The 60,948-nt window shown below is 37.6% G+C and overlaps 14 non-coding genes and 1 pseudogene across 14 annotated transcripts; 7 read left to right on the forward strand and 8 right to left on the reverse strand.

The window, feature by feature from the left end:
* Positions 1 to 35,966: 35,966 nt before the first annotated feature.
* On the reverse strand, positions 35,967 to 36,085 carry LOC141774687 (5S ribosomal RNA). The gene has a single exon (XR_012595436.1). It is a non-coding gene; the product is annotated as a 5S ribosomal RNA (ribosomal RNA).
* A 654-nt stretch (positions 36,086 to 36,739) lies between these two features.
* LOC141774677 (5S ribosomal RNA) lies at positions 36,740 to 36,858 on the forward strand. The gene has a single exon (XR_012595427.1). It is a non-coding gene; the product is annotated as a 5S ribosomal RNA (ribosomal RNA).
* Positions 36,859 to 37,361: 503 nt separating this feature from the next.
* Positions 37,362 to 37,480, reverse strand: LOC141774658 (5S ribosomal RNA). The gene has a single exon (XR_012595409.1). It is a non-coding gene; the product is annotated as a 5S ribosomal RNA (ribosomal RNA).
* Positions 37,481 to 38,134: 654 nt separating this feature from the next.
* Positions 38,135 to 38,253, forward strand: LOC141774688 (5S ribosomal RNA). The gene has a single exon (XR_012595437.1). It is a non-coding gene; the product is annotated as a 5S ribosomal RNA (ribosomal RNA).
* A 502-nt stretch (positions 38,254 to 38,755) lies between these two features.
* Positions 38,756 to 38,874, reverse strand: LOC141774666 (5S ribosomal RNA). Its single transcript, XR_012595416.1, has one exon. It is a non-coding gene; the product is annotated as a 5S ribosomal RNA (ribosomal RNA).
* Positions 38,875 to 39,536: 662 nt separating this feature from the next.
* Positions 39,537 to 39,655, forward strand: LOC141774678 (5S ribosomal RNA). The gene has a single exon (XR_012595428.1). It is a non-coding gene; the product is annotated as a 5S ribosomal RNA (ribosomal RNA).
* Positions 39,656 to 40,157: 502 nt separating this feature from the next.
* LOC141774659 (5S ribosomal RNA) lies at positions 40,158 to 40,276 on the reverse strand. Its single transcript, XR_012595410.1, has one exon. It is a non-coding gene; the product is annotated as a 5S ribosomal RNA (ribosomal RNA).
* A 654-nt stretch (positions 40,277 to 40,930) lies between these two features.
* Positions 40,931 to 41,049, forward strand: LOC141774680 (5S ribosomal RNA). The gene has a single exon (XR_012595430.1). It is a non-coding gene; the product is annotated as a 5S ribosomal RNA (ribosomal RNA).
* Positions 41,050 to 41,551: 502 nt separating this feature from the next.
* Positions 41,552 to 41,670, reverse strand: LOC141774670 (5S ribosomal RNA). Its single transcript, XR_012595420.1, has one exon. It is a non-coding gene; the product is annotated as a 5S ribosomal RNA (ribosomal RNA).
* A 654-nt stretch (positions 41,671 to 42,324) lies between these two features.
* On the forward strand, positions 42,325 to 42,443 carry LOC141774690 (5S ribosomal RNA; annotated as a pseudogene).
* Positions 42,444 to 42,945: 502 nt separating this feature from the next.
* LOC141774667 (5S ribosomal RNA) lies at positions 42,946 to 43,064 on the reverse strand. The gene has a single exon (XR_012595417.1). It is a non-coding gene; the product is annotated as a 5S ribosomal RNA (ribosomal RNA).
* Positions 43,065 to 43,730: 666 nt separating this feature from the next.
* On the forward strand, positions 43,731 to 43,849 carry LOC141774679 (5S ribosomal RNA). The gene has a single exon (XR_012595429.1). It is a non-coding gene; the product is annotated as a 5S ribosomal RNA (ribosomal RNA).
* A 502-nt stretch (positions 43,850 to 44,351) lies between these two features.
* Positions 44,352 to 44,470, reverse strand: LOC141774660 (5S ribosomal RNA). Its single transcript, XR_012595411.1, has one exon. It is a non-coding gene; the product is annotated as a 5S ribosomal RNA (ribosomal RNA).
* Positions 44,471 to 45,124: 654 nt separating this feature from the next.
* Positions 45,125 to 45,243, forward strand: LOC141774689 (5S ribosomal RNA). Its single transcript, XR_012595438.1, has one exon. It is a non-coding gene; the product is annotated as a 5S ribosomal RNA (ribosomal RNA).
* Positions 45,244 to 45,745: 502 nt separating this feature from the next.
* LOC141774661 (5S ribosomal RNA) lies at positions 45,746 to 45,864 on the reverse strand. The gene has a single exon (XR_012595412.1). It is a non-coding gene; the product is annotated as a 5S ribosomal RNA (ribosomal RNA).
* Positions 45,865 to 60,948: the final 15,084 nt, after the last annotated feature.

Raw genomic sequence — 60,948 nt, forward strand, 5'->3', positions numbered from 1 at the left:
AGTATAAATGCATCACATGTAACTACAAAGGCGCCTCAGGTGATATCTATAACGTCACCTCCTTTGAGTACTGTGATCAGAGCTAGGTTAGGAGGAACAGTTTACCTTCCTTGTCAATGTGGGAGATGGAATAATGGAGGGAACTTGTTTCCCAAATGGGAAAATAGTCGTGGTGAAGATTTGTTGTTGACAAGACCTGACGATGACGTTGTGCCTCGTGGTCAGAGGAAGTATATTTTGTATAATGAGGTTAGGTGGATAAAAATTAAAGATGATTGTTCCCTTGTCCTGCGTAACGTTACCCGGGAAGACGAAGGAGAATACATGTGTTCTTATGAAGAACCGGAGTTCAAATTTGTTCCATATCATAATTATTGGATCACAGGTCGTGTGACTCGTAGAGTGTCACTCCTGATAAAAGATTTGGGGCCTATTGAAGTTGCTATGGGTACTAAAGAAGTTCAGAAACAATTTACTACAGTAACCACTCCAAAGGTGATTAGTACACAGATAAAGCTTGTTACATTAGTTCCAAAAACAACTAAGAATGTTCATACACCTACTCTGGCTACTACTCTAGTTATGACTTCAAAGGGGATGAATGCTACAACAGCGACGACATCCGTGGCATCTACGACATTTGTAAATACAACGCAGATATCTAATATGACATCTTGGACCTTTAAGGATGTGACTAATGTACTCCAGAAGCAAATGTCAAAAATAGAGCCTAGCGTGAACAGCAGTAATGACATTGTTGAAGTTAGAGAACAGAGGATAGAAGAGAAGTATGTAGAGTCATCTATGACAGCCCAGAGGACTAGTTTAAACATAGATGAAACCTTTGTTGACTCTGATCAGACACCAGAGTACATGATGGATCATTACCATACAATACAAAAGAGAGACACTAAATGGAAGGCATTTGGGTTTGATCCTTCAGTGTTACAAATCGCAGACCCTTGGGCAGGTAGGAACTTATGGTTTCAGCAAGTAACCCACTCCGTAAGATCGGTTGTGAAAACGGATGGTCCGTGTCTGGTGAAAATCCGATCGCCAAGCTCATGGCCTTCGATTTTAGAGACTATACCAGAACCACTAACCACTATGTGTCAAAGTTATGCATTATCATGGCTCTTGTATCAACAGCAATCATCAGTGGATAAAGTGATGGCTTTAGCAATGAACCTTTTTAAGCCTAGATTGACTTGTTCTTGGTTGGCAGAATTACCATATGTAAATGTACTTGATCAGCATGAAGATATCAGAACAAGGTAAAATGGAACGTGGGAATAGTAATGATTCGTATGAAGCATCTTTTCAGGTACCACAACACAAAGAGAAGACAATTTTAAGGGTACATAATCAGATATTGCCGGGGAATGTGACTATAGGGAATTTCAAGGATATTTGGTGGGTCTGTGGTAATAAGGCATACATATTTCTACCATATGGGTGGACAGGATGCTGTTATATGTCACTGTTGAAACTTCCATATGAGGTTCTTACTATCCAGAAGGGAGTAGGGCCAGAGGGGGTCCAATCTGATGTCGCTTCAAGTAGTAGGAGAAAACGTGAGTTGGCACAGTTTCACAAGTTGGAATCCTTCCATTGGAGAATAAGTTTAGGAGAGAAGTGGGGTATAGGATTTTTTCCGTGGTATGGTGTGACATTCTTAGCAGATCACATCGACAACATTACCTACACCTTGCAAGGCTTTGCGAACGAAACCATAAGAGGTTTCGAATTGTTGTCAAACACCCAGAGAAGTCACAGACTGACGTTGCTGAAACATGACATGGCTCTTGATTATATTTTGGCCAAACAAGGGGGCTTATGTGTTGCTTTAAATTTAACAGGAGATGCCTGCTACACTTTGATTCCTGATAGTTCTGATAATATGACTAGTGTCATAGGGGCATTGAAGCTCATAAGAGATGCGTTTGGCCCATCAGAAGACGCGGGATGGTCTGCAAATGCTTGGTTACAGGATAAATTGGGGCCACTAGGGGCAGTGTTAGTTCAGGTTTTGGTAGCGCTCGTTCTGGCGTTGTGTGTGATGTTTTGTTTTTGCACGCTGTTGTTGACCTTTGCAAAGGCTATGATAATTAGATGGGTTGGAGTTGTGCTGCCCGGCGAGCAAACGCTGATGCCATTATTACACGAAGCTGACACGGACGGGGATGAGGATGACGCAATAAAGATCGAATTGGTGGAGGAATATCCATTTTAAATATCTCATATGATTATAATCCTATTATTTACCTCTGTTTTTGCTTGCGTAGTTTGTAGTGTTGATTTTGTTTTGCTCTTTCGAGACTTTGTTTAGTCTCGAAGGGGGGATATGGCAACAAAGGAACAATATGATTTCTAATTTCACATTTTGACTTATATGATTTCTAATTTCACATTTTGACTTATATGATTTCTAATTTCACATTTTGACTTATATGATTTCTAATTTCACATTTTGACTTATATGATTTCTAATTTCACATTTTGACTTATATGATTTCTAATTTCACATTTTTACTTATAGAAGTGTTCTTATTCTGTGTTTGATGTTTTAATTTGTATCTGTTATGTATGCAAAAGATACTGGTTTTCTTTTCTTTCATTCTAGAACATATTGGGGGAAGACCACTGTGAGGGTGGTAGATTGTCAGGGACTCCGATGGGCTGAATGGATTCAGACACTTCAAACATGAAAATACGAATGGCCTGAAGAACTCTGAACGTGGACTGGCGATACAACATCCAGAGTCAAGACGTCATCGATACTATACCGGAGTCAAGGCTGCTGAGAAACTGCAGCGTTATATAGTCTTATGTCTTCTCTTAGATGGTACATTAGTATTCTTAAAAATGAATTGTCTTTTTTGTGTATTACATGCTTGGCAAGTGATGGTTTCTAAATATAATGGGACCTCAGATGTTTTCTTTTTCTCGATGTTTAGGGACAGTGGGGTAGGCAGGAAAAGGTCCATAGAAAGGTGCGATGGGTCGACCAGCCTGACTTTGGACATTGTCTTGTTTTAATTTGCTGAGAGTTCCATATGTATTTGCTTAAATCATTTCCATACACAAATTGCTAAATTTCCTCATTTCAGTGGTATGAAGTTCCACGTATGGTCGCCTTGGCAGAGGGACCGTGAGAGAATTTTCCTGTCTACATTGTTCAATGGATATTTCAAGAAAGATTAGCTGCCTGACAGGTTTTTCACTCTCACTTTTAGACTCCATACAGTTGTTTCAATGGTAAAAAGGGCGGGTTGTTAAATTTGTCATGTTAAATACACCTGTATGTATCTTCTTTTATTTTTTCGAGACTTTGTGTAAGTCTCGAAGGGGGGAATATGTGGTATATTTTCAAGTCTTGCACATGACCGAGAGGCCATAAGGGTAAACACATGGGTAAGAATCATAAGTGGAGAATATGGTCACAAGATATGACATGGGGCTGAAAGATAAATATGTAGGACAAAGGAGCCATGCATGGTTATGTAGGACAAAGGAGCCATGCATGGTTATACGCTCAGCTCAGCTGTTACATGCCATGGACCCGATATAAGGAGGCGAGAGAGCTCCGAAGGGAGGACTCTCAGATTTGACTTGAGACCTCCGGACGTTCTAGACGTTCGTTATGACATTTGTTGCTTGTGTGTAATAAACTCTATTATACCAAAAAGAACAGTGTCCGCGAAGCATCCTTCATCATCACTTCAACAGCACTGTCGCAGGAAAGAGACTACACATCCAACACATATTTACATGGCATGGGAGATACAATGATCAAGTATTTTATGACAATAATTTTTTTTTAAAGTTGTAAACAAATACAAATTAATACCAGCCATATTCTTGAAAAGAAACATTATTTTGAAGAAAAAAATATGTATTTTACAAATATCCAACTGAGTAGAGATTGTCAACTGTGAGTGTATTGTGGCAGCACGCTTCAATGTGTCTATCCAAACTAGCCTAATGTTCCAGAATGTGTGAAAACATCAAAGGACGATGACATCACTGTAATACATAAAAGGATATGTATGAATATTTAAAATGACATATGGAAAACTAAATTTAAATGTCCAGAAAAGTGGCAGTGTTGCTGTGCAGCAGTGTCTGGTGTACGTTGGGAAGCTCTGTGTTGAGCAATGCGAGTTGCATCCAACTCATATTTACCTTGCATGGGAGATACAATGATCAAGTATTTTATGACAATAATTTTTTTAAAAGTTAAAAACAAATACAGATTAATACAAACCATATTCTTGAAAAGAAGCATTATTTTGAAGAAGAAAATATGTATGTTACAAATATCCAACTGAGTAGAGATTGTCAACTGTGAGTGTATTGTGGCAGCACGCTTCAATGTGTCTATCCAAACTAGCCTAATGTTCCAGAATGTGTGAAAACATCAAAAGATGATGACATCACATCAAAGGACGATGACATCACTGTAATACATAAAAGGACATGTATGAATATTCAAAATGACGTATGGAAAACTAAATTTAAATGTCCAGAAAAGTGGCAGTGTTGCTGTGCAGCAGTGTCTGGTGTTCATTGTGAAGCTGTGAGTTGAGCAATGCGAGTTGCATCCAACACATATTTACATGGCATGGGAGATACAATGATCAAGTATTTTATGACAATAATTTTTTTTTAAAGTTGTAAACAAATACAGATTAATACCAGCCATATTCTTGAAAAGAAACATTATTTTGAAGAAAAAAATATGTATTTTACAAATATCCAACTGAGTAGAGATTGTCAACTGTGAGTGTATTGTGGCAGCACGCTTCAATGTGTCTATTCAAACTAGCCTAATGTTCCAGAATGTGTGAAAACATCAAAGGACGATGACATCACTGTAATACATAAAAGGATATGTATGAATATTTAAAATGACATATGGAAAACTAAATTTAAATGTCCAGAAAAGTGGCAGTGTTGCTGTGCAGCAGTGTCTGGTGTACGTTGGGAAGCTGTGTGTTGAGCAATGCGAGTTGCATCCAACTCATATTTACCTTGCATGGGAGATACAATGATCAAGTATTTTATGACAATAATTTTTTTTTAAAGTTGTAAACAAATACAGATTAATACCAGCCATATTCTTGAAAAGAAACATTATTTTGAAGAAAAAAATATGTATTTTACAAATATCCAACTGAGTAGAGATTGTCAACTGTGAGTGTATTGTGGCAGCACGCTTCAATGTGTCTATCCAAACTAGCCTAATGTTCCAGAATGTGTGAAAACATCAAAAGATGATGACATCACATCAAAGGACGATGACATCACTGTAATACATAAAAGGACATGTATGAATATTCAAAATGACGTATGGAAAACTAAATTTAAATGTCCAGAAAAGTGGCAGTGTTGCTGTGCAGCAGTGTCTGGTGTTCATTGTGAAGCTGTGAGTTGAGCAATGCGAGTTGCATCCAACACATATTTACATGGCATGGGAGATACAATGATCAAGTATTTTATGACAGTAATTTTTTTTTAAAGTTGTAAACAAATACAGATTAATACCAGCCATATTCTTGAAAAGAAACATTATTTTGAAGAAAAAAATATGTATTTTACAAATATCCAACTGAGTAGAGATTGTCAACTGTGAGTGTATTGTGGCAGCACGCTTCAATGTGTCTATCCAAACTAGCCTAATGTTCCAGAATGTGTGAAAACATATAAAGGACAATGACATCACATCCAAGGACGATGACATCACATCAAAGGATGATTACATCACTGTAATACATAAAATGATATGTATGAATATTCAAAATGACGTATGGAAAACTCAATTTAAATGTCCAGAAAAGTGGCAGTGTTGCTGTGCAGCAGTGTCTGGTGTACGTTGGGAAGCTGTGTGTTGAGCAATGCGAGTTGCATCCAACTCATATTTACCTTGCATGGGAGATACAATGATCAAGTATTTTATGACAATCATTTTTTTAAAAGTTAAAAACAAATACAGATTAATACAAACCATATTCTTGAAAAGAAGCATTATTTTGAAGAAAAAAATATGTATGTTACAAATATCCAACTGAGTAGAGATTGTCAACTGTGAGTGTATTGTGGCAGCACGCTTCAATGTGTCTATCCAAACTCGCCTATTGTTCCAGAATGTGTGAAAACATCAAAGGACGATGACATCACTGTAATACATAAAAGGATATGTATGAATATTTAAAATGACATATGGAAAACTAAATTTAAATGTCCAGAAAAGTGGCAGTGTTGCTGTGCAGCAGTGTCTGGTGTACGTTGGGAAGCTGTGTGTTGAGCAATGCGAGTTGCATCCAACTCATATTTACCTTGCATGGGAGATACAATGATCAAGTATTTTATGACAATAATTTTTTTTTAAAGTTGTAAACAAATACAGATTAATACCAGCCATATTCTTGAAAAGAAACATTATTTTGAAGAAAAAAATATGTATTTTACAAATATCCAACTGAGTAGAGATTGTCAACTGTGAGTGTATTGTGGCAGCACGCTTCAATGTGTCTATCCAAACTAGCCTAATGTTCCAGAATGTGTGAAAACATCAAAAGATGATGACATCACATCAAAGGACGATGACATCACTGTAATACATAAAAGGACATGTATGAATATTCAAAATGACGTATGGAAAACTAAATTTAAATGTCCAGAAAAGTGGCAGTGTTGCTGTGCAGCAGTGTCTGGTGTACGTTGGGAAGCTGTGTGTTGAGCAATGCGAGTTGCATCCAATTCATATTTACCTTGCATGGGAGATACAATGATCAAGTATTTTATGACAATAATTTTTTTTTAAAGTTGTAAACAGATACAGATTAATACCAGCCATATTCTTGAAATGAAACATTATTTTGAAGAAAAAAATATGTATTTTACAAATATCCAACTGAGTAGAGATTGTCAACTGTGAGTGTATTGTGGCAGCATGCTTCAATGTGTCTATCCAAACTAGCCTAATGTTCCAGAATGTGTGAAAACATATAAAGGACAATGACATCACATCCAAGGACGATGACATCACATCAAAGGATGATGACATCACTGTAATACATAAAATGATATGTATGAATATTCAAAATGACGTATGGAAAACTCAATTTAAATGTCCAGTAAAGTGGCAGTGTTGCTGTGCAGCAGTGTCTGGTGTACGTTGGGAAGCTGTGTGTTGAGCAATGCCAGTTGCATCCAACTCATATTTACCTTGCATGGGAGATACAATGATCAAGTATTTTATGACAATCATTTTTTTAAAAGTTAAAAACAAATACAGATTAATACAAACCATATTCTTGAAAAGAAGCATTATTTTGAAGAAAAAAATATGTATGTTACAAATATCCAACTGAGTAGAGATTGTCAACTGTGAGTGTATTGTGGCAGCACGCTTCAATGTGTCTATCCAAACTCGCCTATTGTTCCAGAATGTGTGAAAACATCAAAGGACGATGACATCACTGTAATACATAAAAGGATATGTATGAATATTTAAAATGACATATGGAAAACTAAATTTAAATGTCCAGAAAAGTGGCAGTGTTGCTGTGCAGCAGTGTCTGGTGTACGTTGGGAAGCTGTGTGTTGAGCAATGCGAGTTGCATCCAACTCATATTTACCTTGCATGGGAGATACAATGATCAAGTATTTTATGACAATAATTTTTTTTTAAAGTTGTAAACAAATACAGATTAATACCAGCCATATTCTTGAAAAGAAACATTATTTTGAAGAAAAAAATATGTATTTTACAAATATCCAACTGAGTAGAGATTGTCAACTGTGAGTGTATTGTGGCAGCACGCTTCAATGTGTCTATCCAAACTAGCCTAATGTTCCAGAATGTGTGAAAACATCAAATGATGATGACATCACATCAAAGGACGATGACATCACTGTAATACATGAAAGGACATGTATGAATATTCAAAATGACGTATGGAAAACTAAATTTAAATGTCCAGAAAAGTGGCAGTGTTGCTGTGCAGCAGTGTCTGGTGTACGTTGGGAAGCTGTGTGTTGAGCAATGCGAGTTGCATCCAATTCATATTTACCTTGCATGGGAGATACAATGATCAAGTATTTTATGACAATAATTTTTTTTTAAAGTTGTAAACAGATACAGATTAATACCAGCCATATTCTTGAAAAGAAACATTATTTTGAAGAAAAAAATATGTATTTTACAAATATCCAACTGAGTAGAGATTGTCAACTGTGAGTGTATTGTGGCAGCATGCTTCAATGTGTCTATCCAAACTAGCCTAATGTTCCAGAATGTGTGAAAACATATAAAGGACAATGACATCACATCCAAGGACGATGACATCACATCAAAGGATGATGACATCACTGTAATACATAAAATGATATGTATGAATATTCAAAATGACGTATGGAAAACTCAATTTAAATGTCCAGTAAAGTGGCAGTGTTGCTGTGCAGCAGTGTCTGGTGTACGTTGGGAAGCTGTGTGTTGAGCAATGCCAGTTGCATCCAACTCATATTTACCTTGCATGGGAGATACAATGATCAAGTATTTTATGACAAACATTTTTTTAAAAGTTAAAAACAAATACAGATTAATACAAACCATATTCTTGAAAAGAAGCATTATTTTGAAGAAAAAAATATGTATTTTACAAATATCCAACTGAGTAGAGATTGTCAACTGTGAGTGTATTGTGGCAGCACGCTTCAATGTGTCTATCCAAACTAGCCTAATGTTCCAGAATGTGTGAAAACATATAAAGGACAATGACATCACATCCAAGGACGATGACATCACATCAAAGGATGATGACATCACTGTAATACATAAAATGATATGTATGAATATTCAAAATGACGTATGGAAAACTCAATTTAAATGTCCAGAAAAGTGGCAGTGTTGCTGTGCAGCAGTGTCTGGTGTACGTTGGGAAGCTCTGTGTTGAGCAATGCGAGTTGCATCCAACTCATATTTACCTTGCATGGGAGATACAATGATCAAGTATTTTATGACAATCATTTTTTTAAAAGTTAAAAACAAATACAGATTAATACAAACCATATTCTTGAAAAGAAGCATCATTTTGAAGAAGAAAATATGTATGTTACAAATATCCAACTGAGTAGAGATTGTCAACTGTGAGTGTATTGTGGCAGCACGCTTCAATGTGTCTATCCAAACTAGCCTAATGTTCCAGAATGTGTGAAAACATCAAAAGATGATGACATCACATCAAAGGACGATGACATCACTGTAATACATAAAAGGACATGTATGAATATTCAAAATGACGTATGGAAAACTAAATTTAAATGTCCAGAAAAGTGGCAGTGTTGCTGTGCAGCAGTGTCTGGTGTTCATTGTGAAGCTGTGAGTTGAGCAATGCGAGTTGCATCCAACACATATTTACATGGCATGGGAGATACAATGATCAAGTATTTTATGACAATAATTTTTTTTTAAAGTTGTAAACAAATACAGATTAATACCAGCCATATTCTTGAAAAGAAACATTATTTTGAAGAAAAAAATATGTATTTTACAAATATCCAACTGAGTAGAGATTGTCAACTGTGAGTGTATTGTGGCAGCACGCTTCAATGTGTCTATCCAAACTAGCCTAATGTTCCAGAATGTGTGAAAACATCAAAGGACGATGACATCACTGTAATACATAAAAGGATATGTATGAATATTTAAAATGACATATGGAAAACTAAATTTAAATGTCCAGAAAAGTGGCAGTGTTGCTGTGCAGCAGTGTCTGGTGTACGTTGGGAAGCTGTGTGTTGAGCAATGCGAGTTGCATCCAACTCATATTTACCTTGCATGGGAGATACAATGATCAAGTATTTTATGACAATAATTTTTTTTTAAAGTTGTAAACAAATACAGATTAATACCAGCCATATTCTTGAAAAGAAACATTATTTTGAAGAAAAAAATATGTATTTTACAAATATCCAACTGAGTAGAGATTGTCAACTGTGAGTGTATTGTGGCAGCACGCTTCAATGTGTCTATCCAAACTAGCCTAATGTTCCAGAATGTGTGAAAACATCAAAAGATGATGACATCACATCAAAGGACGATGACATCACTGTAATACATAAAAGGACATGTATGAATATTCAAAATGACGTATGGAAAACTAAATTTAAATGTCCAGAAAAGTGGCAGTGTTGCTGTGCAGCAGTGTCTGGTGTTCATTGTGAAGCTGTGAGTTGAGCAATGCGAGTTGCATCCAACACATATTTACATGGCATGGGAGATACAATGATCAAGTATTTTATGACAATAATTTTTTTTTAAAGTTGTAAACAGATACAGATTAATACCAGCCATATTCTTGAAAAGAAACATTATTTTGAAGAAAAAAATATGTATTTTACAAATATCCAACTGAGTAGAGATTGTCAACTGTGAGTGTATTGTGGCAGCACGCTTCAATGTGTCTATCCAAACTAGCCTAATGTTCCAGAATGTGTGAAAACATCAAAAGATGATGACATCACATCAAAGGACGATGACATCACTGTAATACATAAAAGGACATGTATGAATATTCAAAATGACGTATGGAAAACTAAATTTAAATGTCCAGAAAAGTGGCAGTGTTGCTGTGCAGCAGTGTCTGGTGTACGTTGGGAAGCTGTGTGTTGAGCAATGCGAGTTGCATCCAATTCATATTTACCTTGCATGGGAGATACAATGATCAAGTATTTTATGACAATAATTTTTTTTTAAAGTTGTAAACAGATACAGATTAATACCAGCCATATTCTTGAAATGAAACATTATTTTGAAGAAAAAAATATGTATTTTACAAATATCCAACTGAGTAGAGATTGTCAACTGTGAGTGTATTGTGGCAGCATGCTTCAATGTGTCTATCCAAACTAGCCTAATGTTCCAGAATGTGTGAAAACATATAAAGGACAATGACATCACATCCAAGGACGATGACATCACATCAAAGGATGATGACATCACTGTAATACATAAAATGATATGTATGAATATTCAAAATGACGTATGGAAAACTCAATTTAAATGTCCAGTAAAGTGGCAGTGTTGCTGTGCAGCAGTGTCTGGTGTACGTTGGGAAGCTGTGTGTTGAGCAATGCCAGTTGCATCCAACTCATATTTACCTTGCATGGGAGATACAATGATCAAGTATTTTATGACAATCATTTTTTTAAAAGTTAAAAACAAATACAGATTAATACAAACCATATTCTTGAAAAGAAGCATTATTTTGAAGAAAAAAATATGTATGTTACAAATATCCAACTGAGTAGAGATTGTCAACTGTGAGTGTATTGTGGCAGCACGCTTCAATGTGTCTATCCAAACTCGCCTATTGTTCCAGAATGTGTGAAAACATCAAAGGACGATGACATCACTGTAATACATAAAAGGATATGTATGAATATTTAAAATGACATATGGAAAACTAAATTTAAATGTCCAGAAAAGTGGCAGTGTTGCTGTGCAGCAGTGTCTGGTGTACGTTGGGAAGCTGTGTGTTGAGCAATGCGAGTTGCATCCAACTCATATTTACCTTGCATGGGAGATACAATGATCAAGTATTTTATGACAATAATTTTTTTTTAAAGTTGTAAACAAATACAGATTAATACCAGCCATATTCTTGAAAAGAAACATTATTTTGAAGAAAAAAATATGTATTTTACAAATATCCAACTGAGTAGAGATTGTCAACTGTGAGTGTATTGTGGCAGCACGCTTCAATGTGTCTATCCAAACTAGCCTAATGTTCCAGAATGTGTGAAAACATCAAAAGATGATGACATCACATCAAAGGACGATGACATCACTGTAATACATAAAAGGACATGTATGAATATTCAAAATGACGTATGGAAAACTAAATTTAAATGTCCAGAAAAGTGGCAGTGTTGCTGTGCAGCAGTGTCTGGTGTACGTTGGGAAGCTGTGTGTTGAGCAATGCGAGTTGCATCCAATTCATATTTACCTTGCATGGGAGATACAATGATCAAGTATTTTATGACAATAATTTTTTTTTCTAAGTTGTAAACAAATACAGATTAATACCAGCCATATTCTTGAAAAGAAACATTATTTTGAAGAAAAAAATATGTATTTTACAAATATCCAACTGAGTAGAGATTGTCAACTGTGAGTGTATTGTGGCAGCACGCTTCAATGTGTCTATCCAAACTAGCCTAATGTTCCAGAATGTGTGAAAACATATAAAGGACAATGACATCACATCCAAGGACGATGACATCACATCAAAGGATGATGACATCACTGTAATACATAAAATGATATGTATGAATATTCAAAATGACTTATGGAAAACTCAATTTAAATGTCCAGTAAAGTGGCAGTGTTGCTGTGCAGCAGTGTCTGGTGTACGTTGGGAAGCTGTGTGTTGAGCAATGCCAGTTGCATCCAACTCATATTTACCTTGCATGGGAGATACAATGATCAAGTATTTTATGACAATCATTTTTTTAAAAGTTAAAAACAAATACAGATTAATACAAACCATATTATTGAAATGAAGCATTATTTTGAAGAAAAAAATATGTATGTTACAAATATCCAACTGAGTACAGATTGTCAACTGTGAGTGTATTGTGGCAGCACGCTTCAATGTGTCTATCCAAACTCGCCTATTGTTCCAGAATGTGTGAAAACATCAAAGGACGATGACATCACTGTAATACATAAAAGGATATGTATGAATATTTAAAATGACATATGGAAAACTAAATTTAAATGTCCAGAAAAGTGGCAGTGTTGCTGTGCAGCAGTGTCTGGTGTACGTTGGGAAGCTGTGTGTTGAGCAATGCGAGTTGCATCCAACTCATATTTACCTTGCATGGGAGATACAATGATCAAGTATTTTATGACAATAATTTTTTTTTAAAGTTGTAAACAAATACAGATTAATACCAGCCATATTCTTGAAAAGAAACATTATTTTGAAGAAAAAAATATGTATTTTACAAATATCCAACTGAGTAGAGATTGTCAACTGTGAGTGTATTGTGGCAGCACGCTTCAATGTGTCTATCCAAACTAGCCTAATGTTCCAGAATGTGTGAAAACATCAAAAGATGATGACATCACATCAAAGGACGATGACATCACTGTAATACATAAAAGGACATGTATGAATATTCAAAATGACGTATGGAAAACTAAATTTAAATGTCCAGAAAAGTGGCAGTGTTGCTGTGCAGCAGTGTCTGGTGTACGTTGGGAAGCTGTGTGTTGAGCAATGCGAGTTGCATCCAATTCATATTTACCTTGCATGGGAGATACAATGATCAAGTATTTTATGACAATAATTTTTTTTTAAAGTTGTAAACAGATACAGATTAATACCAGCCATATTCTTGAAAAGAAACATTATTTTGAAGAAAAAAATATGTATTTTACAAATATCCAACTGAGTAGAGATTGTCAACTGTGAGTGTATTGTGGCAGCATGCTTCAATGTGTCTATCCAAACTAGCCTAATGTTCCAGAATGTGTGAAAACATATAAAGGACAATGACATCACATCCAAGGACGATGACATCACATCAAAGGATGATGACATCACTGTAATACATAAAATGATATGTATGAATATTCAAAATGACGTATGGAAAACTCAATTTAAATGTCCAGTAAAGTGGCAGTGTTGCTGTGCAGCAGTGTCTGGTGTACGTTGGGAAGCTGTGTGTTGAGCAATGCCAGTTGCATCCAACTCATATTTACCTTGCATGGGAGATACAATGATCAAGTATTTTATGACAAACATTTTTTTAAAAGTTAAAAACAAATACAGATTAATACAAACCATATTCTTGAAAAGAAGCATTATTTTGAAGAAAAAAATATGTATTTTACAAATATCCAACTGAGTAGAGATTGTCAACTGTGAGTGTATTGTGGCAGCACGCTTCAATGTGTCTATCCAAACTAGCCTAATGTTCCAGAATGTGTGAAAACATATAAAGGACAATGACATCACATCCAAGGACGATGACATCACATCAAAGGATGATGACATCACTGTAATACATAAAATGATATGTATGAATATTCAAAATGACGTATGGAAAACTCAATTTAAATGTCCAGAAAAGTGGCAGTGTTGCTGTGCAGCAGTGTCTGGTGTACGTTGGGAAGCTCTGTGTTGAGCAATGCGAGTTGCATCCAACTCATATTTACCTTGCATGGGAGATACAATGATCAAGTATTTTATGACAATAATTTTTTTAAAAGTTAAAAACAAATACAGATTAATACAAACCATATTCTTGAAAAGAAGCATCATTTTGAAGAAGAAAATATGTATGTTACAAATATCCAACTGAGTAGAGATTGTCAACTGTGAGTGTATTGTGGCAGCACGCTTCAATGTGTCTATCCAAACTAGCCTAATGTTCCAGAATGTGTGAAAACATCAAAAGATGATGACATCACATCAAAGGACGATGACATCACTGTAATACATAAAAGGACATGTATGAATATTCAAAATGACGTATGGAAAACTAAATTTAAATGTCCAGAAAAGTGGCAGTGTTGCTGTGCAGCAGTGTCTGGTGTTCATTGTGAAGCTGTGAGTTGAGCAATGCGAGTTGCATCCAACACATATTTACATGGCATGGGAGATACAATGATCAAGTATTTTATGACAATAATTTTTTTTTAAAGTTGTAAACAAATACAGATTAATACCAGCCATATTCTTGAAAAGAAACATTATTTTGAAGAAAAAAATATGTATTTTACAAATATCCAACTGAGTAGAGATTGTCAACTGTGAGTGTATTGTGGCAGCACGCTTCAATGTGTCTATCCAAACTAGCCTAATGTTCCAGAATGTGTGAAAACATCAAAAGATGATGACATCACATCAAAGGACGATGACATCACTGTAATACATAAAAGGACATGTATGAATATTCAAAATGATGTATGGAAAACTAAATTTAAATGTCCAGAAAAGTGGCAGTGTTGCTGTGCAGCAGTGTCTGGTGTTCATTGTGAAGCTGAAAGTTGAGCAATGCGAGTTGCATCCAACACATATTTACATGGCATGGGAGATACAATGATCAAGTATTTTATGACAATAATTTTTTTTTAAAGTTGTAAACAAATACAGATTAATACCAGCCATATTCTTGAAAAGAAACATTATTTTGAAGAAAAAAATATGTATTTTACAAATATCCAACTGAGTAGAGATTGTCAACTGTGAGTGTATTGTGGCAGCACGCTTCAATGTGTCTATCCAAACTAGCCTAATGTTCCAAAATGTGTGAAAACATCAAAAGATGATGACATCACATCAAAGGACGATGACATCACTGTAATACATAAAAGGACATGTATGAATATTCAAAATGATGTATGGAAAACTAAATTTAAATGTCCAGAAAAGTGGCAGTGTTGCTGTGCAGCAGTGTCTGGTGTTCATTGTGAAGCTGAAAGTTGAGCAATGCGAGTTGCATCCAACACATATTTACATGGCATGGGAGATACAATGATCAAGTATTTTATGACAATAATTTTTTTTTAAAGTTGTAAACAAATACAGATTAATACCAGCCATATTCTTGAAAAGAAACATTATTTTGAAGAAAAAAATATGTATTTTACAAATATCCAACTGAGTAGAGATTGTCAACTGTGAGTGTATTGTGGCAGCACGCTTCAATGTGTCTATCCAAACTAGCCTAATGTTCCAAAATGTGTGAAAACATATAAAGGACAATGACATCACATCCAAGGACGATGACATCACATCAAAGGATGATGACATCACTGTAATACATAAAATGATATGTATGAATATTCAAAATGACGTATGGAAAACTCAATTTAAATGTCCAGAAAAGTGGCAGTGTTGCTGTGCAGCAGTGTCTGGTGTACGTTGGGAAGCTCTGTGTTGAGCAATGCGAGTTGCATCCAACTCATATTTACCTTGCATGGGAGATACAATGATCAAGTATTTTATGACAATCATTTTTTTAAAAGTTAAAAACAAATACAGATTAATACAAACCATATTCTTGAAAAGAAGCATTATTTTGAAGAAAAAAATATGTATGTTAAAAATATCCAACTGAGTAGAGATTGTCAACTCTGAGTGTATTGTGGCAGCACGCTTCAATGTGTCTATCCAAACTAGCCTAATGTTCCAGAATGTGTGAAAACATCAAAGGACGATGACATCACTGTAATACATAAAAGGATATGTATGAATATTTAAAATGACATATGGAAAACTAAATTTAAATGTCCAGAAAAGTGGCAGTGTTGCTGTGCAGCAGTGTCTGGTGTACGTTGGGAAGCTGTGTGTTGAGCAATGCGAGTTGCATCCAACTCATATTTACCTTGCATGGGAGATACAATGATCAAGTATTTTATGACAATAATTTTTTTTTAAAGTTGTAAACAAATACAGATTAATACCAGCCATATTCTTGAAAAGAAACATTATTTTGAAGAAAAAAATATGTATTTTACAAATATCCAACTGAGTAGAGATTGTCAACTGTGAGTGTATTGTGGCAGCACGCTTCAATGTGTCTATCCAAACTAGCCTAATGTTCCAGAATGTGTGAAAACATCAAAAGATGATGACATCACATCAAAGGACGATGACATCACTGTAATACATAAAAGGACATGTATGAATATTCAAAATGACGTATGGAAAACTAAATTTAAATGTCCAGAAAAGTGGCAGTGTTGCTGTGCAGCAGTGTCTGGTGTTCATTGTGAAGCTGTGAGTTGAGCAATGCGAGTTGCATCCAACACATATTTACATGGCATGGGAGATACAATGATCAAGTATTTTATGACAATAATTTTTTTTTAAAGTTGTAAACAAATACAGATTAATACCAGCCATATTCTTGAAAAGAAACATTATTTTGAAGAAAAAAATATGTATTTTACAAATATCCAACTGAGTAGAGATTGTCAACTGTGAGTGTATTGTGGCAGCACGCTTCAATGTGTCTATCCAAACTAGCCTAATGTTCCAGAATGTGTGAAAACATATAAAGGACAATGACATCACATCCAAGGACGATGACATCACATCAAAGGATGATGACATCACTGTAATACATAAAATGATATGTAATCCATATTCTTGAAAAGAAGCATTATTTTGAAGAAAAAAATATGTATGTTACAAATATCCAACTGAGTAGAGATTGTCAACTGTGAGTGTATTGTGGCAGCACGCTTCAATGTGTCTATCCAAACTAGCCTAATGTTCCAGAATGTGTGAAAACATCAAAAGATGATGACATCACATCAAAGGACGATGACATCACTGTAATACATAAAAGGACATGTATGAATATTCAAAATGATGTATGGAAAACTAAATTTAAATGTCCAGAAAAGTGGCAGTGTTGCTGTGCAGCAGTGTCTGGTGTTCATTGTGAAGCTGAAAGTTGAGCAATGCGAGTTGCATCCAACACATATTTACATGGCATGGGAGATACAATGATCAAGTATTTTATGACAATAATTTTTTTTTAAAGTTGTAAACAAATACAGATTAATACCAGCCATATTCTTGAAAAGAAACATTATTTTGAAGAAAAAAATATCTATTTTACAAATATCCAACTGAGTAGAGATTGTCAACTGTGAGTGTATTGTGGCAGCACGCTTCAATGTGTCTATCCAAACTAGCCTAATGTTCCAGAATGTGTGAAAACATCAAAAGATGATGACATCACATCAAAGGACGATGACATCACTGTAATACATAAAAGGACATGTATGAATATTCAAAATGACGTATGGAAAACTAAATTTAAATGTCCAGAAAAGTGGCAGTGTTGCTGTGCAGCAGTGTCTGGTGTTCATTGTGAAGCTGTGAGTTGAGCAATGCGAGTTGCATCCAACACATATTTACATGGCATGGGAGATACAATGATCAAGTATTTTATGACAATAATTTTTTTTTAAAGTTGTAAACAAATACAGATTAATACCAGCCATATTCTTGAAAAGAAACATTATTTTGAAGAAAAAAATATGTATTTTACAAATATCCAACTGAGTAGAGATTGTCAATTGTGAGTGTATTGTGGCAGCACGCTTCAATGTGTCTATCCAAACTCGCCTATTGTTCCAGAATGTGTGAAAACATCAAAGGACGATGACATCACCGTAATACATAAAAGGATATGTATGAATATTTAAAATGACATATGGAAAACTAAATTTAAATGTCCAGAAAAGTGGCAGTGTTGCTGTGCAGCAGTGTCTGGTGTACGTTGGGAAGCTGTGTGTTGAGCAATGCGAGTTGCATCCAACTCATATTTACCTTGCATGGGAGATACAATGATCAAGTATTTTATGACAATCATTTTTTTAAAAGTTAAAAACAAATACAGATTAATACAAACCATATTCTTGAAAAGAAGCATTATTTTGAAGAAAAAAATATGTATGTTACAAATATCCAACTGAGTAGAGATTGTCAACTGTGAGTGTATTGTGGCAGCACGCTTCAATGTGTCTATCCAAACTAGCCTAATGTTCCAGAATGTGTGAAAACATCAAAAGATGATGACATCACATCAAAAGATGATGACATCACATCAAAGGACGATGACATCACTGTAATACATAAAAGGACATGTATGAATATTCAAAATGACGTATGGAAAACTAAATTTAAATGTCCAGAAAAGTGGCAGTGTTGCTGTGCAGCAGTGTCTGGTGTTCATTGTGAAGCTGTGAGTTGAGCAATGCGAGTTGCATCCAACACATATTTACATGGCATGGGAGATACAATGATCAAGTATTTTATGACAATAATTTTTTTTTAAAGTTGTAAACAAATACAGATTAATACCAGCCATATTCTTGAAAAGAAACATTATTTTGAAGAAAAAAATATGTATTTTACAAATATCCAACTGAGTAGAGATTGTCAACTGTGAGTGTATTGTGGCAGCACGCTTCAATGTGTCTATCCAAACTAGCCTAATGTTCCAGAATGTGTGAAAACATATAAAGGACAATGACATCACATCCAAGGACGATGACATCACATCAAAGGATGATGACATCACTGTAATACATAAAATGATATGTATGAATATTCAAAATGACGTATGGAAAACTCAATTTAAATGTCCAGAAAAGTGGCAGTGTTGCTGTGCAGCAGTGTCTGGTGTACGTTGGGAAGCTCTGTGTTGAACAATGCGAGTTGCATCCAACTCATATTTACCTTGCATGGGAGATACAATGATCAAGTATTTTATGACAATCATTTTTTTAAAAGTTAAAAACAAATACAGATTAATACAAACCATATTCTTGAAAAGGAGCATTATTTTGAAGAAGAAAATATGTATGTTACAAATATCCAACTGAGTAGAGATTGTCAACTGTGAGTGTATTGTGGCAGCACGCTTCAATGCGTCTATCCAAACTAGCCTAATGTTCCAAAATGTGTGAAAACATATAAAGGACAATGACATCACATCCAAGGACGATGACATCACATCAAAGGATGATTACATCACTGTAATACATAAAATGATATGTATGAATATTCAAAATGACGTATGGAAAACTCAATTTAAGTGTCCAGAAAAGTGGCAGTGTTGCTGTGCAGCAGTGTCTGGTGTACGTTGGGAAGCTCTGTGTTGAGCAATGCGAGTTGCATCCAACTCATATTTACCTTGCATGGGAGATACAATGATCAAGTATTTTATGACAATCATTTTTTTAAAAGTTAAAAACAAATACAGATTAATACAAACCATATTCTTGAAAAGAAGCATTATTTTGAAGAAAAAAATATGTATGTTACAAATATCCAACTGAGTAGAGATTGTCAACTGTGAGTGTATTGTGGCAGCACGCTTCAATGTGTCTATCCAAACTAGCCTAATGTTCCAGAATGTGTGAAAACATCAAAGGACGATGACATCACTGTAATACATAAAAGGATATGTATGAATATTTAAAATGACATATGGAAAACTAAATTTAAATGTCCAGAAAAGTGGCAGTGTTGCTGTGCAGCAGTGTCTGGTGTACGTTGGGAAGCTGTGTGTTGAGCAATGCGAGTTGCATCCAACTCATATTTACCTTGCATGGGAGATACAATGATCAAGTATTTTATGACAATAATTTTTTTTTAAAGTTGTAAACAAATACAGATTAATACCAGCCATATTCTTGAAAAGAAACATTATTTTGAAGAAAAAAATATGTATTTTACAAATATCCAACTGAGTAGAGATTGTCAACTGTGAGTGTATTGTGGCAGCACGCTTCAATGTGTCTATCCAAACTAGCCTAATGTTCCAGAATGTGTGAAAACATATAAAGGACAATGACATCACATCCAAGGACGATGACATCACATCAAAGGATGATGACATCACTGTAATACATAAAATGATATGTATGAATATTCAAAATGACGTATGGAAAACTCAATTTAAATGTCCAGAAAAGTGGCAGTGTTGCTGTGCAGCAGTGTCTGGTGTACGTTGGGAAGCTCTGTGTTGAACAATGCGAGTTGCATCCAACTCATATTTACCTTGCATGGTAAATATGAGCATTTAATGATCAAGTATTTTATGACAATCATTTTTTTAAAAGTTAAAAACAAATACAGATTAATACAAACCATATTCTTGAAAAGGAGCATTATTTTGAAGAAGAAAATATGTATGTTACAAATATCCAACTGAGTAGAGATTGTCAACTGTGAGTGTATTGTGGCAGCACGCTTCAATGTGTCTATCCAAACTAGCCTAATGTTCCAAAATGTGTGAAAACATATAAAGGACAATGACATCACATCCAAGGACGATGACATCACATCAAAGGATGATTACATCACTGTAATACATAAAATGATATGTATGAATATTCAAAATGACGTATGGAAAACTCAATTTAAGTGTCCAGAAAAGTGGCAGTGTTGCTGTGCAGCAGTGTCTGGTGTACGTTGGGAAGCTCTGTGTTGAGCAATGCGAGTTGCATCCAACTCATATTTACCTTGCATGGGAGATACAATGATCAAGTATTTTATGACAATCATTTTTTTAAAAGTTAAAAACAAATACAGATTAATACAAACCATATTCTTGAAAAGAAGCATTATTTTGAAGAAAAAAATATGTATGTTACAAATATCCAACTGAGTAGAGATTGTCAACTGTGAGTGTATTGTGGCAGCACGCTTCAATGTGTCTATCCAAACTAGCCTAATGTTCCAGAATGTGTGAAAACATCAAAGGACGATGACATCACTGTAATACATAAAAGGATATGTATGAATATTTAAAATGACATATGGAAAACTAAATTTAAATGTCCAGAAAAGTGGCAGTGTTGCTGTGCAGCAGTGTCTGGTGTACGTTGGGAAGCTGTGTGTTGAGCAATGCGAGTTGCATCCAACTCATATTTACCTTGCATGGGAGATACAATGATCAAGTATTTTATGACAATAATTTTTTTTTAAAGTTGTAAACAAATACAGATTAATACCAGCCATATTCTTGAAAAGAAACATTATTTTGAAGAAAAAAATATGTATTTTACAAATATCCAACTGAGTAGAGATTGTCAACTGTGAGTGTATTGTGGCAGCACGCTTCAATGTGTCTATCCAAACTAGCCTAATGTTCCAGAATGTGTGAAAACATATAAAGGACAATGACATCACATCCAAGGACGATGACATCACATCAAAGGATGATGACATCACTGTAATACATAAAATGATATGTAATCCATATTCTTGAAAAGAAGCATTATTTTGAAGAAAAAAATATGAATGTTACAAATATCCAACTGAGTAGAGATTGTCAACTGTGAGTGTATTGTGGCAGCACGCTTCAATGTGTCTATCCAAACTAGCCTAATGTTCCAGAATGTGTGAAAACATCAAAAGATGATGACATCACATCAAAGGACGATGACATCACTGTAATACATAAAAGGACATGTATGAATATTCAAAATGACGTATGGAAAACTAAATTTAAATGTCCAGAAAAGTGGCAGTGTTGCTGTGCAGCAGTGTCTGGTGTTCATTGTGAAGCTGTGAGTTGAGCAATGCGAGTTGCATCCAACACATATTTACATGGCATGGGAGATACAATGATCAAGTATTTTATGACAATAATTTTTTTTTAAAGTTGTAAACAAATACAGATTAATACCAGCCATATTCTTGAAAAGAAACATTATTTTGAAGAAAAAAATATGTATTTTACAAATATCCAACTGAGTAGAGATTGTCAACTGTGAGTGTATTGTGGCAGCACGCTTCAATGTGTCTATCCAAACTAGCCTAATGTTCCAGAATGTGTGAAAACATATAAAGGACAATGACATCACATCCAAGGATGATGACATCACATCAAAGGATGATGACATCACTGTAATACATAAAATGATATGTAATCCATATTCTTGAAAAGAAGCATTATTTTGAAGAAAAAAATATGTATGTTACAAATATCCAACTGAGTAGAGATTGTCAACTGTGAGTGTATTGTGGCAGCACGCTTCAATGTGTCTATCCAAACTAGCCTAATGTTCCAGAATGTGTGAAAACATCAAAAGATGATGACATCACATCAAAGGACGATGACATCACTGTAATACATAAAAGGACATGTATGAATATTCAAAATGATGTATGGAAAACTAAATTTAAATGTCCAGAAAAGTGGCAGTGTTGCTGTGCAGCAGTGTCTGGTGTTCATTGTGAAGCTGTGAGTTGAGCAATGCGAGTTGCATCCAACACATATTTACATGGCATGGGAGATACAATGATCAAGTATTTTATGACAATAATTTTTTTTTAAAGTTGTAAACAAATACAGATTAATACCAGCCATATTCTTGAAAAGAAACATTATTTTGAAGAAAAAAATATGTATGTTACAAATATCCAACTGAGTAGAGATTGTCAACGGTGAGTGTATTGTGGCAGCACGCTTCAATGTGTCTATCCAAACTAGCCTAATGTTCCAGAATGTGTGAAAACATCAAAAGATGATGACATCACATCAAAGGACGATGACATCACTGTAATACATAAAAGGACATGTATGAATATTCAAAATGACGTATGGAAAACTAAATTTAAATGTCCAGAAAAGTGGCAGTGTTGCTGTGCAGCAGTGTCTGGTGTTCATTGTGAAGCTGTGAGTTGAGCAATGCGAGTTGCATCCAACACATATTTACATGGCATGGGAGATACAATGATCAAGTATTTTATGACAATAATTTTTTTTTAAAGTTGTAAACAAATACAGATTAATACCAGCCATATTCTTGAAAAGAAACATTATTTTGAAGAAAAAAATATGTATTTTACAAATATCCAACTGAGTAGAGATTGTCAACTGTGAGTGTATTGTGGCAGCACGCTTCAATGTGTCTATCCAAACTAGCCTAATGTTCCAGAATGTGTGAAAACATCAAAAGATGATGACATCACATCAAAGGACGATGACATCACATCAAAGGACGATGACATCACTGTATTACATAAAAGGATATGTATGAATATTCAAAATGACATATGGAAAACTAAATTTAAATGTCCAGAAAAGTGGCAGTGTTGCTGTGCAGCAGTGTCTGGTGTACATTGTGAAGCTGCATCCAACTCATATTTACCTGGCATGGGAGATACATGATCAAGTATGTTAAGACAATAACTTTTTTTTTTAATTAAAAACAAATACAGATTAATACCAACCATATTCTTAAAAGAAGCATTATTTTGAAGAAAAATATATGTATGTTTGTGACGACCCCTCCCCACCACTAGGTGTGTGTTGGTTCTTTTGTTTCTTGCAGGCTCTGGTTGAGGCGGGGACATGAGGACATGATGGGTTGATGAGCTACACCTGGGCCCGGTGTAGCGCTGACTATAAAACCCTCTTCGCCATTCAGAACGCGCTCTCTCTCCATTCACGCACATCTCTCCATTCCTGTGGACATCGTGGCGTGGCTATTCTTCCTCTTTTTCTACATGCACTCACACACACGCATCCATTCACTCCTACACCACTGACTACTGATACTGAGCTTTACATTTATTCATGAATTAGTGTTTTGTAAATAAACTTTGATACTTTTTGCATTTACCTCGTCTCCACTCCCATTTTTGGTACAGCCTAAGAGCCGGGTTGTAACAAATGGGGGCTCGTCTATTTTGGTGGATTTAGTTTCTCAGGTAGTAAGGGGTCTGTTGGGCGGAGTTAGTGAGAAGGACCGGTTGTAGTGTGACTCGACACACAGCTGTTGCCAATTTCAGGAGCGTTTTTTGTCATTGAGCGCTCAGCTAAATGTTTGGGAGTAGCGTTGACGAGGGTAAGTGCTGTTTGTGGTCATTTCAGTGAAGCCGCTGGTTGTTTGTTAGTGTCGCCAGGTTTGATGTGCTGGTGATGTTTGGCAGTGAGTTCAGCAGTCAGGTCCAGCCACTGTAAGTTAGTGTTTCTGTCCCTGTTAGGCTTCAGTGTGGACTCCCTTTGGAGTTTGTGGGGGGGGTGTTAGTGTGGTGTGAACGCGGTTAGAGCTGCTGTCAGCTCGGGAGCACGGCCGAGGCTGCGGGGGAAGTTGCCGGTTGCTGGTTGCTTCGGTTGCTTTGCGGTAGAGAGTGCATAAATACCCACCGCAACTAGCACCTGAAGACTAGGGGGGAGTTTACCTAGTTCTCTGTCAGGCAGTTAGAGGGACGGTGCACGGTGACGTCACGGCTGTGCGGGGGGGCTGTGTGAGCTCAGCGTGCCGGGTGTGTTTTTGTCGCGTCAGTAGAGGATCGTGCGTGTAGGTAAGTGAGTTATGGCGAGTGTAGTGGAGTTTTTGAGAGCGCCATCGGAGGAGCTGCTGGACAGCTGCTCACGTGAACAGTTAATCCGTATTTCCGAACATTTTAATTTAGATGTTGGTGATAAGAGGATGAAGGACAAAATTAAAGGTATTGTTAAAGCCAATCTCACTGATAGGGGTATTTTCAGAGGTAAAATGTATACTGTTGGTCCTGAGGTGGACAGTGTTGCTGTGTCTGGCTGCAGAGATACAGGTCAGACTTTTGAGCAGAGGAGAGAGCTGTTGCTACTGCAGACAGAGATGGAGAAGCTGGCAGTGGAGAAACTGAGGAGAGAGGCAGAACTTAAAAGGCTGGAGATAGAGCACAGGTTGAGTTTACCTGCTGGAGGTGCTAGCTGTGCATCTGACTTCTCTGGTAGATCGACTTCGTCATTTGATGTTGCCAGTAATCTGAGGTTAGTTCCTCAGTTTAGTGAGCGAGACCCAGACACCTTTTTCTCATTGTTTGAGCGTGTAGCTGAGAGCAGAGAGTGGTCTGATGCTGATCGTACATTATTATTGCAGTGTGTTTTAATAGGTAAGGCTCAGGAGGCCTACTCTGCTCTGACAGTGGCAGAAAGTAAGGTGTATTTAACTGTTAAGTCTGCTGTATTAAAGGCCTACGAGTTAGTCCCTGAGGCGTATCGCCAGAAGTTCAGGACCTGGGAGAAGTCAGGGAAACAGAGTCATGTGGAGTTTGCCAGAGATCTGGTCACTTTTTTCAGTCGGTGGTGCAATGCCGTAAAAGTAGACACTTATAATGCTTTATGTGATCTGGTTGTTTTAGAACAATTTAAAAATTCCATTCCCAGCCACGTCGCTGTTTACATCGGTGAGCATAAGGTGAAGACTGCTGCTGAGGCCGCCACCCTGGCTGATGACTACCTGCTGACGCACAGAGGTGACCGCAACTTCAGGGTCCCAGATGGAGGTGGTATGTATCGTGCCTCGGGTAGACGAGAAGAGAAACCTCATTCACGCCTTGGTAGGTTGGAACACTGTACACGAGGTCAGACGCATTTGGACTCTTCAAGAGTATGTAACTTTTGCAAGGGTAGAGGGCACTGGAAAGCTGACTGTCCCAGAGCTAATGCTGGAAGAGGGTATAGCGGGGGTCGGATGAACTCTGGTGCTTGTGCTGTATCTGTGGAACCTGTCCCTGTTGTCTCTCCCTTTAGACAGGTTAACATTGGAGAGCCATGCAGGTTGGAGGAACCTGACTTCTCTGCCTTTGTGTCTGACGGCTGTGTGTCACTGGTGGGAGGTAACAGTGTGCCGGTAAAAATCTTGAGAGATACCGCAGCATATGACTCGTACATTTTGAGCTCTGTTCTGCCTTTTTGTGATGATTCTGACACTGGGGACTTTGTCCTGATGCGGGGTATGGGTTTGAACGTTGTGCCTGTTCCTCTGCATTCTGTTGAAATTAACTGTGGTTTGGTGCAGGGTAAGGTCGCCATGGGGGTCCGTCCTGCACTGCCGATCGAAGGTGTGGACATCATTCTTGGTAACGGCCTGGCTGGCAGCCGGGATGTGGGCCGAGCGTACACCACCTCCTATAGTGTCATCTTCACCCACTGTGACTGGTAACCCAGAAGAGAACGCTTGGTGTTTCCCAGAAGTGTTTACCGCTTGCGCTGTGACACGGGCTATGAGCCGTGCACAGGGGGAACCTGAGCAGGGTGAAGAGGAGTTGAGTGAGGGGGATCTTGTTGTTGTTCCTGACTCATTGTTGTCTGTATCTCGCAGTGACCTAGTGGCGGAGCAGAGAGCTGATCCCTCCCTGAGTCAGCTGTTTGAGGCTGTTCTCTCCACTGAGGATGGAAACAGCGCCGCCAGTGGTTATCTGTTGCAAGGAGAGCTTTTGGTGAGAAAATGGCTGTCGCATGGGGAAGACTTTGTCGGTAAGCCAGTGTTTCAGATTGTGGTTCCTGTAAAGTTTCGTGACGAGGTCCTTCAAACATCACATAACCAGTCAGGACATCTGGGCGTCCGTAAGACGTATAATTACATTTTACGGTATTTTTTTTGGCCTCGTTTAAAGAAAGATGTGTCTCGTTATATTAAATCATGTCACACGTGCCAAATGACAGGTAAACCCAATCAGAGCATTAAACCTGCTCCACTGTGCCCCATCCCAGCGACTGCACAGCCATTTGAATATTTGATCATTGACTGTGTCGGTCCTTTACCTTGTTCCAAAGCAGGCTGTAACTACTTGCTTACTGTGATGTGTCAGAGCACGCGGTATCCAGCCGCATATCCACTGCGTTCTATCACTACGAAGTCGGTACTGAAAGCACTGACACAATTCATCTCCATCTTCGGAATCCCGAAAGTGATCCAGAGTGATCAGGGTTCAAATTTCTCATCCAACCGTTTTGCACAAGTGTGGAAACAGTTGAAGGTCCAACATAACCAGTCTTCCGCATATCACGCACAGAGTCGGGGAGCTCTTGAGAGGTTCCACCAGACTCTGAAGTCTCTTTTCCGTAGTTATTGTGTTGAGCTGAATCAGGACTGGGAGGAAGGGCTGCCATGGCTTCTGTTGGCTGCTAGAGAAGTTGTGCAGGAAAGCACCGGTTTTAGCCCTAACAAACTTGTTTTTGGCCATACAGTGCGTGGGCCGCTCACGCTGTTGCATGACACTGTCACGCCATCAGAACCGCCTAGTAATCTGATAGAGTATGTAAACGGGTTCCGGCATCGTTTGTACTCTGCTGGGGAGATGGCTAAAGAAAAGTTGTCGTCTGCCCAGGAAAAAATGAAGCATTTGTATGATCGGAAAACCGAGCAGCGCGGGTTTAGTCCTGGAGATCAGGTCCTCGCTTTGTTTCCAATGGTTAAGTCGCCATTTCAAGCTAAATTTACTGGCCCTTTTACTGTACTGTGGCAGGTGTCTGACCAAAATTATATCCTTTCCACGCCGAAGCGTAGGAAAGTAACTTAACTCTGCCATGTCAACATGTTGAAACCGTACTATGCTCGCGAGTCTAGACCTCTCTCAGCAGCGGCGGCTGTTGGGAGTCAGTTCCCTGCAGGGGAGGATGATGGGGTTACCGCACCAGATGAAAGCTTGTTGCGTGGGCGACTGAAGAACGCTGAAATGTTGCGTAATCTTGATTCTTTGTTTGTTCATTTGTCTGCGGAAAGAAGTGCTGAGTTGTCTGCTCTTATTCACAGCTATCCATGCTTGTTTGGTGATACACCAAGCCAAACTCATCTGGTTGAGCATGACATAGATGTAGGCGACGCGCAGCCCATCTGTCAGCGTTTTTACCGTGTGTCTGAAGAGAAGCGCAAGGCAATGGACACAGAAATTAAATACATGCTCGAAAATGGCATCGCAGAACCCTCATCTTCGAGCTGGGCGTCACCATGTTTGCTTGTTGAAAAGTCTGACAAAAGTCCTAGGTTTTGTACAGATTATCGTAAAGTAAATACAGTTACCAAACCTGATGCCTATCCACTGCCTCGGATCGAAGATTGTGTTGATCAGGTTGGTTCTGCGAAATTTGTAAGTAAATATGATCTACTGAAGGGTTACTGGCAGGTTCCACTGTCTCAGAGGGCAAAATAAATCTCTGCCTTTATAACACCCAACGGTTTGTTCACTTATGAGTCATGAGTTTTGACTGCGGAATGCTGCGGAATGTGGAACCCACAATGGTCACTGAAATAACTTGAAACTGACAAAAGTAATAATAAATAAAAATTCACTGAAAATTAACTAATGAAAATCAGACATTGCTTTTGAATTGTGGTTCAACAGAATCATTTTAAAAAACAAACTAATTCACGCACATCTCTCCATTCCTGTGGACATCGCGGCGCGGCTATTCTTCCTCTTTTTCTACATGCACGCGCATCCATGCACTCCTACACCACTGACTACTGATACTGAGCTTTACATTTATTCATGAATTAGTGTTTTGTAAATAAACTTTGATACTTTTTGCATTTACCTCGTCTCCACTCCCATTTTTGTTACAGCCTAAGAGCCGGGTTGTAACAGTGCGCACCGTTTATACATGAGGCCCCTGGTTATCTATAAGTACTGGATCCCATGAGACCACCGGTTTGATGTAACCGCTGAACTTATGAATTTATTGAGCAGATGACTTTGAATCACGCCGTTTCTTCTGTGAGGAACCCGGAAATGTTTTAACTCTGTCTGAATACGAAGCGGAATGAATGAGTCATTGATATGACACATTGATATCGAAGCTATCCAAACGTATGACAACGTTTCCTCGATGGTGATATGTGGCATCTTGCCAGGTAATATGAGGCTGGTGAATTTTGAAGCCTTTACCTTTAGATGAAAGGGCTTGAAGTGGAATGAACGTAGTGATGAGGCGGCTGTGATGAAGACGCCAGATGCTGATGAAGATGCTGATGAGGCGTGAGCCTGAGCATATGAGCTGAATGCATAAAGTTTGCTGGATTTAACCGAGACTGCGAGTGCGATGTTTGTAGCCTGGAGTAGCAGATGAAGCTGCCTGAGCAGTGAACCAGAGGGAGGAGAAACTCCTCTGCTGAGGATCAGACGTCGCTGGTTATACCACAAGACTGGATGAAGGTACGTTAACTATTTGCTGTTTGCATCGAGCTGCTCGCATCGGTTTGTGCTGATACTGACACTGAAACAGCATAGAGGAGAACGGTTTTTAAACTTTTGACAGCAACAATGTGATTGGTTCAGGGGACATGGCAAGCTCTGATTGGTCACTGAAAAGAGAGACGCCCATAATCAGCTGACATAGTAATAGCCCATGAGAGAGTGACCCAGAATGAATGAGAATGAATGAGGTTGCACACCTAGTCTTCCTGACTGAATTTACGCTTAAGCTTCATTCTTTAAGTGAAGCATTATTTTGAAGAAAAACACATATGTATGTTACAAATATTCAACTGAGTAGAGATTGTTAACTGTGAGTGTATTGTAGCAGCACGCTTCAGAGGCCTGTACTACGAAGCAGGATTTGGCGTCAGCGAGGTAACTTCAGAGTTTTCCGAGTGCAGCTGAAACAAGGCTGAAATAGTCAAACATGCTGCAACATTAAGAATGGGCATAATTAGGTGTAATTCATTCATCCTTCACATATAGTAAAGTATTTATATCTAGAAGAGTATATCTGACATTTAAGTGTTCCGTTAAATTCATAAATCTGTTAGTTTGCATTCACACATCTGGAGTTCTTTCTTTCGCCAGCTGTTTTTCCTGCATCTGGCAGCTTCAACTGTGTTACTTTTAGTCTGGATTAAGTGTTTAACTTCTTCATATTTATCTAATATAGTTTACTCTTCCTTTGTTAAATGTGTCTCTCTGCCTGTCTGTCTGCTGACAGATTTACTGAGTTGATAACCAGCTTCGTAGGACCGCTTAGCGTGATCTGGTTTGTTAGGGTTAGTGAAACCAGATAAGGAGAAGATACCCTGGAGATGTTGAACTCTCTTCGTAGTACAGACCTCTGGTTTGTCTGCTCCACACATAGAACTAGAAGTAGTGGTGATATCTGTAATAGTATCATTTACTGTGTTGTATTAGCTGCAGTAGAAATAGTCCTTGAATTATTTTTTATAAATATTAACAATGATACCAGTGATACATTTACTGCTGTGTGTGTTTTTATCAACTATGGTGGTGATCTTTCTCCGTCATGTTTAATGTCAGCGCCAGCAGCAAACACAGAAATCCACCATGTGATCAAGTTTAGTTTGAAATGTGTCACACAGCTGAGTTGGAAGAGCTCATTTATTGGTGTGACACCTCTCTAAGACAGACGTGTGATGCCTCACATGTTTGTCTGCTGACATGTTGTCATTCTTCCAGCAGTTTTTCATGGTGACAATGATCAAACTGTGGCGGTGTTGATTCCCCAGATTTCAGCTGATCAGGAAGAAGAGACAGTTCTACCCCCCCACCACCCATATAATAAACACTGTGTCATGTTTTACACATATCCTTCACACAGTTATTCACCTTTAACACCATTTCACACCAATAAAACATGAATTCATCTTCATCACTGTGTCACTGTCCATCAAACATCATGTGTCAGCTTCCCTCTCCTGAGCCTCCACCTCAGCACAGGTTGTTTGTACTGGTCACATTAACATGGCTCTCTATGGGGCTGACGCTTGGACTTCTGGTCACTTCCAGTTATTTAGAGCCAAACGTGTGAGTCTGACTGATTCAATAGTAATATGTCTGTGACCAGCACAAGATTTCACACATTTCTATGAAAATAAATGTGTATGAAGAGTGAAAATTGTGGGGATGAGAGCGAGTTTAAAATATATATATTTTCTTTTTACAGAAGATTTTAAAGCTCTTCTCCACTCTAGCTAGTGATGTCACCACTCTAGCCAGTGCAATAAAAGTCAGACAAGGGTACTTTTACTGAGCTCCAAACAAAGTTAAACATTTCAAATAGTTTAAAAGTTGAATAAGAGTTATAATCTATGGAAGATGTGGAACATTTTAAAGTTTGAAGGCGATTTATAGGTGAAAGTATGAATGAGTAGTTCATGTTTAAATTCTGAACATGTCTCCTATTCATTTGAATGGGACATTTTTGATGGAATATGTTTAATAATTCTCAAAATATGACAGTTATGAAAAATACACTTCAGTATATATGTAACAGTTAACTATGATACCAGTATCAGACTTTTCTTCTGCCTTTCTTTTGGACATTTTCCTGACTTTTTTGGGACAATTTTCAAACATTTCTTTGGACAGTTTTTGGACTTTCTTTCCTCGCTAAGATTCAGTGTAAGTTTGGAGCGTTATTTAACCTCCTTCTCTACATGTTAGCATGAAAACTTTGGTACAAAAGGAGAAAATAAAATGCATGAATCTGAACACAAATGAGATCACTGAACAGAAGGAGATAAAAAAACTGAAACTTCTGTCACAAGATAAAAGTTCTTTGAGGAACAGACAGAAGGTTTTAGGCTGCTGTGTGTGTTTTTATCCACGAGATGTCACTGTGGTTCTCATGGCGACCATCATCAGCATCATCAGCATCATGTGGATGATGTCACACATGTTAGTCTGCTGATGAAGCTGCAAGATGTTGTCTGTCTTCAACCTGTTCAGAGTTATAGAACAAGAATTAAAAAATAACTCAGAAAACATTAAATAAGCAAAAACAAAAAAACTTGTGTTTGTCTTTTTATTTTGAATGAAGAAAACTATACTTAATATACTACTACTACTACTACTACTAATAATAATAATAATAACAGGGGAGATGGTAGATTTTATTCATTTAAAAAAATAGCTTCTTTAATAAATTCAGATTATACCAAAACTAAATTATTCAGATTGAAATAGTTATTCACAATTAATCAAAAATTACATTTTATTTTCCATATTTTTTATGATAAATGCAGTACCTGTGAGGGTTTATGGACAATATCTGTCATTGTTTTGTGTTGTTAATTGATCTCCATTTTTCATATTTATTTATTTATCTATCTATCTATCTATTTATTTATATTGTATCTATAACATTTTCATTTTCTTTCATTTATTTATCTTTTTTTATTTTCCATTCTTATTTTTTATATTTAGTTTTTATTTTCCATCTTTTTATATTTATTTATTTATTCATTATTCCTTTCAATCTTTATTTTTTATAGTTATTTATTTATTTGTTTATTTATTTTTTAATATATATTTATTTATTTATGTATTTATATATATTTTATCATACATAAGTAAGTACATATATATATATCTGGACAATATCTGTCATTGTTCTGTGTTGTTAATTGATTTCCAATAATAAATATATACATACATTTACATAAGGCAGCATATTTGTCCACTCCCATGTTGATAAGAGTATTAAATACTTGATAAATCTCCCTTTAAGGTACATTTTGAACATATAAAAATGTGTGATTAAATTGCGATTAATCGTGATTAAATATTTGAATCGATTGACAGCCCTAATAAAAAATAAAACAATGATTCAGTACTTTAGAATACAGAGAAACCAAAGCAGGTTTATAGGGGAGTGACTTTAGCTTATTACTCTTAAACACTGAAAATGAAAGAAAGAAACTAAATAAAAGATGTTTCCTTTCTAAACTATTCCACAATAAACTCCTGTAACTGTTCTAATCTTTATTTTTAGTACGTTAGTAGAAACTGTGCTTTTCCTTCTAGGACGAGTCAACATGTCTGCAGCTGTCAGACAGCAGCGTTATCTGTCCACTGCAGGGGCTGATGGGAGGTGTGAGGAGCCTTCAGGAACCACGTGGCCCTCGTCTGATCTCACAGCTCGTCCTTGTTTGGCCTCAGCTGCATCAGAGCGCCACTTCTCCCCAGGTTCACCAGAGGAAACACCACTGCACACAATGCTTTTCCTCCCAGCTGCTGCTCTGTGCTGTCTGTGTTCAGGTGAGTGTTTCCAGCCAATCAGGAGCCAATAAAGTCCACCTGTAACAAACACTGTCACACTCACCTTCATCTACCTGTCTGTCTCTCTACAGCGCTGGTTGCCATGGCAGCAGACCTGGTTCAGGATGATTTAACATGGACCAGGAGAGTTGGTGGAAATGTTTCCTTCAGCTGTCGAGGAACTGACCCGTGTGTCAGTGATGTATTCTGGTACCAGAAGAGAGACACAGAAACATTCACATTGATTCTGTTTATTGATAGGAGCAATTGTCAAATATATTCAGGTTACAATCATCCTCAGAAAGATGATTTCTCAGCTGCGATTAAACAGAACGGCTGTGAGTTGGAGATCCAGAAGGTTGAACTCAGTCATTCAGCCTCCTACTACTGCTCCTGTTGGAGTGATCTAGGTCTCCACAGTGATAAATGATGCCTGCAGCCTGTACAAAAACCATCAGAGGAACAGATGTCAAACAGTGGTTGTGACAGGAAGAGAGCCGTAAACCACAGCCCAGGTTCACATAGTCCACCTCCATCTCAGCCACAGTCACACACACACTGAACTGAGGGATTCATTAGATTTGATATTCATTCATATTTCTATCAGATACTCTAGCAGGTTTATTGTTGTTCCACACAGTGAGGACAAACTAGTGGCACAGAGGCACAAGGATGAAATCATTTAAAGACATCAGACTAATAATAATAATATATTAGATTTATATAGCGCTTTTTAGTGATCTCAAAGACGCTTTAACATAGTCGGGGGGAAAACGGTGTGAGACAGACAGGAGACGAACGACAAAAAGCGACATACACAGGCACAATCACATACATACACACGGACTGATGGGTAGGGGGAGGGAGGTGGCTATGGGTAAGCAGATGAGAAAAGATGTGTTTTGAGGCGGGACTGGAATATGGTGAGGGAATCGGAGTCTCTGATAAGATTGGGGAGTGAGTTCCAGAGCTTGGGAGCTGCCCTAGAGAATGCTCTGTCCCCAAAGCTGCGGAGTTTGGACTTGGGGGTGGAGAGTAAACCAGCTGAGGTGGATCTGAGGGACCGTTGAGGTTGGTAGGGGGAGAGGAGTTCAGAGAGATAGGGGGGTGCAAGTTGGTGGAGGGCTTTGTAGGTGAGGGTCAGGATTTTGTAGGAAATCCGGTGGGAGATGGGGAGCCAGTGAAGGTCTTTCAGGACTGGGGTGATATGATGCCATGATTTGGTGTGGGTGAGGAGTCGAGCAGCTGCATTCTGGACCAGTTGTAGTTTATTTATGGAGGTGTTGCTGATGCCATAGAGTTTAGAGTTGCAATAGTCAAGGCGGGAGGAGATGAAGGCGTGGATGAGTTTCTCTGCTGTAGGGGGTGTGAGGGAGGGACGGATTTTTGCAATAAGAAGGATATTTTGACCAGTTGGCGGATGTGGGGCTCGAGGGAGAGGGTGGAGTCAAAGATCACGCCAAGGTTGCGTGCCTGGGGTAGGGGGAAACAGAAGTGCCATCGATGTTGAGTGTGAGGTTGTTGGTTTTGGTGAGGGTGGATTTGGAGCCGATGAGAAGGAGTTGTGTTTTGTCGCTGTTGAGTTTTAGAAAGTTCTGTTGCATCCAGGCTTTAATTGCAGAGAGGCAGGAGTTGATGTGGGAGAGCGGTGGGTTGTGGGGGGTGTTGGTGCTGAGGTAGGTCTGAGTGTCGTCAGCATAGCAGTGGAAGTCCAGGTTGAAGTGGCGTAGGATCTGACCGAGGGGGAATAAGTAGATTATGAACAGGAGTGGACCGAGTACAGAGCCTTGGGGGACACCTTGTGTGACTGTGGATGTGGCAGAGGAGTTGTTGTGAAGGGAGATGAAATGAGATCTGTTGGTGAGGTATGACCGGAGCCAGCTGAGTGCAGTACCTTCGATACCGATGTCTTGGAGTCTGGTGAGAAGAATGTTGTGACATACGGTATCGAAGGCTGCACTCAGGTCCAGGAGGATGAGGATTTTGAGGGCTCCGGTGTCAGCAGAGGTAAGGAGGTTATTGAGGACTTGGAGGAGTGCAGTTTCTGTGCTGTGGAGGGGGCGAAAGCCAGATTGGAGGGGTTCAAGCAGGTTGTTGGAATGCAGGTGGGATTGGAGCTGGGTGGAGACGAGGCGTTCGAGGGTTTTGGAGAGGAAGGGGAGGTTGGAGATGGGGCGGTAGTGATTGAGACAGGAGGGGTCCAGACCAGGTTTCTTGAGTGTGGGGGTGACAGCAGCAGTTTTGAAGGCTGAGGGGACAGTTCCATGGGACAGTGAGGAGTTGAAGAGGTCGGTGAGGTAAGGGCATAGGACAGGGAGGCAGGACTTCAGCAGGGGAGTGGGGAGGGGGTCGAGGGAGCAGATCGTGGGTTTGGATGTGCTGATGAGTTTGGCGATGGCTGCTGAGTCAACAGGGTCGAACCGGGAGAGGCGGTGCTGGGGGGGAGGGGTCAGGCGGTCCAGAGGGATGGAGAGAATAGGGGTCGGTGTGGTTGCTGCTGGGTCAGACACGGGGAGCAGTGAGTTGTTGATGGTGGTGATTTTGTCGCTGAAGAACTGAAGGAATGGGTTGCAGAGATCGGGTGAGGGGTCAGAGAGGGGGTTGGCACGAGGGCCCTCTGTTGCTTGTAAAGAGAAGTGAAAAAGCTTACAGCACCTGGTATTCCCAGGCGGTCTCCCATCCAAGTACTGACCAGGCCCGACCCCACTTAGCTTCCGAGATCAGACGAGATCCGGCATGTTCAGGGTGGTATGGCCGTAAGCAACAGCACTGGTGACGAGATCGGGCGTGTTCAGGGTGGTATGGCCGTAAGCAACAGCACTGGTGACAAAACGGCCCTTTATAGATGTCAATCACTGCCACCGTGAACGCCTGTGTGCATTTCTGTCCATATGGACATTAGCATATTTCCAGAAGTTCTGGGCAAGGAGCTCTGATTACAGTGACACAGTTTCCCCACATGAATGATAAACACTATCTATGACAGAGGTGAGATTGTAACTGAGCTGCTTGAATGCAGGTTTGAGGTGCTTTTTGCAATTTTATGCTACTTTATACTTGATTTTACAGGGATAGATTGGAGTTTTTACTCCACTACGTTTGTGATTGTTATTGCGACTTTGTAGATTTAGATTTGACATTTAAAACGTGATTGTTTCATAAAATATGGCGCAGTATGATACTTGAAAATGCTGCTTACACAGCAATACATCAGTGATAATAATCCAATAATATTTTTATAACATAGCCTGTAACAATGTAACAACGACAGAGTTTGTAACAAAGGCCCTTTTTGTCATTATAGTGAGAATATTTGTTTGTGTTCCTGACAATCTGCAGCTGCTACCTTCATAGACAGAATACGAAAACTTTGTGTTACAGCATCTTTAAATGGCCTTTTTGTTGCTGCAAATGTTGCTTACGGCCATACCACCCTGAACACGGCCGATCTCGTCTGATCTCGGAAGCCAAGCAGGGTCGGGCCTGGTCAGTACTTGGATGGGAGACCGCCTGGGAATACCAGGTGCTGTAAGCTTTTTCGCTTCTCTTTTACAAACAGCGGAGGGCGCTGCTGCTTCTTCGTTGGACACTGGCAGGCGCTGATGAAAATCAATAGAATGGTGTACACACAATGTCAATGCTTTTCAAATATTTTTTAAAGAGCAGATCACGAGTTACAAGTGTATATCATTATATCATAAACTAATTAGAAGCTGATCAATTTCACTCGGGAAAAAAATTAAACCTTTATTGATGTTTATTGGACAGCATACAGTGGAAAGAATGGTGAAGATATACATCATTCAGAAACGACACGTCAGTTTTCATCTTTTTTTCAAAAGCATGCAGAAGTGATTCAAACTGAAGTAATGGCCGTTACTCTTTGGTGACAGCACACTAGCATCAGGACAAAGCGTTGAAAATGTGGGCGAAAGAAAAATGCTGAAATTCAACATCCAGAGTCAAGCTGCTCTGATTTTCAAAGTCTCCACCGGAGAAGCAGCGGCGCCCTCTGCTGCTTGTAAAGAGAAGTGAAAAAGCTTACAGCACCTGGTATTCCCAGGCGGTCTCCCACCCAAGTACTGACCAGGCCCGACCCTGCTTAGCTTCCGAGATCAGACGAGATCGGGCGCGTTCAGGGTGGTATGGCCGTAAGCAACAGCACTGGTGACGAGATCGGGCGTGTTCAGGGTGGTATGGCCGTAAGCAACAGCACTGTTGACAAAACGGCCCTTTATAGATGTCAATCACTGCCACCGTGAACGCCTGTGTGCATTTCTGTCCATAGGGACATTAGCATATTTCCAGAAGTTCTGGGCAAGGAGCTTTGATTACAGTGACACAGTTTCCCCACATGAATGATAAACACTATCTATGACAGAGGTGAGATTGTAACTGAGCTGCTTGAATGCAGGTTTGAGGTGCTTTTTGCAATTTTATGCTACTTTATACTTGACTTTACAGGGATAGATTGGAGTTTTTACTCAACTATGTTTGTGATTGTTATTGCGACTTTGTAGATTTAGATTTGACATTTAAAACGTGATTGTTTCATAAAATATGGCGCAGTATGATACTTGAAAATGCTGCTTACACAGCAATACATCAGTGATAATAATCCAATAATATTTTTATAACATAGCCTGTAACAATGTAACAACGACAGAGTTTGTAACAAAGGCCCTTTTTGTCATTATAGTGAGAATATTTGTTTGTGTTCCTGACAATCTGCAGCTGCTACCTTCATAGACAGAATACGAAAACTTTGTGTTACAGCATCTTTAAATGGCCTTTTTGTTGCTGCAAATGTTGCTTACGGACATACCACCCTGAACACGGCCGATCTCGTCTGATCTCGGAAGCCAAGCAGGGTCGGGCCTGGTCAGTACTTGGATGGGAGACCGCCTGGGAATACCAGGTGCTGTAAGCTTTTTCGCTTCTCTTTTACAAACAGTGGAGGGCGCTGCTGCTTCTTCGTTGGACACTGGCAGGCGCTGATGAAAATCAATAGAATGGTGTACACACAATGTCAATGCTTTTCAAATATTTTTTTAAGAGCAGATCACCAGTTACAAGTGTATATCATTATATCATAAACTAATTAGAAGCTGATCAATTTCACTCGGGAAAAAAAGAAACCTTTATTGAAGTTTATTGGACAGCATACAGTGGAAAGAATGGTGAAGATATACATCACTCAGAAACGACACGTCAGTTTTCAACTTTTTTTCAAAAGCATGCAGAAGTGATTCAAACTGAAGTAATGGCCGTTACTCTTTGGTGACAGCACACTAGCATCAGGACAAAGCGTTGAAAATGTGGGAGAAAGAAAAATGCTGAAATTCAACATCCAGAGTCAAGCTGCTCTGATTTTCAAAGTCTCCACCGGAGAAGCAGCGGCGCCCTCTGCTGCTTGTAAAGAGAAGTGAAAAAGCTTACAGCACCTGGTATTCTCAGGCGGTCTCCCACCCAAGTACTGACCAGGCCCGACCCTGCTTAGCTTCCGAGATCAGACGAGATCAGGCGTGTTCAGGGTGGTATGGCCGTAAGCAACAGCACTGGTGACGAGATCGGGCGTGTTCAGGGTGGTATGGCCGTAAGCAACAGCACTGGTGACAAAACGGCCCAAAACGGCAATCACTGCCACCGTGAACGCCTGTATGCATTTCTGTCCATAGGGACATTAGCATATTTCCAGAAGTTCTGGGCAAGGAGCTCTGATTACAGTGACACAGTTTCCCCACATGAATGATAAACACTATCTATGACAGAGGTGAGATTGTAACTGAGCTGCTTGAATGCAGGTTTGAGGTGCTTTTTGCAATTTTATGCTACTTTATACTTGACTTTACAGGGATAGATTGGAGTTTTTACTCAACTATGTTTGTGATTGTTATTGCGACTTTGTAGATTTAGATTTGACATTTAAAACGTGATTGTTTCATAAAATATGGCGCAGTATGATACTTGAAAATGCTGCTTACACAGCAATACATCAGTGATAATAATCCAATAATATTTTTATAACATAGCCTGTAACAATGTAACAACGACAGAGTTTGTAACAAAGGCCCTTTTTGTCATTATAGTGAGAATATTTGTTTGTGTTCCTGACAATCTGCAGCTGCTACCTGTATAGACAGAATACGAAAACTTTGTGTTACAGCATCTTTAAATGGCCTTTTTGTTGCTGCAAATGTTGCTGCAAATGTTGCTTACGGCCATACCACCCTGAACACGGCCGATCTCGTCTGATCTCGGAAGCCAAGCAGGGTCGGGCCTGGTCAGTACTTGGATGGGAGACCGCCTGGGAATACCAGGTGCTGTAAGCTTTTTCGCTTCTCTTTTACAAACAGCGGAGGGCGCTGCTGCTTCTTCGTTGGACATTGGCAGGTGCTGATGAAAATCAATAGAATGGTGTACACACAATGTCAATGCTTTTCAAATATTTTTTAAAGAGCAGATCACCAGTTACAAGTGTATATCATTATATCATAAACTAATTAGAAGCTGATCAATTTCACTCGGGAAAAAAAGAAACCTTTATTGAAGTTTATTGGACAGCATACAGTGGAAAGAATGGTGAAGATATACATCACTCAGAAACGACACGTCAGTTTTCAACTTTTTTTCAAAAGCATGCAGAAGTGATTCAAACTGAAGTAATGGCCGTTACTCTTTGGTGACAGCACACTAGCATCAGGACAAAGCGTTGAAAATGTGGGAGAAAGAAAAATGCTGAAATTCAACATCCAGAGTCAAGCTGCTCTGATTTTCAAAGTCTCCACCGGAGAAGCAGCGGCGCCCTCTGCTGCTTGTAAAGAGAAGTGAAAAAGCTTACAGCACCTGGTATTCCCAGGCGGTCTCCCACCCAAGTACTGACCAGGCCCGACCCTGCTTAGCTTCCGAGATCAGACGAGATCGGGCGTGTTCAGGGTGGTATGGCCGTAAGCAACAGCACTGGTGACGAGATCGGGCGTGTTCAGGGTGGTATGGCCGTAAGCAACAGCACTGGTGACAAAACGGCCCTTTATAGATGTCAATCACTGCCACCGTGAACGCCTGTATGCATTTCTGTCCATAGGGACATTAGCATATTTCCAGAAGTTCTGGGCAAGGAGCTCTGATTACAGTGACACAGTTTCCCCACATGAATGATAAACACTATCTATGACAGAGGTGAGATTGTAACTGAGCTGCTTGAATGCAGGTTTGAGGTGCTTTTTGCAATTTTATGCTACTTTATACTTGATTTTACAGGGATAGATTGGAGTTTTTACTCCACTACGTTTGTGATTGTTATTGCGACTTTGTAGATTTAGATTTGACATTTAAAACGTGATTGTTTCATAAAATATGGCGCAGTATGATACTTGAAAATGCTGCTTACACAGAAATACATCAGTGATAATAATCCAATAATATTTTTATAACATAGCCTGTAACAATGTAACAACGACAGAGTTTGTAACAAAGGCCCTTTTTGTCATTATAGTGAGAATATTTGTTTGTGTTCCTGACAATCTGCAGCTGCTACCTTCATAGACAGAATACGAAAACTTTCTGTTACAGCATCTTTAAATGGCCTTTTTGTTGCTTCAAATGTTGCTTACGGCCATACCACCCTGAACACGGCTGATCTCGTCTGATCTCGGAAGCCAAGCAGGGTCGGGCCTGGTCAGTACTTGGATGGGAGACCGCCTGGGAATACCAGGTGCTGTAAGCTTTTTCGCTTCTCTTTTACAAACAGCGGAGGGCGCTGCTGCTTCTTCGTTGGACATTGGCAGGTGCTGATGAAAATCAATAGAATGGTGTACACACAATGTCAATGCTTTTCAAATATTTTTTAAAGAGCAGATCACCAGTTACAAGTGTATATCATTATATCATAAACTAATTAGAAGCTGATCAATTTCACTCGGGAAAAAAAGAAACCTTTATTGAAGTTTATTGGACAGCATACAGTGGAAAGAATGGTGAAGATATACATCACTCAGAAACGACACGTCAGTTTTCAACTTTTTTTCAAAAGCATGCAGAAGTGATTCAAACTGAAGTAATGGCCGTTACTCTTTGGTGACAGCACACTAGCATCAGGACAAAGCGTTGAAAATGTGGGCGAAAGAAAAATGCTGAAATTCAACATCCAGAGTCAAGCTGCTCTGATTTTCAAAGTCTCCACCGGAGAAGCAGCGGCGCCCTCTGCTGCTTGTAAAGAGAAGTGAAAAAGCTTACAGCACCTGGTATTCCCAGGCGGTCTCCCACCCAAGTACTGACCAGGCCCGACCCTGCTTAGCTTCCGAGATCAGACGAGATCGGGCGCGTTCAGGGTGGTATGGCCGTAAGCAACAGCACTGGTGACGAGATCGGGCGTGTTCAGGGTGGTATGGCCGTAAGCAACAGCACTGTTGACAAAACGGCCCTTTATAGATGTCAATCACTGCCACCGTGAACGCCTGTGTGCATTTCTGTCCATAGGGACATTAGCATATTTCCAGAAGTTCTGGGCAAGGAGCTTTGATTACAGTGACACAGTTTCCCCACATGAATGATAAACACTATCTATGACAGAGGTGAGATTGTAACTGAGCTGCTTGAATGCAGGTTTGAGGTGCTTTTTGCAATTTTATGCTACTTTATACTTGACTTTACAGGGATAGATTGGAGTTTTTACTCAACTATGTTTGTGATTGTTATTGCGACTTTGTAGATTTAGATTTGACATTTAAAACGTGATTGTTTCATAAAATATGGCGCAGTATGATACTTGAAAATGCTGCTTACACAGCAATACATCAGTGATAATAATCCAATAATATTTTTATAACATAGCCTGTAACAATGTAACAACGACAGAGTTTGTAACAAAGGCCCTTTTTGTCATTATAGTGAGAATATTTGTTTGTGTTCCTGACAATCTGCAGCTGCTACCTTCATAGACAGAATACGAAAACTTTGTGTTACAGCATCTTTAAATGGCCTTTTTGTTGCTGCAAATGTTGCTTACGGACATACCACCCTGAACACGGCCGATCTCGTCTGATCTCGGAAGCCAAGCAGGGTCGGGCCTGGTCAGTACTTGGATGGGAGACAGCCTGGGAATACCAGGTGCTGTAAGCTTTTTCGCTTCTCTTTTACAAACAGCGGAGGGCGCTGCTGCTTCTTCGTTGGACACTGGCAGGCGCTGATGAAAATCAATAGAATGGTGTACACACAATGTCAATGCTTTTCAAATATTTTTTAAAGAGCATATCACAAGTTACAAGTGTATATCATTATATCATAAACTAATTAGAAGCTGATCAATTTCACTCGGGAAAAAAAGAAACCTTTATTGAAGTTTATTGGACAGCATACAGTGGAAAGAATGGTGAAGATATACATCACTCAGAAACGACACGTCAGTTTTCAACTTTTTTTCAAAAGCATGCAGAAGTGATTCAAACTGAAGTAATGGCCGTTACTCTTTGGTGACAGCACACTAGCATCAGGACAAAGCGTTGAAAATGTGGGAGAAAGAAAAATGCTGAAATTCAACATCCAGAGTCAAGCTGCTCTGATTTTCAAAGTCTCCACCGGAGAAGCAGCGGCGCCCTCTGCTGCTTGTAAAGAGAAGTGAAAAAGCTTACAGCACCTGGTATTCCCAGGCGGTCTCCCACCCAAGTACTGACCAGGCCCGACCCTGCTTAGCTTCTGAGATCAGACGAGATCGGGCGTGTTCAGGGTGGTATGGCCGTAAGCAACAGCACTGGTGACGAGATCGGGCGTGTTCAGGGTGGCATGGCCGTAAGCAACAGCACTGGTGACAAAACGGCCCTTTATAGATGTCAATCACTGCCACCGTGAACGCCTGTGTGCATTTCTGTCCATAGGGACATTAGCATATTTCCAGAAGTTCTGGGCAAGGAGCTCTGATTACAGTGACACAGTTTCCCCACATGAATGATAAACACTATCTATGACAGAGGTGAGATTGTAACTGAGCTGCTTGAATGCAGGTTTGAGGTGCTTTTTGCAATTTTATGCTACTTTATACTTGATTTTACAGGGATAGATTGGAGTTTTTACTCCACTACGTTTGTGATTGTTATTGCGACTTTGCGACTTTAGATTTGACATTTAAAACGTGATTGTTTCATAAAATGTGGCGCAGTATGATACTTGAAAATGCTGCTTACACAGCAATACATCAGTGATAATAATCCAATAATATTTTTATAACATAGCCTGTAACAATGTAACAACGACAGAGTTTGTAACAAAGGCCCTTTTTGTCATTATAGTGAGAATATTTGTTTGTGTTCCTGACAATCTGCAGCTGCTACCTGTATAGACAGAATACGAAAACTTTGTGTTACAGCATCTTTAAATGGCCTTTTTGTTGCTGCAAATGTTGCTGCAAATGTTGCTTACGGCCATACCACCCTGAACACGGCCGATCTCGTCTGATCTCGGAAGCCAAGCAGGGTCGGGCCTGGTCAGTACTTGGATGGGAGACCGCCTGGGAATACCAGGTGCTGTAAGCTTTTTTGCTTCTCTTTTACAAACAGTGGAGGGCGCTGCTGCTTCTTCGTTGGACACTGGCAGGCGCTGATGAAAATCAATAGAATGGTGTACACACAATGTCAATGCTTTTCAAATATTTTTTTAAGAGCAGATCACCAGTTACAAGTGTATATCATTATATCATAAACTAATTAGAAGCTGATCAATTTCACTCGGGAAAAAAAGAAACCTTTATTGAAGTTTATTGGACAGCATACAGTGGAAAGAATGGTGAAGATATACATCACTCAGAAACGACACGTCAGTTTTCAACTTTTTTTCAAAAGCATGCAGAAGTGATTCAAACTGAAGTAATGGCCGTTACTCTTTGGTGACAGCACACTAGCATCAGGACAAAGCGTTGAAAATGTGGGAGAAAGAAAAATGCTGAAATTCAACATCCAGAGTCAAGCTGCTCTGATTTTCAAAGTCTCCACCGGAGAAGCAGCGGCGCCCTCTGCTGCTTGTAAAGAGAAGTGAAAAAGCTTACAGCACCTGGTATTCTCAGGCGGTCTCCCACCCAAGTACTGACCAGGCCCGACCCTGCTTAGCTTCCGAGATCAGACGAGATCGGGCGTGTTCAGGGTGGTATGGCCGTAAGCAACAGCACTGGTGACGAGATCGGGCGTGTTCAGGGTGGTATGGCCGTAAGCAACAGCACTGGTGACAAAACGGCCCTTTATAGATGTCAATCACTGCCACCGTGAACGCCTGTATGCATTTCTGTCCATAGGGACATTAGCATATTTCCAGAAGTTCTGGGCAAGGAGCTCTGATTACAGTGACACAGTTTCCCCACATGAATGATAAACACTATCTATGACAGAGGTGAGATTGTAACTGAGCTGCTTGAATGCAGGTTTGAGGTGCTTTTTGCAATTTTATGCTACTTTATACTTGATTTTACAGGGATAGATTGGAGTTTTTACTCCACTACGTTTGTGATTGTTATTGCGACTTTGTAGATTTAGATTTGACATTTAAAACGTGATTGTTTCATAAAATATGGCGCAGTATGATACTTGAAAATGCTGCTTACACAGCAATACATCAGTGATAATAATCCAATAATATTTTTATAACATAGCCTGTAACAATGTAACAACGACAGAGTTTGTAACAAAGGCCCTTTTTGTCATTATAGTGAGAATATTTGTTTGTGTTCCTGACAATCTGCAGCTGCTACCTTCATAGACAGAATACGAAAACTTTGTGTTACAGCATCTTTAAATGGCCTTTTTGTTGCTGCAAATGTTGCTTACGGACATACCACCCTGAACACGGCCGATCTCGTCTGATCTCGGAAGCCAAGCAGGGTCGGGCCTGGTCAGTACTTGGATGGGAGACCGCCTGGGAATACCAGGTGCTGTAAGCTTTTTCGCTTCTCTTTTACAAACAGTGGAGGGCGCTGCTGCTTCTTCGTTGGACACTGGCAGGCGCTGATGAAAATCAATAGAATGGTGTACACACAATGTCAATGCTTTTCAAATATTTTTTTAAGAGCAGATCACCAGTTACAAGTGTATATCATTATATCATAAACTAATTAGAAGCTGATCAATTTCACTCGGGAAAAAAAGAAACCTTTATTGAAGTTTATTGGACAGCATGCAGTGGAAAGAATGGTGAAGATATACATCACTCAGAAACGACACGTCAGTTTTCAACTTTTTTTCAATAGCATGCAGAAGTGATTCAAACTGAAGTAATGGCCGTTACTCTTTGGTGACAGCACACTAGCATCAGGACAAAGCGTTGAAAATGTGGGAGAAAGAAAAATGCTGAAATTCAACATCCAGAGTCAAGCTGCTCTGATTTTCAAAGTCTCCACCGGAGAAGCAGCGGCGCCCTCTGCTGCTTGTAAAGAGAAGTGAAAAAGCTTACAGCACCTGGTATTCTCAGGCGGTCTCCCACCCAAGTACTGACCAGGCCCGACCCTGCTTAGCTTCCGAGATCAGACGAGATCGGGCGTGTTCAGGGTGGTATGGCCGTAAGCAACAGCACTGGTGACGAGATCGGGCGTGTTCAGGGTGGTATGGCCGTAAGCAACAGCACTGGTGACAAAACGGCCCTTTATAGATGTCAATCACTGCCACCGTGAACGCCTGTATGCATTTCTGTCCATAGGGACATTAGCATATTTCCAGAAGTTCTGGGCAAGGAGCTCTGATTACAGTGACACAGTTTCCCCACATGAATGATAAACACTATCTATGACAGAGGTGAGATTGTAACTGAGCTGCTTGAATGCAGGTTTGAGGTGCTTTTTGCAATTTTATGCTACTTTATACTTGATTTTACAGGGATAGATTGGAGTTTTTACTCCACTACGTTTGTGATTGTTATTGCGACTTTGTAGATTTAGATTTGACATTTAAAACGTGATTGTTTCATAAAATATGGCGCAGTATGATACTTGAAAATGCTGCTTACACAGCAATACATCAGTGATAATAATCCAATAATATTTTTATAACATAGCCTGTAACAATGTAACAACGACAGAGTTTGTAACAAAGGCCCTTTTTGTCATTATAGTGAGAATATTTGTTTGTGTTCCTGACAATCTGCAGCTGCTACCTGTATAGACAGAATACGAAAACTTTGTGTTACAGCATCTTTAAATGGCCTTTTTGTTGCTGCAAATGTTGCTGCAAATGTTGCTTACGGCCATACCACCCTGAACACGGCCGATCTCGTCTGATCTCGGAAGCCAAGCAGGGTCGGGCCTGGTCAGTACTTACTTCTATATGTCTTCCATGTCACTCCTCCATGTCACTCCACCATGTCGCTCCTCCATGTCAATCCTCAATATCACTCCTCTATGTCATTCCCCCATGTCGATCTTCCATGTCGCTCGTCCATGTCACTATTCAGTGTCACTGCTCCATGTCAAGCCTCCATATAACACCTCTGTGTAACTCCTCCATGTTGCTCCTCCATGTCACTCCTCCATGTCGATCCTCCATGTCACTCCTCCATGTCACTCCTCCATGTCACTCCTCTATGTTACTTCTCCATGTCGGTCCTTCAATTCACTCCTCCATGTCGATTTTCCAATTCACTCCACCATGTTACTCCCAAATGTCGATCCTCCATGTCGCTCCTTCATATTACTCCTCCATGTCACTCTTCCTTGCTCCTCCATCTCACTCCTCTATGTCACCCCTCCATGTCACTCCCCAATGTTTCTCCTACATGTCGCTCCTCCATGTAGCTCCTACCTGTCGATCCTACAAATCAGTCCTCAATGTCGCTCCTCCATGTAGCTCCTACCTGTCGATCCTACAAATCAGTCCTCCATGTGGCTCCTCCATGTCACTCTTCCTTGCTCTTCAATGTCACTCCTCTATATCAACCCTTCATGTCACTCCTCAATGTCACTCCTCCATGTCGAGCCTCCATGTCACTCCTCCCTATCACTCCTCGGTGACTCTCCTCAATTTAGCTCCACCATATCACTCCCCTATGTCAATCCTCCGTACCACTCCTCCTTCTCACTCCTCCATGTCACTCCTCCATGTCGCTCCTCCATGTCGCTCCTCCTTGGTTCTCCACGTCGCCCCTCTTTGTCATTCCTCTATGTCACTCCTCCATGTCGCTCCTCCATTTCACTAATCCAGATTAATACTATCCATATTCTTGAAAAGAAGCATTATTTTGAAGAAAAACATATGTATGTTACAAATATCCAATTGTGAGTATATTGTAGCAGCACGCCTCAAGTGTTTACCCAAACTAGCCTAATGTTCCAGAATGTGTGACAACATCAATGGCCGATAACATCACATCAAAGTACGATGACATCACATCAAAGGACGATGACATCACTGTAATACATAAAAGGATATGTATGAATATTTGAAATGAAGTATGGAAAACTAAATTTAAATGTCCAGAAAAGTGGCAGTGTTGCTGCGCAGCAGTGTCTGGTGACCGTTGTGAAGCTGTGTGTTGAGCAATGCGAGTTGCATCCAACACATATTTACCTGGCCTGGGAGATACAATGATCAAGTATGTTATGACAATAATCTTTTTTAAAGTTATAAAGAAATACAGATCAATACCAGCCATATTCTTGAAAAGAAGCATTATTTTGTAAAGAAAAATATATGTATGTTACTAATATCCAACTGAGTAGAGATTGTCAACTGTGAGTGTATTGTGGCAGCACGCTTCAATGTGTCTATCCAAACTAGCCTAATGTTCCAGAATGTGTGAAAACATCAAAGGACGATGACATCACATCAAAGGACGATGACATCACTGTAATACATAAAAGGATATGTATGAATATTCGAAATGACGAATGGAAAACTAAATTTAAATGTCCAGAAAAGTGGCAGTGTTGCTGTGCAGCAGTGTCTGGTGTACGTTGTGAAGCTGTGTGTTGAGCAATGCGAGTTGCATACAACCTGGCATGGGAGATACAATGATCAAGTATGTTATGACAATAATTTTTTTTTTTAAAGTTAAAAACAAATACAGATTAATACCATCCATATTCTTGAAAAGAAGCATTATTTTAAAGAAAAAAATAGGTATGTTACAAATATCCAACTGAGTAGAGATTGTCAACTGTGAGTGTATTGTAGTAGCATGATTCAAGTGCCTACCCAAACTAGCCTAATGTTCCAGAATGTGTGAAAACATCAAAGGACGATGACATCACATCAAAGGACGATGACATCACATCAAAGGACAATGACATCACATCAAGGGATGAAGACATCACATCAAAGGACGATGACATCACTGTAATACATAAAAGTATATGTATGAATATTCTAAATGACGTATGGAAAACTAAATTTAAATTTCCAGAAAAGTGGCAGTGTTGCTGTGCAGCAGTGTCTGATGTACGTTGTGAAGCTGTGTGTTGACCAATGCGAGTCGCATCAAACTCATATTTACCTGGCATTGGAGATACAATGATCAACTATTTTATGACAATAATTAGTTTTTAAAGTTAAAAACAAATACAGATTAATACCAGCCATATTCTTGAAAAGAAGCATTATTTTGAAGAAAAAATGATGTATGTTACAAATATCCAACTGAGTAGAGATTGTCAATTGTGAGTGTATTGTGGCAGCACGCTTCAATGTGTCTATCCAAACTAGCCTAATGTTCCAGAATGTGTGAAAACATCAAAGGATGATGACATCACATCAAAGGACGATGACATCACATCAAAGGACGATGACATCACTGTAATACTTAAAAGGATATGTATGAATATTCAAAATGACGTATGGAAAACTAAATTTAAATGTCCAGAAAAGTGACAGTTTTGCTGCGCAGCAGTGTCTGGTGACCGTTGTGAAGCTGTGTGTTGAGCAATGCGAGTTGCATCCAACTCATATTTACCTGCCATGGGAGATACAATGATCAAGTATGTTATGACAATCATTTTTTTTGAAGTTATAAAGAAATACAGATCAATACCAGCCATATTCTTGAAAAAAAGCATTATTTTGAAGAAAAATATATGTATGTTACAAATATCCAACTGAGTAGAGATTGTCAATTGTGAGTGTATTGTAGCAGCACGCTTCAAGTGTCTACCCAAACTAGCCTAATGTTCCAGAATGTGTGACAACATCAAAGGACGATCACATCACATCAAAGGACGATGACATCACATCAAAGGACGAAGACATCACATCAAAGGACGATGACATCACTGTAATACATAAAAGGATATGTATGAATATTCAAAATGACGTATGGAAAACTAAATTTAAATGTCCAGAAAAGTGGCAGTGTTGCTGTGCTGCAGTGTCTGATGTACGTTGTGAAGCTGTGTGTTGACCAATGCGAGTCGCATCAAACTCATATTTACCTAGCATTGGAGATACAATGATCAAGTATTTTATGACAATAATTTTTTTTAAAGTTAAAAACCAATACAGATTAATACCATCCATATTCTTGAAAAGAAGCATTATTTTGAAGAAAAAAATATGTATGTTACAAATATCCAACTGAGTAGAGAAGTCAACTGTGAGTGTATTGTGGCAGCACGCTTCAATGTGTCTATCCAAACTAGCCTAATGTTCCAGAATGTGTGAAGACATCAAAGGACGATGACATCACATCAAAGGACGATGACATCACTGTAATACACAAAAGGATATGTAAGAATATTCAAAATGACGTATGGAAAACTAAATTTAAATGTCCAGAAAAGTTGGCAGTGTTGCTGTGCAGCAGTGTCTGATGTACGTTGTGAAGCTGTGTGTTGAGCAATGCGAGTCGCATCCAACTCATATTTACCTGGCATTGGAGATACAATGATCAAGTATGTTATGTCAATAATTTTTTTAAAGTTATAAAGAAATACAGATCAATACCAGCCATATTCTAGAAAAGAAGCATTATTTTGAACAAAACAATATGTATGTTACAAATATCCAACTGAGTAGAGATTGTCAACTGTGAGTGTATTGTGGCAGCACGCTTCAATGTGTCTACCCAAACTAGCCTAATGATCCAGAATGTGTGAAAACATCAAAGGACGATGACATCACATCAAAGGACATCAAGGGATGAAGACATCACATCAAAGAACGATGACATCACTGTAATACATAAAAGGATATGTATGAATATTCGAAATGACGTATGGAAAACTAAATTTAAATGTCCAGAAAAGTGGCAGTGTTGCTGTGCAGCAGTGTCTGGTGACCGTTGTGAAGCTGTGTGTTGAGCAATGCGAGTCGCATCCAACTCATATTTACCTGGCATTGGAGATACAATGATCAAGTATGTTATGACAATCATTTTTTTAAAGTTATAAAGAAATACAGATCAATACCAGCCATATTCTAGAAAAGAAGCATTATTTTGAAGAAAAAAATATGTATGTTACAAATATCCAACTGAGTAGAGATTGTCAACTGTGAGTGTATTGTGGCAGCACACTTCAATGTGTCTATCCAAACTAGCCTAATGATCCAGAATGTGTGAAAACATCAAAGGACGATGACATCACATCAAAGAACGATGACATCACATCAAAGGACGATGACATCACATCACAAAGGACGATGACATCACTGTAATACTTAAAAGGATATGTATGAATATTCGAAATGACGTATGGAAAATCTAAATTTAAATGTCCAGAAAAGTGGCAGTGTTGCTGTGCAGCAGTGTCTGATGTACTTTGTGAAGCTTTGTAGTTTATGATTTTTGACATGCCGCAGCATGACTTTTTATTTGTTTTTTACATGACTTGTATTTTATGATTTTTGACATTTCGACGGCATGACTTTTTATTTGTTTTTGACATGACTTGTATTTAATTATTTTTGACATGCCGCTACATTACTTTTTATTTGTTTTTGACATGACTTGTATTTTATGATTTTCGACATGCCGCGGAATGAATTTTTATTTGTTTTGGACATGACTTGTATTTTATGATTTTTGACATACCGCGGCATTACTTTTTATTTGTTTTTGACATGACTTGTATTTTATGATTTTTGAGATTTCGACGGCATGACTTTTTATTTGTTTTCGACATGACTTGTATTTTATGATTTTTGACATCGCGGCATGACTTTTTATTTGTTTTTGACATGACTATTTTTTTTTATTTTCGAAATGCCGCGGCATAACTTTTTATTTGTTTTTGACATGACTATTTTTTTTCATTTTCGACATGCCGCGGCATAACTTTTTATTTGTTTTTGACATGACTTATATTTTATTATTTTCGACATTTCGACTGCATGACTTTTTATTTGTTTTTGACATGACTTGTATTTAATGATTTTTGACATGCTGCAGCATGACTTTTTTTTTTTTTTGACATGATTTGTATTTTATGATTTTCGACATGCTGCAGCATGACTTTTTATTTGTTTTTGACATGACTTGTATTTTATTATTTTCTACATTTCGACGGCATGACTTTTTATTTGTTTTTGACATGACTTGTATTTAATGATTTTTGACATGCCGCTACATGACTTTTTATTTGTTTTTGACATGACCTTTATTTTATGATTTTCGACATTTCGACGGCATGACTTTTTATTTTTTTTTGACGTCACTTGTATTTTATGATTTTTGACATGCAGCGGCATGTCTTTTATTTGTTTTTGACATGACTATTGTTTTTTTTATGTTCGACTTGCCGCGCATGACTTTTTATTTGTTTTTGACATGACTTGTATTTTATGATTTTCGACATGCTGCAGCATGACTTTTTATTTGTTTTTTAACATGACTATTGTTTTTTTTATGTTCGACTTGCTGCGGCATGACTTTTTATTTGTTTTTGACATGACTTGTATTTTATGATTTTCGACATGCTGCAGCATGACTTTTTATTTGTTTTTGACATGACTATTGTTTTTTTTATGTTCGACTTGCCGCGGCATGACTTTTTATTTGTTTTTGACATGACTTGTATTTCATGATTTTCGACATTTCGACGGCTTGACTTTTTATTTGTTTTTGATATGACTTGTATTTAATGATTTTTGACATGCCGCTACATGACTTTTTATTTGTTTTTGACATGACTTGTATTTTTTGACGCGGAATGACTTTTATTTGTTTTTGACATGACTATTGTTTTTTTTATGTTCGACTTGCCGCGGCATGACTTTTTATTTGTTTTTGACGTGACTTGTATTTTATGATTTTTGACAAGCCGCGGCATGTCTTTTATTTGTTTTTGACATGACTATTGTTTTTTTTATGTTCGACTTGCCGCGGCATGTCTTTTATTTGCTTTTGACATGACTTGTATTTCATGATTTTCGACATTTCGACGGCTTGACTTTTTATTTGTTTTTGATATGACTTGTATTTAATGATTTTTGACATGCCGCTACATGACTTTTATTTGTTTTTGACATGACTATTGTTTTTTTTATGTTCGACTTGCCGCGGCATGACTTTTTATTTTTTTTGACATGACTTTTATTTAATGATTTACGACATGCCGCGGCATGACTTTTTATTTGTTTTTCACATGACTTGTATTTTATGATTTTTGACATGCCGTGACATGACTTTTTATTTGTTTTTGACATGACTTGTATTTTATTATTTTCGACACTTTCGACATTTTCGCCGCAGCATGTCTTTTTATTTGTTTTTGACATGACTTTCTTTTAATGATTTTCGACATGCCGTGGCATGACTTTTTTTTTGTTTTTGACATGACTTTTATTATTTTAAAGACACAACTTTCTTTTAAAGATTTTTGACGTGCCGTGGCATGACTTTTATGATTTTCGACAAGACTTTTTTTTATGATTTTCGACATGCCGCGGCATGACTTTTTATTTGTTTTTATCATTAATTTTTTATTATTTTCCACGACTTGTATTTTTGATTTTCAACATGCCGCAGCATGACTTTTTATTTGTTTTTGAAATGACTTTTTTTTATGATTTTCGACATGCCGTGGCATGACTTTTTATTTGTCTTTGACATGACTTTTATGATTTTCGGCAAGAATTTTTTTTTATTTATTTTTGAAATGCTGTGGCATGACTTTTTATTTGTTTTTCACATGACTTGTATGTTATCACTTTCGACATGCCGCGGCATGACTTTTTATTTGTTTTTGACATGACTTGTATGTTATGATTTTCGACATTTCGACGGCATGACTTTTTATTTGTTTTCGACATGACTTGTATTTTATGATTTTTGACATCGCGGCATGACTTTTTATTTGTTTTTGACATGACTATTTTTTTTTATTTTCAAAATGCCGCGGCATAACTTTTTATTTGTTTTTGACATGACTATTTTTTTTCATTTTCGACATGCCGCGGCATAACTTTTTATTTGTTTTTGACATGACTTATATTTTATTATTTTCGACATTTCGACTGCATGACTTTTTATTTGTTTTTGACATGACTTGTATTTAATGATTTTTGACATGCCGCTACATGACTTTTTATTTGTTTTTGACATGAATTGTATTTTATGATTTTCGACATGCTGCAGCATGACTTTTTATTTGTTTTTGACATGATTTGTATTTTATGATTTTCGACATGCTGCAGCATGACTTTTTATTTGTTTTTGACATGACTTGTATTTAATGATTTTTGACATGCCGCTACATGACTATTTATTTGTTTTTGACATGACCTTTATTTTATGATTTTCGACATGCTGCAGCATGACTTTTTATTTGTTTTTGACATGACTTGTATTTTATTATTTTCTACATTTCGACGGCATGACTTTTTATTTGTTTTTGACATGATTTGTATTTTATGATTTTCGACATGCTGCAGCATGACTTTTTATTTGTTTTTGACATGACTTGTATTTTATTATTTTCTACATTTCGACGGCATGACTTTTTATTTGTTTTTGACATGACTTGTATTTAATGATTTTTGACATGCCGCTACATGACTTTTTATTTGTTTTTGACATGACCTTTATTTTATGATTTTCGACATTTCGACAGCATGACTTTTTATTTTTTTTTGACGTGACTTGTATTTTATGATTTTCGACATTTCGACGGAATGACTTTTTATTTGTTTTTGACGTGACTTGTATTTTATGATTTTTGACATGCAGCGGCATGTCTTTTATTTGTTTTTGACATGACTATTGTTTTTTTTATGTTCGACTTGCCGCGCATGACTTTTTATTTGTTTTTGACATGATTTGTATTTTATGATTTTCGACATGCTGCAGCATGACTTTTTATTTGTTTTTGACATGACTATTGTTTTTTTTATGTTCGACTTGCCGCGGCATGACTTTTTATTTGTTTTTGACATGACTTGTATTTTATGATTTTCGACATGCTGCAGCATGACTTTTTATTTGTTTTTGACATGACTATTGTTTTTTTTATGTTCGACTTGCCGCGGCATGACTTTTTATTTGTTTTTGACATGACTTGTATTTTATGATTTTCGACATGCTGCAGCATGACTTTTTATTTGTTTTTGACATGACTATTGTTTTTTTTATGTTCGACTTGCCGCGGCATGACTTTTATTTGTTTTTGACATAACTTGTATTTTATGATTTTCGACATGCCGCGGCCTGACTTTTTATTTGTTTTTGACATGACTTGTATTTCATGATTTTCGACATTTCGACGGCTTGACTTTTTATTTTTTTTTTATATGACTTGTATTTAATGATTTTTGACATGCCGCTACATGACTTTTTATTTGTTTTTGATATGACTTGTATTTTTTGACGCGGAATGACTTTTATTTGTTTTTGACATGACTATTGTTTTTTTTATGTTCGACTTGCCGCGGCATGTCTTTTATTTGCTTTTGACATGACTTGTATTTCATGATTTTCGACATTTCGACGGCTTGACTTTTTATTTGTTTTTGATATGACTTGTATGTTATCACTTTCGACATGCCGCGGCATGACTTTTTATTTGTTTTTGACATGACTTGTATGTTATGATTTTCGACATGCCGCGGCATGACTTTTTATTTGTTTTTGACATGACTTGTATGTTATGATTTTCGACATTTCGACGGCATGACTTTTTATTTGTTTTCGACATGACTTGTATTTTATGATTTTTGACATCGCGGCATGACTTTTTATTTGTTTTTGACATGACTATTTTTTTTTATTTTCGAAATGCCGCGGCATAACTTTTTATTTGTTTTTGACATGACTTGTATTTAATGATTTTTGACATGCCGCTACATGACTTTTTATTTGTTTTTGACATGACCTTTATTTTATGATTTTCGACATTTCGACAGCATGACTTTTTATTTTTTTTTGACGTGACTTGTATTTTATGATTTTCGACATTTCGACGGAATGACTTTTTATTTGTTTTTGACGTGACTTGTATTTTATGATTTTTGACATGCAGCGGCATGTCTTTTATTTGTTTTTGACATGACTATTGTTTTTTTTATGTTCGACTTGCCGCGCATGACTTTTTATTTGTTTTTGACATGATTTGTATTTTATGATTTTCGACATGCTGCAGCATGACTTTTTATTTGTTTTTGACATGACTTGTATTTTATTATTTTCTACATTTCGACGGCATGACTTTTTATTTGTTTTTGACATGACTTGTATTTAATGATTTTTGACATGCCGCTACATGACTTTTTATTTGTTTTTGACATGAATTGTATTTTATGATTGTCGACATGCTGCAGCATGACTTTTTATTTGTTTTTGACATGATTTGTATTTTATGATTTTCGTCATTCTGCAGCATGACTTTTTATTTGTTTTTTACATGACTTGTATTTTATTATTTTCTACATTTCGACGGCATGACTTTTTATTTGTTTTTGACATGACTTGTATTTAATGATTTTTGACATGCCGCTACATGACTTTTTATTTGTTTTTGACATGACCTTTATTTTATGATTTTCGACATTTCGACAGCATGACTTTTTATTTTTTTTTGACGTGACTTGTATTTTATGATTTTCGACATTTCGACGGAATGACTTTTTATTTGTTTTTGACGTGACTTGTATTTTATGATTTTTGACATGCAGCGGCATGTCTTTTATTTGTTTTTGACATGACTATTGTTTTTTTTATGTTCGACTTGCCGCGCATGACTTTTTATTTGTTTTTGACATGATTTGTATTTTATGATTTTCGACATGCTGCAGCATGACTTTTTATTTGTTTTTGACATGACTTGTATTTTATTATTTTCTACATTTCGACGGCATGACTTTTTATTTGTTTTTGACATGACTTGTATTTAATGATTTTTGACATGCCGCTACATGACTTTTTATTTGTTTTTGACATGACCTTTATTTTATGATTTTCGACATTTCGACGGCATGACTTTTTATTTTTTTTTGACGTGACTTGTATTTTATGATTTTCGACATGCTGCAGCATGACTTTTTATTTGTTTTTGACATGACTATTGTTTTTTTTATGTTCGACTTGCCGCGGCATGACTTTTTATTTGTTTTTGACATGACTTGTATTTTATGATTTTCGACATGCTGCAGCATGACTTTTTATTTGTTTTTGACATGACTATTGTTTTTTATTATGTTCGACTTGCCGCGGCATGACTTTTATTTGTTTTTGACATGACTTGTATTTTATGATTTTCGACATGCCGCGTCCTGACTTTTTATTTGTTTTTGACATGACTTGTATTTCATGATTTTCGACATTTCGACGGCTTGACTTTTTATTTGTTTTTGATATGACTTGTATTTAATGATTTTTGACATGCCGCTACATGACTTTTTATTTGTTTTTGATATGACTTGTATTTTTTGACACGGAATGACTTTTATTTGTTTTTGACATGACTATTGTTTTTTTTATGTTCGACTTGCCGCGGCATGTCTTTTATTTGTTTTTGACATGACTTGTATTTCATGATTTTCGACATTTCGACGGCTTGACTTTTTATTTGTTTTTGACGTGACTTGTATTTTATGATTTTTGACAAGCCGCGGCATGTCTTTTATTTGTTTTTGACATGACTTGTATTTCATGATTTTCGACATTTCGACAGCATGACTTTTTATTTTTTTTTGACGTGACTTGTATTTTATGATTTTCGACATTTCGACGGAATGACTTTTTATTTGTTTTTGACGTGACTTGTATTTTATGATTTTTGACATGCAGCGGCATGTCTTTTATTTGTTTTTGACATGACTATTGTTTTTTTTATGTTCGACTTGCCGCGCATGACTTTTTATTTGTTTTTGACATGATTTGTATTTTATGATTTTCGACATGCTGCAGCATGACTTTTTATTTGTTTTTGACATGACTTGTATTTTATTATTTTCTACATTTCGACGGCATGACTTTTTATTTGTTTTTGACATGACTTGTATTTAATGATTTTTGACATGCCGCTACATGACTTTTTATTTGTTTTTGACATGACCTTTATTTTATGATTTTCGACATTTCGACGGCATGACTTTTTATTTTTTTTTGACGTGACTTGTATTTTATGATTTTCGACATGCTGCAGCATGACTTTTTATTTGTTATTGACATGACTATTGTTTTTTTTATGTTCGACTTGCCGCGGCATGACTTTTTATTTGTTTTTGACATGACTTGTATTTTATGATTTTCGACATGCTGCAGCATGACTTTTTATTTGTTTTTGACATGACTATTGTTTTTTTTATGTTCGACTTGCCACGGCATGACTTTTATTTGTTTTTGACATGACTTGTATTTTATGATTTTCGACATGCCGCGTCCTGACTTTTTATTTGTTTTTGACATGACTTGTATTTCATGATTTTCGACATTTCGACGGCTTGACTTTTTATTTGTTTTTGATATGACTTGTATTTAATGATTTTTGACATGCCGCTACATGACTTTTTATTTGTTTTTGATATGACTTGTATTTTTTGACACGGAATGACTTTTATTTGTTTTTGACATGACTATTGTTTTTTTTATGTTCGACTTGCCGCGGCATGTCTTTTATTTGTTTTTGACATGACTTGTATTTCATGATTTTCGACATTTCGACGGCTTGACTTTTTATTTGTTTTTGACGTGACTTGTATTTTATGATTTTTGACAAGCCGCGGCATGTCTTTTATTTGTTTTTGACATGACTTGTATTTCATGATTTTCGACATTTCGACGGCTTGACTTTTTATTTGTTTTTGATATGACTTGTATTTAATGATTTTTGACATGCCGCTACATGACTTTTATTTGTTTTTGACATGACTATTGTTTTTTTTATGTTCGACTTGCCGCGGCATGACTTTTTATTTTTTTTGACATGACTTTTATTTAATGATTTACGACATGCCGCGGCATGACTTTTTATTTGTTTTTCACATGACTTGTATTTTATGATTTTTGACATGCCGTGACATGACTTTTTATTTGTTTTTGACATGACTTGTATTTTATTATTTTCGACACTTTCGCCGCAGCATGTCTTTTTATTTGTTTTTGACATGACTTTCTTTTAATGATTTTCGACATGCCGTGGCATGACTTTTTTTTTGTTTTTGACATGACCTTTATTTTATGATTTTCGACATTTCGACAGCATGACTTTTTTTTTTTTTTTGACGTGACTTGTATTTTATGATTTTCGACATTTCGACGGAATGACTTTTTATTTGTTTTTGACGTGACTTGTATTTTATGATTTTTGACATGCAGCGGCATGTCTTTTATTTGTTTTTGACATGACTATTGTTTTTTTTATGTTCGACTTGCCGCGCATGACTTTTTATTTGTTTTTGACATGATTTGTATTTTATGATTTTCGACATGCTGCAGCATGACTTTTTATTTGTTTTTGACATGACTTGTATTTTATTATTTTCTACATTTCGACGGCATGACTTTTTATTTGTTTTTGACATGACTTGTATTTAATGATTTTTGACATGCCGCTACATGACTTTTTATTTGTTTTTGACATGACCTTTATTTTATGATTTTCGACATTTCGACGGCATGACTTTTTATTTTTTTTTGACGTGACTTGTATTTTATGATTTTCGACATGCTGCAGCATGACTTTTTATTTGTTTTTGACATGACTATTGTTTTTTTTATGTTCGACTTGCCGCGGCATGACTTTTTATTTGTTTTTGACATGACTTGTATTTTATGATTTTCGACATGCTGCAGCATGACTTTTTATTTGTTTTTGACATGACTATTGTTTTTTTTATGTTCGACTTGCCGCGGCATGACTTTTATTTGTTTTTGACATGACTTGTATTTTATTATTTTCGACATGCCGCGGCCTGACTTTTTATTTGTTTTTGACATGACTTGTATTTCATGATTTTCGACATTTCGACGGCTTGACTTTTTATTTGTTTTTGATATGACTTGTATTTAATGATTTTTGACATGCCGCTACATGACTTTTTATTTGATTTTGATATGACTTGTATTTTTTGACGCGGAATGACTTTTATTTGTTTTTGACATGACTATTGTTTTTTTTATGTTCGACTTGCCGCGGCATGTCTTTTATTTGCTTTTGACATGACTTGTATTTCATGATTTTCGACATTTCGACGGCTTGACTTTTTATTTGTTTTTGATATGACTTGTATTTAATGATTTTTGACATGCCGCTACATGACTTTTATTTGTTTTTGACATGACTATTGTTTTTTTTATGTTCGACTTGCCGCGGCATGACTTTTTATTTTTTTTTACATGACTTTTATTTAATGATTTACGACATGCCGCGGCATGACTTTTTATTTGTTTTTCACATGACTTGTATTTTATGATTTTTGACATGCCGTGACATGACTTTTTATTTGTTTTTGACATGACTTGTATTTTATTATTTTCGACACTTTCGACATTTTCGCCGCAGCATGTCTTTTTATTTGTTTTTGACATGACTTTCTTTTAATGATTTTCGACATGCCGTGACATGACTTTTTATTTGTTTTTCACATGACTTGTATGTTATCACTTTCGACATGCCGCGGCATGACTTTTTATTTGTTTTTGACATGACTTGTATGTTATGATTTTCGACATTTCGACGGCATGACTTTTTATTTGTTTTCGACATGACTTGTATTTTATGATTTTTGACATCGCGGCATGACTTTTTATTTGTTTTTGACATGACTATTTTTTTTTATTTTCGAAATGCCGCGGCATAACTTTTTATTTGTTTTTGACATGACTATTTTTTTTCATTTTCGACATGCCGCGGCATAACTTTTTATTTGTTTTTGACATGACTTATATTTTATTATTTTCGACATTTCGACTGCATGACTTTTTATTTGTTTTTGACATGACTTGTATTTAATGATTTTTGACATGCCGCTACATGACTTTTTATTTGTTTTTGACATGAATTGTATTTTATGATTTTCGACATGCTGCAGCATGACTTTTTATTTGTTTTTGACATGAATTGTATTTTATGATTTTCGACATGCTGCAGCATGACTTTTTATTTGTTTTTGACATGATTTGTATTTTATGATTTTCGACATGCTGCAGCATGACTTTTTATTTGTTTTTGACATGACTTGTATTTTATTATTTTCTACATTTCGACGGCATGACTTTTTATTTGTTTTTGACA

The sequence above is a fragment of the Sebastes fasciatus genome, chromosome 9 (genome assembly GCF_043250625.1).
Source record: "Sebastes fasciatus isolate fSebFas1 chromosome 9, fSebFas1.pri, whole genome shotgun sequence".
Classification (NCBI taxonomy): Eukaryota; Metazoa; Chordata; class Actinopteri; order Perciformes; family Sebastidae; genus Sebastes; species Sebastes fasciatus.